Genomic DNA, 70368 nt, shown 5'->3' on the forward strand with positions numbered 1-70368 from the left:
AAACATAATCAAAGCTCACCTGATATCAAAATATATGCATCAACATATATATATATGATAAAAGTTTATCTGGTTACAATATCAGAGTTAACTACAATCCATCAAAAGGCTAAATACATAACTAGCAACAAGCTAACACTTAAGATCCATAACTATGTATAACTTGTGCCAAAAAGTTCCTACTAACAAAAAAAGGTCCTCCCCGCTACCGAAACTCTCGCGCCCTACTCACAGCTCTCTGAAGAACTTGAAAAATAAATAAGATGAGAGGAATGAGCTATCATGGCTAAGCAAGTAATATATTTCTTCTAAGTAAATCGAGCATCCACTATGCACACAGTTATAAGACCAAACAAAAACTCAATTAACCCAAACCCAGCATATAACAAACTTCAAGGTTAGAATACGTCATATACTACTTTAACATAACATTTTCACAATAGAAATGCTCATTTCAATCAATAATATCAAATAAGAAACTAATGGTCTATTCCATTAGTCAATCTTGTCGAAAAGCATACGCTAATGGTCCATTCCGTTAGCCAATCCCATGCTCAGAAATTTAACTACGATCACGGATAACACCTCGCGAAAAGTCGACCAAGATTCCCCCCTTAGCAAGGTCTCCACCTACTATAAGCTGATGGCTCGGCCCACAAGGATATCCTAGATTAATATGTACATACCCACAACCCCTCATTGGGTTGACAAAGGCACTGAGCATCAAATACTTATCAATAACGATATCATCCACAATCCACAAAACCAAAATCCAAAAATCATTTTATAAACCATTTCGCAAACCAGTATATAACCCTTCAAAAACCACATTCAAAGTCAAGAACTCCTCATGAATCTTTCTCAAAAGGTTTCACAAACCTATTTGCATTTAATAAATTCAAATCAAAATCAAAGATGATCTTTCATTTCAAATACACAAAATGACAGTAAATGCTCGATCCGGCTTTATGAAACCAAAATGCCATTTCTCATATGATAAGATATCTATAACATATCATTTTCTAAAATATGAGCTTACAAATTCAAAGAAGAAATAGTACTACTCACTTGGAAAAATCGAAATATCAACTTATAGTAGTTACTCGAGCCGACGCACTCGAATACCTAGCGATTAATCAAAAAACGATATAAAAAACCGAGTAAATCGATATTCTAGGGAACGACTCGACAAAACTACGCTCATTTGTCGATAAAACAACACCTACGCACTAACGGCAAGCTCGCCCATAGCGGATACTCTTGCTGTCCGCTACGCTCAGCTTATGCGACAAACTTGCTCAAGCCGTAACTTCCTTCCACGAACTCCAATTCAAGCAAACTTAGAGTCCAAAAAAAGCTCTTTCGACATACTACAAAACCCCTCATTTGGCCGAACCAACAACTAGCCGAAAACCGAAGAAAAATCAGTTCCGAAGCTACTGTTTGCATAAGTCCAGAATGTGCGGCAAACTTCAAAAATTCATTCCGGGCAAACCACAAGCTCAAATCGAGATCCATAAAAAGCTATAGTTTCTTAACATCCTAAACTTCCATTTCCATATATATACGCAGCTTGGAAACCCCCTAATCGGATGCAGCAATACAGAATCGTTAAAACTCAAAATTTCAAGCCCTAATTCCGACGATTCTTCGTTTTAGATGAATAATGGGTTCGGAGACTTATCGGGTGTTACATAACAGCGTTACATCGACTTCGGAATGTGAGCGCACCAATGATTTTTTTTTCCTCTCTCTCTCTCTCTCTCTCTCTCTCTCTCTCTCTCTCTCTCTCTCTCTCTCTCTATTCTGTTTCTTCTCGTTCTTGTTTCCCCTGCTAAAGACCTCTTCATTTGCTGAAGAGAAGAAAAGGGATGGAAGCTAGGCTCAACTAAAAAGAAATGAGCTGGACTTGGCCCATATATTACACGATGAGTCAATCATGACAACTTGGAAACTGATTACCAATTCTTGATTAAGTCCGGCAAGTTTTTCAATTGCATCATCTTCTCTCACATTGAAGAATGAAGAGGAAAAATTGGAAGCCAAGGATTGTCCAGAATCCCAGTAACATTTTTACGCAGTGTCACCAATTTCATGTACATTGAAATCCCCGGTCGGTGTGAGGATAATAAAAAATATGGACAACACATTTGTTTCGTAATGTAGCGTATGTTTGAGTACAATTGATGCGAAAAATGTGAATTAATGCATCAAATCTATCAAATCTCCAGTATCTTGAAAAGTGGAACAGTAATAAGCATAGCCACGAAAGATACTTCTGCAATGCATTCATTTCTCAAGAATCATATACCTGTCAACCCATATTTATAGCCATTTGTAGCTAATTGGTTTGGAAACCATCTCAACATCAATAGGTCATGAAATACAAAAGCTCGAAAAAACTTAGCAATGTCCTCATGGCTAAATGGCAGCATATAAAGCCTCCAAGATCCGGAGAGATACAAAAGCGTTCACTCACGTTTACTGGATGTATGCTCTCGTCTATCATAGCTTATCCCATTAGCTCACTAAGTTCCACTTTGGCTTCTCAATCTCCCTCCCTAGTATCTCCTTCGCTAGTGTATTTAGTTTGGCATTCTTCAAATCCGCTTGGGCCCACCCCCATAGTCAAGGACCTCGAGTCCATTGTGTTGGTAACATTGAGGTAGTAGTCACGGAGCAGCTTCTCGATGTCTTCGACGATGCTAAACCCAACAAAGGTGTGGCGGTCCTTGTGGAGAAAGTTGATAGAGGCTTGGAGGATCTCAGGAGTGTGGAGGAACTGGAAGATGAGGCAATGGAGACCCATAGAGAGTTAGAGGATTGCGATATGGTTATTGACGCCTTGCAAGTAGGGTAGCCACTCGACATCAAAGTCAACGATGATGAGCTAGGAGCCGTAGAATGAGAACTAGGAGAAGGCCATGAAAAGGGAGTGGGTGAGGAGGGGTATGGCTGTTGTGGCCATAGAAGATGACTTTGTAGAGGTTACGGATGTCTTCAAAGAGCTTGTTGGTTGAAGATCATCATCATGGACGAAGACATGGTGTAGAGAAGAAGTAAAGAGACCAAAGGAGAGAGAGAGCATAGCAAAGTTTGAATACTCAAACGCGAAAGAAAAAGCCATAGCAAAGAGACAGAAAAGCGGGAAAGCTCACCAGACGAGAGAGGGAGAAGACACGCATCTTCTCCCTCATTCAATTAGAGTAGAGCGGGAAAGTTCACTAGAGGAGACAAGGAATCATTCAGTAAAAAAAAGGTGCCGTCATGGTTGCAGAGGTAGATGGTGTTGACAGCGCCGGATCCTATGCGGCGGTGGAGCCGGTAGTCGTGAAATACGAGCCTCGGGACGCGGCGGAGGAGGGCCGGTGGACCTCGGCAGCAAAGGTGGAGCTATGGCCATGGTGGTGGTCAAGCAGCCACGCGTCGAAGGAAAGGCGGCTAAAGGTGTTGCAGCTGCCACCAAAACTACTCTCACCATCCGAGTCAAAGCACTATTCCATCATCCTTAAGCCCTCACTCGCTCTCTTCTCTCTCTAGAAGGAGAAGAAAATAATCATATAAGGATATCAACGAAGTGCAAAAGAAGCACGAATCCGATCATCCGAATCAGAAGGTACAAAATTTCTCGAGAGAGAAAGGGGTCTTGAGGTCTCTGTCTCTCAAGCTTTTTTAGGGAAAACTTTCTCCTCGAAAAGACTATTGAATGGATGACATGTGGTGCCACGTGTCGTCTTCTCATTCAATTGCCTTCTCTATAGCTCTTCCATTTTCTCCTTCAATGCATTCATTTCTAAAGAATCAAATACTTGTCAACCCGCATTTACATCAAATTACAGCTAATTGATTTCAAAACCATCCCAACATCACCAGGTTAGGAAATATAAAAACTTGAAAAACCTAGCAAAACCCTCATGGCTAAGTGGCAGCATATAGAGCCTCTCATATCAGAAGATAATGTTGAGGGGTGTTAACTTATGTGTTGAAGATAGAAGAGTGCCGTTGATGATTTTGAGGCCGAGTTGATAAATGGGTCTTTAGGGAAAAGCTAAACAATATAAATAACTTAAATGACTAGAAAGCTCTAAATCCCACAAGATAAAGCATTTGAAACAATTTGATTACGCTAGTGGCCACCCTTCCTACTTGGGAAGCGGAGGTAGGGAGTTCGAATCCCCACCTTCTTGGGGGTTAGAGGTGCGGACGTGTAATTTTAGATGTGGGTTTTGACTCCCACGCCCTGCAAGAGGAATGGCAAAAGTCTGAGAGTAAGTTGAGAGTTAGAGTAAGACAGACAAAAAAAAATAATTTGATTGAGAAAATTATGAAAATAAATTATATTTATATATTTTTAAATTAAATTGGACCAAATTTTGATCGAGCATAACTTTTTCATTCGATGTTCCATTAACTCGATTTTTGTACCTACGAAAAGCCCGTTAACCAATTATTTAAAAAATGTTGTTAGAATTTCAAAAAAAATTGTCGAGATCACGAATTTCTAAAACATATGGCTTGGAGCATGGACCAAGCTCTAGAGAGCTTAGTTATCTTTTTTTCTAGGTGATGATGAAGCTTACTTTATTCTAGGGTTAATACTACGAAAATCTCCAACTGGTACACTCGTGAGAAATTTATCCAAATTATTTTTTTTTATCATAAAAAACCCCAAACCGGTACAATTGAGTCATTCAGTGATAAAAAAACGTTGTCGTGATTGTAGAGGTAGATGGTGTTGACGGCGCCGGATCTTATGTGGCGGTGGAGCCGGTAGTTGCGGAATTCGAGCCTCGAGATCGGCGAAGGAGGGCCGATGGGCCTTGGCGGTAGAGGCGGAGCTGTGGCCATGGTGGTGGTCAAGCAGCCACGCGTCGAAGGAGAGGCGTCTAAGGTGTTGCAGCTGCTGCCAAAACTACTCTCAACGTCCGAGCCAAAGCATTGTTTCATCATCCTCAAGCCCCTACTCACTCTCTTCTCTAAAAGACTATTGAATGGATGACACGTCGCGCCACGTGTCGTCTTCTCAATCAATTGCCTTCTCTATATTGCTCTTCCATTTTCTCCTTCAATGCATTCATTTCTAAAGAATCAAATACTTGTCAACCCGCATTTACATCAAATTACAGCTAATTGATTTCAAAACCATCCCAACATCACCAGGTTAGGAAATATAAAAACTTGAAAAGCCTAGCAAAGGCCTCATGGCCAAGTGAAGCATATAGAGCCTCCTAGATTTGAAGACAATGTGGAGGGGTGTTATCTTATGTGTTAAAGATAGAAGAGTGCCCTTGATGATTTTGATGCCGAGTTGATAAATTGATCTTAGGGGAAAAGCTAAACAATATAAATAACTTAAATGAATAGAAAGCTCTAAATCCCACAAGATAAAGCATTTGAAACAATTTGATTACACTAGTGGCCATCATTCCTACTTGGGAAGCGGAGGTAGGGAGTTCGAATCCCCACATTCTCGGGGGGGTTAGAGGTGCGGACGTGTAATTTTAGATGTGGGTTTTGACTCCCACGCCCTACAAGAGGCAGGGCAAAAATCTGAGAGTAAGTTGAGAGTTAGAGTAACACAGACAAAAAAAAAATTGATTGAGAAAATTATGAAAATAAATTATATTTTTATTTTTTTAACTAAATTGGACCAAATTTTGATCGAGCATAACTTTTTCATTCGATGTTCCATTAACTCGATTTTTATACCTACGGAAAGCCTGTGAACCAATTATTTAAAAAATGTTGTTAGAATATCAAAAAAAATTGTCGGGATCACAAATTTCTAAAACATATGGTTTGGAGCATGGACCAAACTCTAGAGGGTTTGGTCATCTCTTTTTCCAGGTGATAATGAAGCTTACTTTATATTTTAGGGTTAATACTACGTAAAACCCCAAATTGATATACCCGTGATAAATTTACCGAAACTATTTTTTTGACCACAAAAAATTTCAAAACGGTACAACTGAGTCATTCAGTGAAAAAAGACATCGTCATGACTGCGGAGATAGATGGTGTTGACAGCGTCGAATCTTATGTGGCGGTGGAGCCGGTCGACGCGGAATTCAATCCTCGAGAAGCAGCATACGAGGGTCGGTGGGCCTGGCGGCAGAGGCGGAGCCGTGGCCATGGTGGTGGTCAAGCAACCACGCGTCAAAGGAGAGGCATCTAAAGGTGTTGCAGCTGCCGCCAAAACTGCTCTCACCATCCCAGTCAAAGTGCTATTTCATCATCCTCAAGCCCCCACTCGCTCTCTTCTCTCTCTAGAAGGAGAAGAAAATGATCATATAAGGATATCAACGAAGTGCAAAAGAAGCACAAATGCGATCACCCGAATCGAAAGGTACAAAATTTCTCGAAAGAAAAAGGGGTATCTAGATCTCTATCTCTTAGGCTTTTTCAGGGAAAACTTTCTCCTCCAAAAAACTATTGAATGGATGACATGTGGCGCCACGTGTCGTCTTCTCATTCAATCGCCTTCTCTATGTTGCTCTCCCATTTTCTCCTTCATTGCATTCATTTCTAATGAATCAAATACTTGTCAATCCGTATTTACATCAAATTACAGCTAATTGATTTCAAAGACATCCCAACATCAGTAGGTTAGGAAATATAAAAACTTGAAAAATCTAGCAAAGGCCTCATGGCCAAGTGGCAGCATATAGAACCTCCTAGATCTAAAGACAATGTGGAGGGGTGTTATCTTAAATGTTGAAGACAGAAGAGTGTCCTTGATGATTTTGAGGCCGAATTGATAAATGGGCCTTTAGGGAAAAGCTAAACAATACAAATAACTTAAATGAATAGAAAACTCTAAATCCTACAAGATTAAGCATTTCAAACAATTTGATTGTGCCAGTGGCCACCTTTCCTACTTGGGAATGGGAGGTGGGGAGTTCGAATCTCCACCTTCTTAGGAGGGTTGGGGGTGCGAATGTGTAGTTTTAGATGTGGGTTTCGACTCCACGCCTTGTAAAAGACATGAGAAAACTCTGATAGTAAGTTGAGAGTTAGAGTATGACAGACAAAAAAAAAATTTGATTTAGAAAATTATGAAAATAATTATATTTATATTTTTTTTTAACTAAATTGGATCAAATTTTGATCGAGCATAACTTTTTCATTCGATATCCATTAACTCGATTTTTGTACCCACGGAAAGCTCGTGAACCAATTATTTAAAAAATATTGTTAGAATTTCAAAAAAAATTGTTGGGATCGCGAATTTCTAAAACATATGGCTTGGAGCATGGACCAAACTCTAGAGAGCTTAGTCATCTCTTTTTTTAGATGATGATGAAACTTACTTTATATTCTAAGGTTAATACTACAAAATACCCCAACTGATACATCCATGATAAATTTACCCGAACTATTTTTTTTACCACAAAAAATTCCAAACTGGTACACCTGAGTCGTTCAGTGAAAAAAAGACGCCGTCGTGGCTACAAAGGTAGATGGTGTTAACGGCGCCGGATCCTATGCTGTGTTAGAGCCAGTAGTCGCAGAATACGAGCCTCGAGACACAGCGGAGGAGGGCCGGTGGGCCTCAACGGCAGAGGCGGAGCTGTGGCCATAGTGTTGGTCAAGCAACCACGCGTCGAAGGAGAGGCGTCTAAAGGTGTTGCAGCTGTTGCCAAAACTGCTCTCACCATCTGAGTCAAAGCGCTATTCCATCATCCTCAAGCCCCCACTCGCTCTCTTCTCTCTCTAGAAGGAGAAGAAAATGATCATATAAGGATTTCAACGAAGTGCAAAAGAAGCACGAATGTGATCACCCGAATCAGAAGGTACAAAATTTCTCGAGAGAGAAAGAGATATCTAGGTCTTTGTCTCTCAGGCTTTTTCAGGGAAAACTTTCTCCTATAAAAGACTATTGAATGGACGACATGTGGCGCCACGTGTCGTCTTCTCATTCAATCGCCTTCTCTGTATTGCTCTCCCATTTTCTCCTTCAATGCATTTATTTCTAAAGAATCAAATACTTGTTAACCTGCATTTACGTCAAATTACAGCTAATTAGTTTCAAAATCATCTCAACATCAGCAGGTTAGAAAATAAAAAAACTTGAAAGATCTAGCAAAGGCATCATGGCCAAGTGGCAGCATATAGAGCTTCCCAGATTTGAAAACAATATGGAGGGCTGTTATCTTATGTGTTGAAAATAAAAGAGTGCCCTTGATGATTTTGAGGCCGCGTTGATAAATGGGCCTTTAGGGAAAAGCCGAACAATATAAATAGCTTAAATGAATAGAAAGCTCTAAATCCCACAAGGTTAAACATTTCAAACAATTTGATTACGTCAGTGACCAACCTTCTTACTTGAGAAAGGGAGGTGGGGAGTTCGAATCCCCACCTTCTCAGGAGGTTAGGGGTGCGGACGTGTAGTTTTAGATGTGGGTTTCTACTCCCACGCCCTGCAAGAGGCATGGCAAAAGTCTAAGAGTAAGTTGAGAGTTAGAGTAGGTCAGACAAAAAAAAAATAATTTGATTGAGAAAATTATGAAAAGAAATTATATTTATATATTTTTTAATTAAATTGAACCAAATTTTGATCAAGCATAACTTTTTCATTCGATATCCCATTAACTCGATTTTTGTACCTACTGAAAGCCCGTGAGCCAATTATTTAAAAAATATTGTTAGAATTTCAAAAAAATTTGTCGGATCGCAAATTTCTAAAACATATGTCTTGGCGCATAGACCAAACTCTAGGGAGCTTAGTCATCTTTTTTTCTAGGTGATGATGAATATTACTTTATATTCTAGGGTTAATACTACGAAAAATCCCAAACTGGTACACCCGTGACAAATTTACTTGAATTATTTTTTTTACCACAAAAAATCCTAAAACGGTACACCTGAGTCATTCAGTGAAAAAAAAGACGCCGTCGTGGCTACTGAGGTAGATGTTGTTGACGGCGCCGGATCCTATGCGTCGATGGAGCTAGTAGTCGGGGAATACAAGCCTCAGGATGTAACGGAGGAGGACCGGTGGGACTTGGCGGCAGAGGCGGAACTATGGCCATGGTGGTGGTCAAGCAGCCTCGCATAGAAGGAGAGACGGCTAAAGGTGTTGCAGCTGCCATTAAAGCTACTCTCACTGTCCAAGTCAAAGCGCTATTCCATCATCCTCAAGCCCCCACTCGCTCTCTTCTCTCTCTAAAATGAGAACAAAATGATCATATAAGGATATCAACGAAGTGCAAAAAAAGCACGAATCCGATCACCCGAATCAGAAGGTACAAAATTTCTCGAGAGAGAAAGGGGTCTCAAGGTCTCTGTCTCTCAAGCTTTTTCAAGGAAAACTTTCTCCTCCAAAAGACTATTGAATGGACGACACGTGGCGCCACGTGTCGTCTTCTCATTTAATCGCCTTCTCTGTGTTGCTATCCCATTTTCTCCTTCAATGCATTCATTTCTAAAGAATCAAATACTTGTCAATCTGCATTTACGTCAAATTACAGCTAATTGATTTCAAAACCATGCCAACATCAGCAGGTTAGAAAATATAAAAACTTGAAAAAACTAGCAAAGGCCTCATGGCCAAGTGATAGCATATAGAGCCTCCCAAATTTGAAGACAATGTGGAGAGGTGTTATCTTATGTGTTGAAGATATAAGAGTGCCCTTGATGATTTTGAGGTAGAGTTGATAAATTGGTCTTAAGGGAAAAGCTAAACAATATAAATAACTTAAATGAATAGAAAGTTCTAAATCCCACAAGATTAAGCATTTTAAACAATTTGATTGTGCTAGTGGCCACTATTTTTACTTGGGAAGGGGAGGTGGGGAGTTCGAATCCCCACCTTCTCAAAGGGGTTAGGGGTGCAGACATGTAGTTTTAGATGTGAATTTTGACTCTCACACCCTACAAAAGACAGAGCAAAAGTCTAAGAATGAGTTGAAAATTAGAATAGGACAAACAAAAAAAAACTATTTCATCGAGAAAATTATGAAAAGAAATTATATTTATATATATTTTTAATTAAATTGGATCAAATTTTGATCGAGCATAACTTTTTCATTCGATATCCCATTAACTCAATTTTTGTGCCTACGGAAAGCCCGTGAACCAATTATTTAAAAAATGTTGTTAGAATTTCAAAAAAAATTGGCAGATCACGAATTTCTAAAACATATTACTTGGCGCATGGACCAAACTCTAGAGTGCTTAATGATCTCTTTTTCTAGGTGATGATGAAGTTTACTTTATATTCCATGGTTAATACTACAAAAAACCCCAAACTAGTACACTCGTAATAAATTTACCCGAACTATTTTTTTACCACAAAAAACCCCAAATTGGTATACCTATGACAATTTTATCTCGAACTATTTTTTTTTTCATAAAAAATCTCACACTGGTACACTTGTGATAATTTTTCTCCAAACTAATTTTTTAACCATAAAAATCCTAAACCGGTACACCTGTGATAAATTTACCCTAAGTTAGTTTCTGTTAAATTTTATTGTCAAATTGCTAAGTTTGATTACACGTGGCAGTTGACGAGTGTACCAGTTTGGGGATTTACCCCTTTACTTGTGACAAGTTTACCAATTTGTGATTTTTCGTGATGTTAATCCAATTTAACGGACATTAACAGAGAGTAAATTTGTCATAAATGCATCATTTTGGGGGTTTTAGTGGTCAAAAAATTAGTTTTGGGTAAAATGATCACAGGTGTACCAATTTAGGGTTTTTGGTGATCAAAAAATTAGTTCGGGGTAAAATCATCACAACTGTACCAGTATAAGATTTTTGGTGGTCAAAAAAATAGTTCAGGGTAAAATTATCATGAGTGTACTAGTTTTGAGTTTTTTGTGGTATTAACCTTTTTTTTTATTAAAATATCATATAACTCTATTAAATTGGCTATATTTGTATAATTTTACAACATTTGATTATTTATTGCTCTTATTTATATTCTTTTCTTTTGTTGTTAGCAATTTTCGTTAATTTATTTTTCTCTCATTTTCTATATTTTTATTTTCTTAACAACAATTAGAATAAAAAGAGTTTTTTTAAAAAAATAAGATGAAAATATACTTTGACCCCTTAAAGTCATATGCACACATGTAGCAGAGGAAAAAAAACTGAGGATTAACGGTTGTGACAAAATTAATGTTTAAAACACCGGTGAAAACATGTACTGCCACCAAAGTTCACGGGGGGTTTTGTGTAATTTTCCCTATAAAAAGATAAACAAAAAAATCGAAAAAAGCTAGAGTTAAAAAAAAATCTCTTGCTCTCTACGATCGGGCAGGCACATAGGCACACAATCCAACACACACAAAATAGGATCGAGCAATCCATTCAAAGTCTCGAGTCTGTCCCCGCCATTGTCTCCATATCCACTTAGGAAGATAGATGACTCGATTGCAAAAAAGTGAATAAAAAAAGGGAATACAACTACCTAGTACAACATTTGATAGAAATTAGTACAATTATCTAATTTAACCACGTCATTGTCATGTAAGATAAAGAAACTAATAAACAGAGTCATGTCCACATTTTCAATATCCGTTAATCAAATTGGACGGAGTTGATAGAATGACTTGATTGCCCTAATTTGACAAGTTTTGGGACTTTGTTGCATTTTTTGTAAGTTTTTATAACTCAATTACATCCTAGTGACAAACTTTAGGACTTCCAATGCACTTATTCATGTTTCCACAAGTATCCTTAATATTGTCCTATCTAATCGCACACACAACAATACACTCCGGCAACTTCACGTTTTTGGCTACAATTATTTGATGATTGGACATACCACATCACTAGACACGGCATTGGAACATTATCTCGCTTCAGTTTGAGCAATCGACACTCTTAAAACATACTTAGAGAAGATAGCTATTTGGACTTTTAATTAGATCCATTGTCTGGGTTAACAAATAATTTACACAATTATCAGTGAATTATCGACATATGAGAGTACTCGGTTACTCAGCTAAGTTCAAGCACACGATGATCTCGTAAATTTTCTTGTCGAACGACGGTGAATGATATTATTTTATTTTAACAATTACCAAGGTCGCCAAACATTAAAATTCCGCGTGTAACCGTCCAATCCGTCCATTGGAAATAATAAGGGAACATGATACAAACAGTCCCTGAATTTATGCCCGATGTGCAATGTGGTCCCTGGACTTTTAATAACCAGAGACTGCATTGAACATATATAAAAAATTCAGGGATCGCATTAAATAAATTTAAGGTTCAGGGACTATATTAAATATTATGCTAAATTTCAGGGACTACATTAAAAATTCTGGAACTACATCGTACGTTGGAATAAAGTTGAGGGACTATTTGTGTAATTATCTAAAATAATAATAATTTCCATTAAAAAATCGGGAGAATCCCAAAAAAGTATCCCCCACTCGTTCCCTCCCTCCCTCCCCCTTTCCAAAAACCCTAAGCATCAGCAGCAGCACAAGATATTTATCTCCCTCAGCCGCGAGGACACTCTCGCATGCCACTATTTTCGTCATCGTCATCATCTTCTTCTTCTTCGCTCCTCGCCAGGCTCGCCTCATCCACTCCCCTCGCCTCTCGCTTCTCCATCCCTCGCCTCTTCTCCCTCCCCCGCCGACCTCCTCCCCCTCCGCCTCCGCCGCCGACCGCCTCCCCCGCAGCCGCCGCCGCGATGGACCGCACCGCCGAGGACGCGCTCCGCAGGGCCCTCGCCGACAAGCAGGCCGCCGTCGAAGCCCAGGGCAACGCCGTCCGCGCCCTCAAGGCCGGCAAGGCCCCGAAGCCGGAGATCGACGCCGCCATCGCCGCCCTCAACGCCCTCAAGATCGACAAGGCCGGCGTCGAGAAGCAGCTCCAGGCCGCCGTCTCCGGCGCCGGCGACGGCGCCCTCACCCGGGAGGCGTTCCGCCACGCCGTGGTCAACACGCTCGAGCGCCGCCTGTTCTACATTCCCTCGTTCAAGATCTACCGCGGTGTCGCGGGGCTCTACGACTACGGCCCGCCCGGCTGCGCCGTCAAGTCCAACGTCTTGGCGTACTGGCGTCAGGTTAGCCGTGGATTCGAGTTGAATTGTCGCGACAGTAGTAGATGCTGTAGCCGGTAACAGTTTGTCGTTGCGAATTGGTGTTAGTGATTTTGCTTTCCCTTCGAGGCCGAATTTGAATTTATGGGTTTCAAAGGATCGATCGTTTCCCTTAATTTAGTTAGTTAGACGATCGTTTGATGATTTGTCAAAATTCACATTCTCTAGAGAGAGTTCTGAGGAGAATCCGAGTGAAGTAACTGGAAATAGGTTCTGATGGGCGTTTAGGTTCGCTGGAGATCATTTCCCAGAGACTTCAAGGTGGAAATGTGTGATTTGGTTCAATTTATGTGCCCACTTACGGCTGTTTACAACATCATAGCAGTGTGTTTTTTCCTTTTTATCTTTGTCAATGTTGCTGAGCTAGGGCCATGGATGAGGAATGTCTCCTCATTCTTGTGTTATTCTGGATCTTTACATGTGCGTATTGTGCCCATATGGGAAATGCCCGGATGCAGAACCGTGTGTAGATTAGATGATAATCTTTAAACATTTGTTTGACTGTTATCAGAAGAAAAGAATCCATTTTCACTGGGTCTAAGTGTGTTAATCTTTTTATTTCTATTATTAGCATTTTGTTCACGAGGAGAACATGTTGGAGGTCGACTGCCCTTGTGTCACTCCGGAGATTGTCCTTAAGGCGTCGGGTCACGTGGACAAGTTTACTGACCTTATGGTGAAGGATGAGAAAACTGGGACTTGCTATCGAGCTGACCATCTGCTCAAAGATTTTTGTAACGAGAAGCTCCAAAAGGATTTGAGCATTAGTGCAGAGAAGGCTGCGGAACTAAAGCTTGTACTTGCAACTTTGGATGATCTCTCTGCTGATGAATTGGGTGCCAAGATAAAAGAATATGGTATCGCAGCTCCTGACACCAAAAACGCTCTCTCCGATCCCTATCCGTTCAACTTGATGTTTCAAACGTCCATAGGCCCATCTGGTTTGCTCCCCGGGTAAGTACCACCAATGGATGTCACGCTGTCATGCCAATGGTGCAGATTTCAAGTGAATTAAGTTCCTGTTTCATAATTGTTATTGTAGCTTTTGGTTTTGTATATGTTTGGTTTTATGTCTTTGAGATTTACGTTAGTTTTTTTTTTCTCAATCTACTGCAGGTACATGCGACCTGAAACTGCACAAGGCATTTTTGTCAATTTCAAAGACCTTTATTATTATAACGGCAATAAACTCCCCTTTGCTGCTGCTCAGATTGGTCAGGCTTTCAGAAATGAGGTTGTACATCATTCTTTCTGATCATCTTAAATCGTTCATGTTTACATGCTTCGGTTGTATGCATGATCTCTGCTCTGATACTATTGCGTAGCATAACTTGTCGTAAGACTGCGTTACATGTAAGATTTGATTGTCTTGTTAGTCAATGGGCTGAAAACACGGTCTCCAATGCTGTAGTTTAGTTATTGTCATTATCTTCACCATGTCCTTATATTTTAGTCTACGATTGATTCTAATGCTTTTCACACGTGTAGATTTCTCCTCGCCAAGGTCTTCTAAGAGTTCGTGAGTTCACTCTCGCTGAGATCGAGCATTTTGTTGATCCAGAAGATAAATCCCATCCAAAGTTTTCTCAAGTTGCAGATCTGAAATTTCTGATGTTCCCAAGGGAACAACAAATGTCTGGCCAATCTGCTATTAAAACTCAGCTTGGTGAAGCAGTTTCAAAGGTTAGCTTGAATCATCTTTTCAACTTGATTTTTCCTCCCCTAACTTGTTCACTTTGAGTCTCACAAATTTCGATGTTTATTTTTAGGGAACTGTGAACAATGCGACTCTTGGCTACTTCATTGGGAGAGTATATCTATTTTTAACTCGCCTCGGCATAGACAAGGATCGCTTGCGGTTTAGGCAACATCTTGCAAACGAAATGGCTCACTATGCAGCAGATTGTTGGGATGCTGAAATTGAGTGTTCCTATGGTTGGATCGAGTGTGTTGGTATTGCAGATAGGTCAGCATATGATTTACGAGCACATACGGTAAGAATTATGTTGCCTTTTTTCAAGTACTTTTTTTATTGGAGAAGGCGCACGTTCAGGATACTGAAAGAAACAGCTGCATCTTTTGTTATCTCAATAAGTGAAATGATTTTATTGTAAGGTCATCTTGTGTCTGTCTGAAATCTTCCAGAACTCTTTGTCCTGTTTCTAATTTTTAGGTAGCAGAAGCAAAGTTATGGAATGTGAATCATTACTGCCAACATGCCTAAGAAATTAATAATACTTATTTCTCATTTCATCCACAGTACTTCTTTCTTCAATGATCGCTGTATAGCAAGGTGTGGTTTTGTTGCATTGTATAGGTTCTCTTTTTAGCCGTCTTGTGTGGCAGCCATTTGTTGGACGACATATGTTATTCGTTGTTGCACAATTATATTCTTTTGTCTAATATACTGTTTGAAGCAAAACATTATCCGGCCCATTTTGAGGGGGTTGAATCTTGGATAAGAGAAAGTTTAGAAATGTATATGTTCTGCTAATTACTGAGGCATGTAATTGGAGTGATGATTGTTATCATATGACAGGAGAAAAGTGGGGTTGCTCTTGTTGCCCATGAAAAATTTGCTGAACCCAGAGAAGTGGAGGTAATTCTTCAGACTAGTTAACTTTGCTAGCGATTCTTGGAGTACATGGAGCAGGTGTCTGCCCTTTATTTGTAAATGCTTGAGTTTGTTATCATGACTTAACTAATTGAAGTATAAATGCAGAAACTGGTAATTTCTTCAAACAAGAAGAAACTCGGTCTTGCCTTTAAGGGAAACCAAAAGATGGTTGTTGAATCTCTGGAGGTATACGCTGGAGATTCCTTGGTTTTTGCTCTTTTGCTAAGTATATTAGGAATCTCTTCCTTTAGTTTATGCTTGCATTTGTCTTGTTAATACCAGGCAATGGGTGAAGAGGAAGCTTTGCAGTTGAAGGCAGCTTTAGAATCCAAAGGAGAGGCTGAATTTCTCGTATGCACATTGGGGAAGAGTGTAATAATCAAGGATAACATGGTTAAGATTTCTAAGCAGAAGATAAGGGAAAATCAAAGGGTTTTTACACCGTCTGTTATTGAACCGTCTTTTGGCATTGGACGCATAATATACTGCCTTTATGAGCATTCTTTCTATACAAGGCCCAGCAAAGCAGGGGATGAACAACTAAATGTGTTCCGCTTCCCTCCACTCGTGGCACCTATCAAGTGTACGGTTTTCCCATTGATTCAGAAGCCAGAGTATGAGTCAGTTGCTCAACTTATTAGCAGATCACTGACTGTGGCTGGTGTTTCACACAAGATTGACATTACAGGTACTTATCCAATATAGAATTTAGGTTCTTAATTCTTGCGTGAAATGAGTTTCTTTTGTACATATTTACATGGTGCTTATATCTTGGTCACTCTCTTTTCTTTACTCACCATAGAAGGGTATTTTATGGAGGGGTGTGAGTGTCCGTTCCTTGAAACTGTTTTCATTTATCCTCATGCTAGGATCAGCTCCAAAGTTTGACGGACATCTTTATCCTCTTTGCTTTTTCTTTCTTAAAAACGGAGCTATAATTTGTGAAGCATTTTCCTTTTCGTATGTGTGTACATGAATACTATATTTTGTTCACTCCTTTTTTGTTTTATTCACAATGTAAGGGGATTTTCTAGAGGGGTTTGATTGCCTGTTCTTCTAAGATTGTATTATTTTTTCCTTATGCTTGGATTAGCTCCATTAATGGGCATCATCTTCTCTTTCCTCTTTCCCTTTTTTCTTGTTAAAATCTTGGCTATGATTTGTGGGAACTGTTAAGGTTGGTGTCAGGTCTGCAGACTTGAATGATACACAAATAAATTAGATGAGAACTTGTTTTGTTAATTAGCTGTATATCGGATCGAGCTTTACTTTCTTGTCCTTGGTGAAAGCACCAAAGTTACATTGGATGATCATCTGCTACTTGTGCCCTGGCTATATTTACAGGCAACACAATAGGGAAGAGATATGCAAGAACCGATGAGCTTGGTGTGCCCTTTGCAATTACTGTCGATTCTCAAGTTGATGTGACCATTCGAGAGAGGGACAGCAAAGATCAAGTTCGAGTGAGTGTGGGGGAAGTGGCCTCAGTTGTGAAGGAGGTAATTGATGGGCACCGGACCTGGTCTGATGTATGGTCGAGTTTCCCACATCATACATCTGCATCTGCTGAAGATGAATAGTTGAGTTACCGATATTATAGTTTACTTAACTTTACATCAGTTAGAATCAAACATACAATGTAATTTGTCACATTTTTGGGGGATATCCGAGGTAGCAAACGAATGGCATACTTTTTATATGTATTTTGCTGGCTAAATATGATGTTGATGTTTTGTTCGTGTTACGAGATAAAACAAACAGGAAGTTGCAGATCTGCGTTGATCTCTTCTCTTGATTTACTATCACGCAGTTTTCATGGAAATTCTGCTTCTTGAGAAGATGAAAATATTTTTCTAATGAGCTTCTCTGCTTCAAGTTATATGTCAGCAAGATCCGCCACGGCATAAACCCTAGTTTCCCCTTAGTCCGATCCGCTTACCGCTGCCACCATCATTGCTGTTGCTCCGCCAAACGCCAGCCATCAGTTGCAAAAACTCAGCGCCCTTCTCTCTCTCTTGCGTGATGGAACAAGGTCATCGATCTCATATGGGACCTTGGATTGAAGGTGGATTGGGATCATCGACCACGGATCCATAACATTTTACTCTCGTGCATGCCAGATCTATTTGTGCTTGCAGTGCCATTGATGAAGGTGAAGGTAAAGGCAAAGGCGGTATCACCGAATCTGGCAACGACAATGGAAGACTCTTTATTGTTTCTCAATTTTCCAGAAAACTAAGTGATGGAAAATCTTGCATGAGAATTTATGCAGCAGTGACGTGAAAACCATAGTATGACGAATTAGAGTATAAGGTATTGGCCTTGCCAACACAGACCAAACCATTGTAATTACCTATAGCTAGGTCCGATGCCGGGGAGGGCTGGCTCGACCTCTCCGGAGATAGGGCCGACAAATTTCGTGGAGAATAGTTAGCGCTCGTCAATGCTAAGGCCTGTGTGCTCTCTTTTTTTTTTCCGTTAGATAAGAATTTTTTTAACATGTTGCTGACGTGAATGCCACATAGGACGTAAGCTCCACTTGTCAAGATACAGTTCATGAATAATGATGTATTGTCAGCAAAATAGAAGGAGCCGCTATACCACAACACAATTGACGGGAAAAGGACCCAATTGCAAAATTCAAACTAGTTAGCAGGCTCCATGCATAAATCAAAGTGGGCTAACATGACGAGACCCGGCAATGCAATGCGAGAACATCGTCCATGAACAAAAATGTCTACAAGCTCCACTCCCACGTCATCAAGACCGGCCTCCAGGACGACGCCGCCGCCTCCTCCTGCTATCGTGCGCCGCCTCCGCCCCCGAGAGCTTGCCCCATGCCCCCTCTCTCTTCGCCGGTATCTCCTCTCCCGACGCTGTCGCTCGCAACACCCATCATCAGATCCCACGCCCGCTCTTCCCCTCCCCACTCCCAATCCTTCTTCGCCCAGATGCTCCGCCGCGGCGTCTCGCCCGATAACTTCACCTTCCCTTTCGTCCTCAAGGCCTGCTCTCGCCTCCGGGAGATGGGCCACGGCCTTCACGCCTTGATCGCGAAGCTCGGGCTCGGCTCCGACGTTTATGTCTAGAACGCGCTGATCAGTGCGCGTACGGGTGGGGTCGGCGAGGTGGCGCCGGCGCGGAAGGTGTTTGACGAAATGCCTGAGCGAGACTCGGTGTCTTGGTCGTCCTTGATTGGGTGTTACGCGAATAATGGATCTGGGTACGATGCCTTGGCTTGTTTTCGGGAAATGCAGCTGGTGGAGAGTTTTGAACCGGACAGGGTCACTTTGCTCAGCGTGATCTGGGCGGTTTCCAGCTTAGGGGATTGGAATTGGGTAGGTGGGTCGATTGTTACGTTTGGAGAAGTGGCTTGAGTTGGACGATTTCTGTTGGGACCGCTTTGATAGACATGTACTCCAGGTGCGGGTCGGTCAATGAATCGATGAGGGTGTTCCACGAAATGCCTGAGAGAAATGTGTTGACTTGGAATGTGGCGATCACCGGGCTCGCAGTGCATGGCCGCGGTGATGAGGCCCTCAAATTGTTCGATGACATGAAGAAATCGCGAGTGCAGCCAGATTCTATAACGTTCTCTGCGGTTTTAGTGGCTTGCAGCCACGCGGGACTTGTTGAGGAAGGCCGAGGAATATTCAAAAGCATTAAGAAAGAATATGGTATGGAACCAACAGTTGAGCATTACGGGTGTATGGTCGACATTTTTGGTCAAGCTGGGTCGGGAGCAAGCATATGAATTTGTCGAAAAGATGCCCATCAGGCCAAATTCAGTTGTCTGGAGAACTCTGCTTGGAGCCTGTGTGAATCATAACCATATTGGCTTAGCTGAAAAAGCAAGAGGAAGACTTCATGAGCTGGATCCTCATCACGATGGCGATTATGTCCTTTTATCCAATGCCTATGGGGGAGTTGGTAAATGGAACCGCAAAGCTCAGATGAGAATTTTAATGAAAGATCAGAGAATTAGCAAAAGACCAGGGTATAGTCTGATCAATGCAGACCAGGAGATTCATGAATTTGTTTCAGGGGAAAATTCTCATCCGGAGTGCAAAAATATCAGGGACTTGTTAACTTCGATAATCGACAGATTGAAGCTTCAAGGTTATACACCGCAGACGTCCAACTTGCTGCATGATATCGAAGAGGAGGAGAAGGAGAGCAATCTGAGTTATCACAGCGAGAAGTTGGCAATTGCTTTCGCCCTTCTGCATTTCGAAGATGGGAGGACGATACGGGGCATGAAGAATATCCAAATTTGTCATGATTGCCACTCTTTTATGAAGCACGTGTCGGATGTATTTCAAAGACAGATTGTTGTCCGAGATCAGAACCGTTTCCACCATTTTAGTAAAGGGTCATGCTCTTGCAAAGACTTCTGGTGATGGATAACTCACTGGCAGCAGGATTGAGCTTAGACAGAGCAAGCAGATGACACTATGTAAGCAAGAAAATTGCTAGAGGTCAGTAGTCTATGATGTTCCTAGTGATGGGCAATTAGCACTATATCGAGTAATCTATGAAGAGCCTTTCAGGTGATTGAACACGCAAGAGAGCTCGAACGAGATGCTCAGCCCAACATGGTATAAAGGCGAAAAAGTATAGTCAAGAAGTAGTGACAAGATTCATAGTTGGGATGCATAGTTTTAGTTGCAATGAATAAATTCAACCTAATTCGTTAGTTTTGCTAAGGGAAAATGACACAAACAGTCTCTGAACTTTAGCCCAATGTGCATTTTTGTCCCTAAACTTTTAATTTGTTCAATTTAGTCCCTAAACTTTAATCTAATGTGCAATGTGGCCACTGAACTTTTAATTTGTTCAATGTCATCCCTAAACTTTTGATACATGTTCAATTTAGTCCTTGAACTATATGAAAATGTTCAATGCAGTCCTTTCCATTAATTCAAGTTCAGGGACTATATTGAACATTTTCATATAGTTCAGGGACTTAATTGAACATATACCAAAAGTTCATGGATGACATTAAACAAATTAAAAGTTCAGGGATCAAATTGCACATTGGGCCAGAGTTCAGGGACTGTATGTGTCATTATCCCTTTTGCTTATAATAATAAACATCTCTCTTTTTTGGCTAGTCACAACTTGCAAGACATGTAGCGGGAAAAATAATTGAGGAATTACAGCCATAACAAAATTAATTACATAAGGGATATTATTTCGTAGTTCTTTTGGGTCACGTGGGTATTTATTGCCACCAAAAGTTCATTGGGGTGGTTTGTGTAATTTTCCCTAAAAATATGTATCTCTCTCTCTGCGCGCGCAGGCACACAACCACACACACAAAAAGAGGAAATAGGATCGAGCAATTCATCCAGTGTCTGGACTCTGTCCTCGCCACTGTCTTCATCTCCACCAAGAAAGTCAGATGACTTGATTGCGAAAAAAAAGGAAATACAACTACCAAAGCTAATCAAATCCTTTTCCATTTGTAAAACCAAAAGTTGATAATTACATTTTATAATTAGAAACTATGTCTAATGGAGGACTTTTTTTAGTTAAAGTGATTTTGTAGCCCATGACTTGAATATCGAGAAGTGCAAAAAATTTATTTCTTCGATAAAGGGAGAATCGGTTCATGCGGAATTGTAGGTTCCTAGATGGACCCGACGGTTCGGACCTTGGAATCAAGGAGTCCACTGGTCCTAAGCCGATTCTAGGTTCTTGAATATCCTGAATCAAATCGATTTTCCTAAGAACCGGCTTGGTATCAAATTGAACGAGCCGGTTCGGATCGGTTTCTAGCTCAAACCGCCTTCATTGTATGCTCAGAGTGGGCAAAACGAATCATTTCTCCAGAAGAGTGGAGTACATTGGATTGGACCACACTATCTGGTATATTAACCCCACAAGTTTTTGAATCGACCACACTAAGAATTACTCAAACAAAGAATATAAATACCGAGAGATAAACCTATCATCAGGACAGTTCAGCCGTGGATTTTGGCTATTGTTCCACATTTTGCCATATAATATCTTCTTTATATTATATAGTACAGGCTTACGGCCAGAGAAGAAATGAGGAGAAAATTCTTGTTATCTGAGTGAAATTTAGCTGTCTTGAATGGGAACTAGTGGCAAACTGCCTCCGTATACATCCGGGAGCTGGCTTTCATCAATGTCCCCGAGCAGAGTAGTTCTCTGTTTTTTGTTCTCGACGAAAACAATCTGAGAGATAAGATCAGAATCGGTTAGCATCACATATGCACTCTCCACAGTTTCAAGGGTGGACATGATGCTCCAACACTAAAAGATAAAACTTTCACAGAGTGCTAATCTTATGACAGTCTTGACAGTCGAAACATTACGACCATCTACCTTGAATACAGCAGGTACGAAGCAACGGTTTCTGATATAGATTCCTTATAACTATGGTCAGTGACGCTGTACTAATTTTCCTTATGTCCAAACAAATCAATGAAGTACAAATTGCTATTCTTTAATGCTTGGAGCCGCAATAGGAGTTCATTGGGCAATTACGTTTATGTGTTCTTCTAATTAAATACGAAGGAGAATTCCAAAAGTTGCAATCTTCATTTACTAATCAAATTGAAGAACTCTGAAAGTAAGTCAGCATACAAGATTCAAATGGTGAGCAAGAAGTAATAAATCCAACAATACCTTCTTTTTCGTCTTAGGGTCGATGAATGGGTAAACCATCCTCCATGCAGTCATAAATATGTAAGGCACATGAATAAGAAAGAGCTTGCCCAGCCTCTCTGGATAGCAGTCCTGGCATCAACCAACCAAAAGAGTTAATTCGCAGTATGCACATTTTGTATTCTGTTAAAACCTAATTTCAGGTAAGGTGCAAGCAATCCTTAAAGACAAAATTTCACATTTCTACTGTTCAAGGAGGTATTGGATTCTAGTTTAATGTTTTCATCGGCATCAACTTGATTCAAAAGAAAAGCAGGAGACAGAAGATTGAACCTGCAAGATTGACAGTGCTGCTAAGTATCCACGAACGTCGCTGCTTTTGTATCCCCATCCTTCGAGATCTGCTATGCCCAGAAACTTCTCCTGCCCTCCAGGCATTCTGAAAGATCAGCACCCAAGAAACATCTCAAGTTATTGGCTAAAATTTGACCAACACTGGTAAGCGAATGCAAAAGGAAGACCTGGGTTGATCACGGTTTTTTAGGAAACTGGAAATCGAGAAACCAATAAGGGACCGGTCTACGAAAGTAGAAACTTTCCAACACTATTCCCGTTGAGGAGGGTGGCTCTAGATATAGTCTTTAAGGGCTTCATTTGCAAGTAATATGCCCGTTCTTTTTCAATCACGCGATAAGGTGACACATGCAATTTTTGTTCTTCACAGGCTAGACATCTTAACCAGAATGCTTCTGAAGGAATTCATTTTTGGAAGATTAGTCTGTTTCCAATGTTTTTAGATTTCTGTGATGTGCAGAGTCTCAATATGGAGAAGAGATACCTGGAACATATTTTGTCAAGACTGTAGACCACAAAACCTGCGCTCAGTAAAACAACTCAACTTTAGCCGAATTCAGTACCTTATTGCATGAAGCGATGAATTCATATTGGTTAGAAGAAAATCTGGAAGAATCAGAGAAGTATCATACGCTTGAACTCCTCAAGACTTCCTTTGGAAGGATTATGTCTACCCCCGTATACAACTACTATAGGCCGTCCCTTTTTATCAAGACCTTGCATAAACAACTTCTGCTGAGCAAGGTCATTTGGAATTTCCGATGCCGATATGGCCCCATTGGGGACAAAAGACCGTCTCCAGCTCAGGTACTTCAGAAACAGCTTAGAAGCCTTCTCTATATCTAGATCGCGAGCTCGCAGAAACCTCCGTATCATGAAATCATCGACATCCTGCAACTAAAAATCATAACGTAATGACGAGGCAATTTAAATTCACGGACCCGACTTTGCAATCTAAAAACAGGCATGATCTAAGAAACCAAATCCTAAAACTAGCCTGCCAATTTAAATTAGCCAAGTTTCCTACTTTGAGGCTACATGAAAAGGAAACCACCGGATACATTGTCGACTATCTGCTCAAATACATATGCATCCGAATTTGGATGATTCACTAGCGTAGGGTGGAAGCTAGTCGCAGAGCACTAGACAACACAGCTCCGATTCCGACAAAATCGAGTAGCGGATTACCGACGAGAAACGCAGCTCAACTCGAATCACAGTCAATCTTGCTCTCTAGCTTCGTTCCGGCATGAGGAACATATTCACACGCGATTAAGGACGCGGAGAGCAGCATCGATTCACTTCCCTCGGCTCGCGACGATCGGGACACGCATTCCGCTCTCGCAAATCGACAACATCCAAAAATCACACAGTCCACAGCGACTAAAGCCAATCCGAAGCTCAGAAAAGCTGGAGAAAGCCAAATGCAGCTCCACACCGACGCGACGCGGGAATCAGCAGGGCCACGCGAATCACGGGCGAAGGAAGGCGACGGGAAACGGACGAAGGAGTCGCGGAAAAAGAAGAGAGAGAACCTTAGCGGAAGGATCCTCGCGCTCCACGACGGCTCGCATGATGCCGATTTTGCTCCTCTCGACCTCGCTGATCTCCCCGGACGACGCCGCCGCCGCCGCCGCCTCCTCCTCCGCGGCAGCTCCTCCGCCGCTCACGCTCTCGTCGGCGAACTCCATTTCTCCGGCGCTCGAATCGGAGGGAATCGCTCGGAGCTTTCAGTGTTCGCCGGCGAGAGAGAGAGAGAGAGAAGCAGAAGAAGGAAGAAGGAGAAGCAGGAGGAGGAAGAAGAAGGAGGAGATATTAATGACCGAAGGAAGACCCCCTTTTAAATGAAGCGCAGTTGAGCCGGTGGACCGACCCGCGCCTGCCGTATTCAACGGGACCAGTAGATCCCCGTTGATGTACCGCAATGCTCAAATTGTTTTTCAGAAAAAAAAAAAAATTATTATTATTATAAAATATATTTTTTTTGGACAAATATGTAAAATATTTAGATAGTGCTATCGATACACTTATTAAGTATATTTTAAGAAATATAAAATTTTATTCACGAGTATTTTGTATACGCTTATCGAGCGTGCTCGATAAGAGACGAGGGTTCCGAAACATGGGTTAGATCCGACGCGGCCGCCCCACCCCCCCGCCCCACCATGATTGTTGCGATGATATTATAAAGTCCCATTCGCGGCCTGTCTAGATTGGCTTATCTTGCTACTCGTGCATTTTGACCTCTTTTTTTTTCCCTTTTAAACCCCGAAATTTTGGCAATACCCGAATGTTGACTCGCAAATTCAAGTGTAAATTTTTTTTCATGATTTTCTAGAAAACTTGAACAACATTCTGAATTTTGCTGAAAATGCAATGCTTTTGTTCAAGTGTACACAAACATGCCTCGAATTTACATAGCTTTATAAGGGATAAGACAAGAATTTTTTAGCAAGTTGCCTGTACGACTATCAAAAGTATAGGCTAATTTGCTTTTGGTGACTCGGTATAGGCTCGGAAAACAAAGAGAAGATGCGAAAGAAGTACGAGCAATTATATACGTAGACATTTGAATACCTAAATTTTTCACCGTCATGGAAACGTGTTAAAGAGATATTATCAACACTTGTGAAAAGCGAGGCGAAAGCAAGTTTTTTTCATTTTTATTTGACTTAAACGATATAAATATAGATGAGGTTGTCGACATTTGAGAAAGCAATCGATTTTCAAGGTATTAATAACCTAATTTACGGTCTTCATTACGATAAAAAGTCAATGTTCCAGAAATTAAGGACTTTTCCGCTGCTTGACAATGTCATAATGAAAAGTCTAGGGGCATTTTGGTTCTGCGAAATTCCGACCTTTTTTGTCGCTGTTTTTGACCACATGCGAAGTGGCGGATACGGGAAGTCTTCTGTTGACTTCTTCTCGACTGTTTTGTTTGGGTGGGGCGAGAGGAAAGTCAACGGATTTTTTGGCCATTTTTGTTGGGAAGTTTTAGTCCAATCGTTCACCATTTACATAATATTACTCAAGCGGGACTCGGTTGCGTCTACGACTGCGATGGACATGATCCACACGGACCCGAGTCCGGTAAAGGGTAATCGGGAATCTTGACTCGAGATGCACATGGACCTAGGATTGTAAATTAATTTAGGATAAAATCGCGATGGAATATACATCCATGCCATTAGGGGTGAGCATGATTCTAGGGTAGAATCCGAAACTTGAGAAGTGGATCGGTGGGAACCTGTCCGGTTCCAGGTTCCAGGGTACGTAGGGCAAGTTTCAGGTTCAAAAAATTGGGGAACTTGTTTCGACGGGTAATTTTCGAATACTAGGTATGTGGAATCTGGAATAAGTTTTTGTGTTTTTCTTGGTCCGTGTCTTCCCGCGATCCTGCGGTATTACATGGCATCCTACGATAAGTGTATAATCCAGAACCGCTGGTCCGAGCTTTCATTTTATGACTAAGACTTTTACTTAGTTAATATTTCATATTCTTCGTATGTCTAAATATAAGTTGTGGTCAGTAAATTGTAGCAGTAAGTTGTGGTCATTAAAGGTGATGATTCACTACAATCGTGCAACTAATAATACCGGTGGAACCTAGGTAAATTCTGGAATTAACCTTGTAACCCGTGACAGGGTAAGTTTTAAGTTCCAAAAAATGAGGGAACTGTTGAAACATGTAAGTTTTATGTTTCAGGTGGAACCTGTACGGAACCTGGAATGAAACCTGAAACCGCTCACCCTTACATGCAATTCCGATCGATGACTTGTCCAGCAAAAGATGGAACATTAGTTGTAATGAGTATTAATGTGGAAAATTAGCAATTATTGCAAATTCCAACATCTTTTTCGCAACTCATCCCATTAGGTAATTCCTTTGGGAGATTTTTACCATCTTCTCTCACACAGTACAACAACTATGTCATATACATAACAAATTTCCCTGACGACAATAAGGAATTATCTACCTGTTATGGAATCTCTATAGCTGCATTAACATACAACACGAACTCGGAGCCCCAGCCCCTATCTTGTTCAAAAGAGGAAGATATATAATAAACACAACGCGATTTAACGAAGAACACATGCTCCAATCTTATATATAAGATTCTTCGTTTGTTTCACGGAAAAATAAACGATTTGCAAAAAAAAAAATTTAAAAATAATTATTCGCATCGCTTACGAAAATGAATAAACGAAAAATAATTTTATCGTCCACGAAAACGTATGAAATTTTTTTTATTAACTAATTTTTATAAGTGATACGTGCATTCTTTTTAAAATATATATATTTTTAAATTATTTATTTCCTGCGAAGTACAACGAATTCTTAACAAAGATATGCATGCTCATGTGCGCTCATGTGATCTATGGTACGATGGCGGTCGTCATTCATCACGATATTGAATGACCATGAATGGGGCACCGTCTTCCTGGACGGTGGAAGTCCCCCCTCTCTTAAATGCGTGGACGAGACTCTTAGCTCAAATGAGGATGTGACTCTTCGGCCCGAAAATCATTCTACAAGCAGCCAAACCTCACCCCAATCTAACGGACGAGAGATGGTCCTTGCCATTTGCGGTGGGATGTGATCCACGGGGACATTCCAAACTATGCTTTGACCTAATTATTAGGCGTGTCAATGGTTCGGATCTGGCCGGGCTTACTCGAACAGAACCTAATCAATGGTTAGTAATCATCCTTGGTCTTCGAATAGGTCCGGATCGAGTTGGGTCGGGGTTTTTTTACTACCATACTGATTGCCATTGGAAGTGTTTTCTGCATGATCTGTGAAGCATGAACCATCCGGTATTTTGCCATGACCTACCCGCCCAAGACATACCCTTGGTATGATCTCAATTTTCGCTGAAGATCCTCTATCCATTACAAATTCGCTTGAGTAGGTATTTTCCCAATCAGGTGGCTTAGGTCTCGCGTCATACCAGTTGATCGAAACTTGGTTAATTGGGATTGCAATCGATACGAAGGGGTCATCTCTTTTCTCGCCGGAACAAGATCCATCACATTAGGTACTACTCGTAAATTAGCTCGGATAATACATTGAGTTGTAATGAACAAAGATGGACGCGGACTTGCCAACAACTTAGGTGGCCATCTCTTGTGGACTTGCCTACAAGAGATGGTCACCTAAGTTTTTCCCCAAGTGGGTATTTCAGATTAAAGTAATTCTTAGACCGGCTATTGTTAATCGCATATAAAACATAGCTTAACTAATACCATTGGTAATCTCTAGTAATGACTCGTTTAACAATGGGTAGTTGGTTTAACATCTTATAGTACGTTCATCTGTCAAGAGTTCAAACTTGCAGGGCAATTCATTTGGGATTTACACCGTCGTATGCGTGTTTTCTTTAACCTACTCATGTAACAAGGCTTTTTCACATGATTATTGCATTACTGTCTTTACATTTCTATCCTAATTTTCACTTCCTGTGTAACCTATTACATACTAATGACCTTTATGTTTTATCACATACTAATCTCTATCCTGTAGATCACCTTCATCTCGTCTGGAACTTGCGTTTTATCAGCAAAAGACAACTCTTATTAGTTCAGTTTCATGTTCCTTTCGCCAGTGATGATTCCTAGTCGATCTCCTCGCGGTGTTTTCATGCTGCACATTGACTATGAATGTCACACCACTTTCTCGATTTTCCAATAGTCTGCAGTCTATCCAAATATGATCAACCAGACAATGAAACCCAACTGAGCCTGAACCAGGGAACTTTGCCATCACAGCCTTCAACCAGCTTCCATGCATCATTTGAAGTGAAAGTTCCACAGGCCCAACTTGGATAAACCACCCTAGCGAGAGAAGAACTAGTATATGTTTTCAATCTTCATTGAAACACATTTTAGTCCATTCGTTTGCTTATGGTCGGAAACACTTTAGGTCGGCCGAAACACTGATATTCTATGAGTTGCTTAAAGTTTCGGCTTATCAGTTCATGATATATCTAATATCTTATGTACATATATCCAACACTATTAATTGTTTTGTAGTGTTTGTGTCATTTACTTGCGTAGTCGAAACGTAACCTCTTATGGGTTAAGGTCAATTATCACATAACTTCAAGCTATTCGAAAGCCAATATTACATTGAAATTATGTGACTCAGTTTACATTGGTCAATCCCTACAATAAAAAATGTATTATCACATAAATGTGGAATTTCTAGTGCCACATCGAGGCTGTGTCTCCTCCTAGTTAGATTCTTAAGTTAACTAGACGGATGTGAACTTCAACTTTGAATGGCCAATTGGGAAAAAAATTTCCATTTTTTTTTTCTCAAAGTTGTCTCCAGTAATACCAAATTCTATCTTTTGTTTCCCTTTCTTTTCGGTCACAGTTACTAGAGGCTTGAATTTCTTTTATGTACAACCGTGCACTCCACTGGGGTATATTGGTCGTGACCCTGATCATCTTTTCTTAAGCGCAAAAGAAGGCACCTAAAAATTTTGATTGTAGTTTCTGTTTATCAAATTCATGCACGAGGGTAATATCTTTTCAGTAACTCGGAAGCCTACATCCAAATAGGTAAACTCAAGCTTATGAAATACTCTACTGATCGAGAAAGTATTCGGTAGTTGCATAGTATCACGTGATAAGCTGACATGGCATGTAGTTTTTATCGAAACCCAATCGCAATTTGACACGTGTCAATGACTTGAATAAATAAAAATAAAATAAAAATTTAACTGGAATTGTTCTCTTTCTTCTCCATCTTCTCCGTCCACAGCCACCTCCTCCATCTACAGTCGTCAGCGGAGTCAGCAGCACTGTGTCCAAGCCGACTACTGCTGTGCATTCATGGCCAAGCCACCTTCTGTCGCGGTGGCTCGCAGTCGTTGCCAACCATGGCCGAGCCACCCAGATCTAAGCAGCGGCTTGCAATCGTCGTCGCGGAGGCTTGCGTCTATAGATGCCCCAATCTGGAGGTGGATGAAGAAGAAGATGATCTCGGGGTGGATGAACAAGAGGTGATGACCATCTGTATGCCCCAGATCTGAGCTCGCGTTTGTGGATACCCTATATCTGGAGGTGGACGAAGAAGAAGATGATCTTGCCGTGGCTTGGCCATGGACCATGGCTCAGAATCTGGCGACGGACAAATATGGCCACGAGCGATGATGAAGGGGGTGACTCTGTTTGCGAGCCGCGACAACGACGGAGATATGGCTTGGCCATGGACCTCCCGAATGCCTGACCACGAGCAACGACGAAGGGGTAGGCGGGAAACAACCGTATATGGAGAAGGAGGAAGAGAGACAAAAAGAGAGGTAGATATTTTAATATTTTATATTTACTTGTTACGTCATGGATACGTGTCAATGTATGATTAGATTTTGGCACATAAGTACTTGCCTCGTCAGCCTATGACATGATACTATGACCAAATATTACTGTTCCCAATGAGTAAGTATTCAGTGGTTGCATAATACGGCTTCATATGTTAACGTGGCAAGCATTTATGTGTCAAAATCCAATAATACATTAACACATGTCTATGACAAGGCAAGTAAATAAAAAATAAAAAAAATCTGCCTCTCTTTTTCTCTCTCTTCCTCATTCTCTATCTACAGTAGTTTCGCGTCCCCCCCTTCGTCGTTGCTCAAAGTTAGGCGTTTGGGAGGTCCATGCCAAGCCATCGATCCCTCAATTGTTGCCGCGGCTCGTAAACAAAGCTGCCCCCTTCATCGTCTCTCGTGGCCATATTCATCCATTGCCGGATAGAGAGCCATGGTCCATGCCCAAGCCACCGCAAGATCATCTTCTTCTTCGTTAACCTCCAGATTTAGAGTATCCACAAACGCGAGCTCATATCTAGGGCATACCGATAGTCCTCGCTTCTTTATCATCCACCTCGAGATCATCTTCTTCTTCGTCCACCTTCAAATTTGGGGCATCCACAGACGCAGGCCTTCGCGACGACTACTGCGAGCCGGTGCTCAGACCTAGGTGCTCATCCATGGACGGCAACGACTGCGAGCCACCGCGACAACGGAGGGTGGCTTAGCCACAGCTGCACAGCAGCATTTGGCTTGGATGCAATGCCGCCGACAACTGCAGATGGAGGAGATGGCTGTAGATGGAGAAGATGAGGGAAGAGAGAGGACAATTCCAGCTAGGTTTTTATTTTTATTTTTATTTTTATACTTGTTCAAGTCATCGACACGTGTCGAGTCGCATTGGGCTTCAGTAAAAATATACACGATACGTTAGCCCATGGTACGGTACTATGCAACTGCTGAATACTTTCTCGTACTGATCTCGCGGATAGAATAAGACGTGAGTCAAAATCCAAGTAGACGATGAATCGACGTTGAGTTTGCAACCTGTTTAATGAGCAGTCAACCAGCTCGGCAAGCCAGCTCGGCCAAAGTAGGGAGTGCCTTGGACTCCTTGGAGGCCCGTTGGGCGAGGCTGACCATTTCTTGAGGCCCAACAATGAATTGGCGGGGCCTGGCGAGGACTTGACGCAAGACCTGGGATCTTGATATAATTATCAAATAATTAATTTAGGGGTTAATACCACGAAAAATCTCAAACTGGTACATCTGTGACGAATTTATCAAAAACTAATTTTTTGACAGAGAAAAACCCCAAACTGGTACACCTGTGATAAATTTACCCAAGACTAATTTTTTGACCGCTAAAAACCCTAAAGTTGTACATTCGTGATCATTTTACCCTTCATTAAATTGGATTAATGCCACGAAAAATCACAAACTGGTGTACCTGTGACAAACGGAGGGTAAAACCCTAAACTGGTACACCAGTCAACTGTCACGTGTCATCCAACTCAGAAATTTGACAGTAAAATTTAACGAAAACTAACGAAGGGTAAAATTGTCACAGGTGTACTAGTTTGGGATTTTTTGTGGTAAAAATTAGTTTGGGGTAAATTTATCACAAATGTATCAGTTCGGGGTTTTCCGTGGTATTAACCCTTAATTTAGATATGCTTTTTATTAGTTACTCTATCTTGATACATATAGTCTGTAAACAGCAAAAACAAAAATGAGGTCAAATTATTGATATGGAAGAAAAGAGCAGCACATTACACATGGACAGAGTAGTAAATAAAGCCCTAGAATTATTTCCCATGTACTTTTTCACTTTTATTTATTTACTCGAAAAATATTAAACTATGACCATGCAATTATACGCGTTTTGTCCTTATAAAATACTCGTTTATAAATAAACAGGTGTTGATATTGTCATTAGTAGGTATTAGATACCAACTTCCAACGCCTCTTTGACTCTCTCCCTCCATATCTCTCTCTCATCTCAACCACTCTTTCCCTTCTCCTCCTACTTTCTCCATCCCTTCCATGCTTCCAACCAATCCCCCTTCTCTGCAAACTTTTTTTTAATGCACAGGCGTGGCAAGTGCTCTCCTATATATATATGTGTGTGTGTGTGTGTGGATTATATGATATTCAAGTAAAAAAATCGTTCCTTTCGCTATATAACTCAATGTTCAGCTAAACAATCGCTTTCGACAAGTTATTCAAATGCCAAGCTGGGAAATTCACGCCTGATTTTAACGAGCCACACCGCTAGCACGTTACGTATATGAACACGAACCAAACGAGCCATATAACAGCCATAAACAGGAACATTCTCTCAACTCTGATTATAATCCATGTATTGTCAATATAATTAATAAGTAGATATCAGTAAGTGCACGAAATCAGTATTAGAAGAAAAAAAAAAGAAAACCCACTCAATTTAAGATTATTTATCAATAAATTTTAGAAGGCAGGAAAAGAGAAAAAAAAAACAGGTAAAAAGCAAGGCCCTCCCTTTGTATTTTAGTAAGGGAAAATGACATAAACAGTCCATGAACTTTAGCTTAACGTGTAATATGGTTCATGAATTTTTTATCTGTTCAATGTAGTCCAATATGCAATGTAGTCCCTGAATTTTTAATTTGTTCAATATCGTCTCTGAACTTAATTCGTGAATTAAACCTAATTCGTAAGTTTTGCTTATAATAAACATCTCTGTCTTTCTTGGCCAGTTGCAACTCGCAAGACATACACTAATGAGCTACAAAGGTGATGCAGTGATCGTGCGATGAAGAAGAACACAACGATGTTTATTTCGTGAAAAACTTTATGTGCGAGGAAATCATTTTACAAGAAAGTCTTTTCCCTTGAAAAGGGATTGACTTTCTCTGTTTGGTAGTGTCCATGAAATTGAAAGGAAATTAAGGCTCCGTTCGTTTGGCGGAAAATATTCTCCTTTTAGAAAATATTTTCCCAGAAGTCATTTTCCTGGAAAATGTTTTTCCGGAACATAATTTTCCGGTGTTCGGTGACCAATATGAAAAAGTTTCGGAAAATATTTTTCGCCGGCGGCCGGCGACCGGCGGCGGCGGCGGCGGGCGGCGGGTGGCGACCGGGCGGTGGCGGCGGTGGCGACCGGCGTCCGGCGGCGGCGGCGGCGACCAAGTCCGGCAGCGGCGGCGGCCGGCGACGTCGCCCGGCGGCGGCGGCGGGCGCCGGCGACTAGAAGGGGGAAAGAGGAGTTTGGCGGAAAATGATTTCCGCTTTTCAGAAGCGGAAATCATTTTCCGCCAATTTGGTCATGTTTTCCCTCATTGAGGGGAAAATGTTTTCCGCCCCCGAACACCGGAAAACCCGGAAAATATTTTCCGCCAAACGAACACAGCCTAAGCGTTAAATATTTATTTTCATCTCATATTTTGGATTAGAAATCTCTCTTTTAATATTGCTTTTTTTAGCAATGAAAAAAATAGAGAAATTGAAAAAAAATAAAATAACTAAAATATTGGTATAAAAATAAAATACCAATAATTATTTTGAAATTGGGATTGTTAAAAATTGATAAAAATACTAATAAAAAAAGAAACAGAAATAAGTAGCAAGTAAAGAGGAAAAAGGCCCCAATAACAAAAAAGGACAAATTAAAAAAAATTGGATAATCATTATATGTTTTTGGATAATCAATTAATGCAAAAAAATGAGTAAAAATATATATAAGAAAATCACTTTAAATATCAGTTAATCATTTCCTTTTATGAGTTGAGGACATCATTTCCTTTTGTAAATTTTTATAGCATTTTTGTTAATCAATCACTTTTTATCTAAGTTAACCCTTTAAATGTACACAATAAGTCATCAATTTTTGTCATTTGACTTTTTTGTTACTTTGCACTGTTTATTTGGATTGTGTTTGTTCTTTTTTTTTAAAATATCATTTAACTCTATTAAAACCGCTAAATTTATATGATTTTACAATTTATTTCTATTACTTAATGTTATTATTTATATTCATTTCTTCTATTGTTAGTAATCTTAGTTTATTTAGTTTTCTCCCTGTTTCTATATTTTCATTTTCTTAAAAAAATTTGGGTAAAAAGAGATTTCCTTCAAAAATAAGATTAAAATATACTCTTACCCATTAAAGTCATGTGCATAACACATACTATCGGAAAAAAAAAATAAGTGAGGGTTAACGGCTATAACAAAATAAAATTTTAAAAAATAGTGTTTAATAGTTGAAAGCTCAGGTGGGAACATGTACTGCCACATAAAGTTCACGGGGTTTTGTGCAAATTTCCCTAAAAAAAGATGAATGAAAAAATTAGAAAAAAAGAAATCATCTCTCTCACACAAGCACAACCACACACAAAATAGGAAGGAGCAATCGGATGCGTTTGGCTCAAGTTATTTTGGTCAAAGCAAATAGCGTTTGGTTAGTAACATTTGGTGTAATTTTTTGCAAAGTAATTTGAAATTAAAAAAATTAAAACAAAAAAACAAAGGGCACTGTTCGTCTCCTTCGTTGAAGAGAGGGCTAAGGCACTGGTGTGGTTTTAGATCTTACCTTAGCTCTCATGGTAAAATTTAATGAGCTCCTTCGCTTCTACTCCATCAAAACGTTAACTCTCTCGCGTTGGCTACTGTGTAGTACTTGAGATTCATCGTGCCACACCAGATGATGGGCTGCCGAGGTCGCGCGACCTCTGGGTGACCTAGATCTGGCCCTTCGACGGTTGGCGTGACTCGGGCGAGGGCCGACGAGGATGCGCGACCTCGGCAACCGCGGTCGAAGGGTTGTAGAAGATAGATGGTGATGGGTTGAAGAAGATGATGGGTCAACCCTTGACCTACGCGACTTGGACATCGACCCTCGACCTCGGCGACCAATGACTTAATTTCAACTACTCAGCAACTAGTGAGCGCACAGACGATGCTTGAAGAAGATGAAAGACATGGTTAAAGAAGATGAATGATATGTTTTGAGGGCAAAAGTGGAATGCATAATTATCAGTGAGGACAATATTGGAAAGAAAAAAAAAGTCATTAAACCCTCATAATAGCATTTTGAAAATGCTGAAAGCCTACTGTAGGTTCCCCCTTACCTTGGGCTTTCAGCTTTGCCAATGTTAGCATTTAACTAAAAGGGACCCAAAAAATTTTGTCAAACACCCCAAATTTTCTCTAAAGGGCTTTGGAACCACTTGAAAAAGCTGAACCAAACGCAGCCAGAGTCTGGATTCTATCCTTGCTGTTGTTTGCATCTCCACCGTAGGAAGATAGATGACTTGATTGCAAAAAAATAAAAATAAAAGAAATCCAACAACCTAGTATAACATTTGATAGAAATTAGTGGATCAAAAGTATACTTAACCCAAAAAATATTTCTTATACTCCAATATCATTTCATAATGGACATTAGGGTTATCGGTTCTCGACTAACAATCAAGAAATGAACTGGCTGGCTCCAAGTCGAGTGTATTCAAATTCCTTTTTCATTTGTAAAGCTAAAAGTTGATAATTACATTTTATAATTAGAAAACTATGTCTAATAAAGGACTTTCCTTAGTTAAGTGATTTGTAGCCCGTGACTTGAATATCGGGAAGTGCAAAATTTATTTCTTCAATAAAGGGAGAATCGATTTATGCGGGATCGTAGGTTCCTAGGTGGACCGGACGATTCCGACCTTCAAATCAAGAAGTCAACTGGTCCTAAGCCGATGTTTGGTTCTTGAAGATCCTGAATCAAATCGATTTTCCTAAGAACCGGCTTGGTATCAAATCAAACAAGCTGGTTCTAGCCGGTTTCTAGGTCAAACAGCCCTCACTGAAAGCTCCTGGTGGACATAACAAATCATTTTTTAAGAATAGGAGAGTACATTGGACCCCACTATCTGGTATATTAACCCCACAAGTTTTTTAAGCGACCACATTAGAAATCCCTCAAACAAAGAATTTAAATACCGAGAGACATGCCTATCATCTGGACAGTTCAGCCATGAATTTGGCTATTGTTCCACATTTTGCCATATAATATCTTCTTTATATTCTATAGTATAGGCCCACGGCCAGAGAAGAAATGAGGAGAGAATTCTTATAATCTGAGTAGAATTTAGCTGTCTTGAATGGGAACAAGTTGCAACCTGCCTCCGTAAACATCCGGGAGTTGGCTTTCATCGATGTCCCCGAGCAGAGTAGCACTCTCTTTTTGGTTCTCGACGAAAACAATCTGAGAGATGAGTTCAGAATCGGTTAGCATCACATATGCACATGCACAGTTTCGAGGGCGGACATGATGCTCCAGCAGTAAAAGACAAAACTTCATAGGGCGCTAATCTTGGGACAGTCTAGACAGTTGAAACATGACGACCATCTACCTTGAATACAGCAGGAATGAAGCAACGGTTTCTGATATAGATTTCTCATAACTATGGTCAGTTGCGCTGTACTAATTTTCCTTACGTCCAAATTGTTAGGATATATCTCGAGATTGAGCTTGAAGCGAAAAGCTGAATTTCGAAGATAAAAAAGAAAAAAGAAAGAAGGAAGGAAATCGACTTCCAAATTAAAGACCGAATCTGCGTTGGTGTGTTTGGCCATCGAAATAGGAAAGTATGAACGAGGACTTTGACTTGCGTATGGACTTAATTAACACGTGTCCAAAATAATAGAAAAAGAAAAAAAAAAGAGTGAAGAGGAAACTTGGACTTTTTTTGTTGTTGTCCGTGCCGGTGGCTTATATATATACTCAAGGGTTATGGTCTGTCGCAGAGACAAATGCATAGTGGATCTTCATGCCTTGTTTTGCCGCCGAAGCTGAGGTTTACTTGCGAGCAGATGATAATGATGTGACATCCACGTTTGGTTTACTCGTGAATTATATCCGAGAAGACTTAGTGTTCAAGACGATTAAATCTTATGGTAAGATTTATGTATAATTCATTAGTGAGATTGTGATATTATTTCGTGAGAAATTGTGAGGCTAAATACTGCGTGAGTTATTGGTGTAATTAGAGCTTGGGAAAAAATTAAAGTGTTTGAGTAACTCGAGTGTGGTTATAATCTCCGTTGTATCGCTTGATCTATAGTGGAATTCTGTGCTGCTCTCTCCGTGGACGTAGATCACTACGACCGAACCACGTAAATCTGATGTCCGATTTATTTTCTTGTTCTGTCTATTTTATTATTCGATCGATTGCTTTCGCAACAATTGGTATCAAAGCCAGGTTTGGCTGAGTTGAAGCGAATCGATGGTGATAGAAGAAGAAAAAGTGAAAATCAACATATTTGAGGGAAGGATTTTGGTTTCTAGAAGATGCAGATTGAGAATTCATCTATATCATATGAAATTGCACTTGCCCCTGTCTGGGGAGAAGCCAAAGACGATAAAGCAAGCTGACTAGAAATTGTTGGATAGACAAGCTTTGGGTGTTATTCGGCTGACATTGGCTCGTAACGCCACGTTTAACATCGTGAAAGAGACAACCACTGCAGATTTGATGAAAGCCTTGTCGAACATGTACGAGAAGCCCTCTGCGATCAACAAAGTCTATTTGATGCAACGTCTGTTTAACTTGAAGATAAGCAAAGGTGTGTTTGTTGCTGATCATATCAATGAATTTAATGTGATTGTTAGTCAATTGAGTTCAGTTGAGATTGACTTTGAAGATGAGGTATGTGATTTGCTTATATTATCCTCATTGCCTAATAGTTGGAATACTACTGTTATTGCTGGGTCAACAAGTTTGACGTTTGATGGGATTCGAGATTTGATTTTGAGTGAGGACATCCGTAGAAGAGAATATGGCGAATCTGTATCTGTTGCTTAATATGTGAAAATAAAGGAAGAACTAGTACACGCATTAGCAGAAGTGGTATAAACTCGAATAGACGTAGTCAGTCTAGGACTAGTGGTACTATCTGTTGGAGTTGTGGTAAGAGGGCGCATCTTAGAAGGGATTGCTTTAAGCTGAAAAACAACAAGGGTAAGGGAATTATAGTTAAGTCTGCGATGTTGCAGCTATAGCCGATAGTAATTTGGATAATGCTGATTATGTATTATCTATCACTGATTATTCAATCGTTTGATGGATGGATTATGGATTTTAGTTGTTCTTTTCATGCTACACCAAATAAGAACTGGTTTAATACTTATCAATGCACGGATAGTAGTAAAGTACAGTTAGGAAACAACTCTGAGTGCAATGTTATAGGTGTTGGTGATGTTAGAATCATAATGCACGATGGTATTGTGTGAACATTGACTGGAGTGATGCATATTCCAGAGTTGAAGAAAAATATGATTTCCTTGAGTACCTTGGATTCAGCTAGGTGTCAATATTCTTCAGAATGTGGAATTTTGAAGGTTGTTCGAGGTGCCTTGGTTATAATGAAAGGAATCAAGCACAATGGCCTACATAGCTTCAAGGTGAGATAGAGATGGAATTCGCTGTGGAGACGTCGAATGCATCTGTTTGAGAGTCTGAATTGTGGCATACGTGTTTGGGACACATTAGTGAGAGAAGCCTGAAGGTTCTAAGTGAAGAAATTTGCTATGTGGTTATGTTTCTAATGAACTGAATGTATGCAGGTGTTGTGATTTAAATCAACGGTGGAAAGTGCTGTTCGGTATGGTTATCAAAGAAACCATGGAAATTGCATAAACTTAGATGTTCGCAAGTTGTCGCGGTTTCCTTTGAGGAAGAGTGTCAGATTTATGCTAACAATTGTTGATGACTACTTGAGGAAGACGTGGGTATTTGTGCTTAGGCACAAGTTTGATGCTGTTATCAGGATCAGGCAGTTAAAAGTTTTGATCGAAAAGGAGACTACTAAAACAATGAAGCATATGCAGACCGACAGTATCATGGGGTTTTGCTCGAAGTTGTTAAACGAATTCTGCACGAAGAAAGGCATAGTGAAACACTGCACTAGTGCTAATGAACCACAACAGGTTGCAGAGTTGATGAGCAGAACATTACTAGAGATGGCTCATAAAATACTCTCTAGTACTAGTATGGCTAAGAGATTTCTAGCAGACACGCTTAGTATGATAAGTTACCTGAAGAATAGATTCTCATCAACTACGATTGGATGTCGGACTCCCGAAGAAGTGTGGTCAAATAACGTTGCTGATTATTCTGTTATTAGAATATTTGGTTGCCTATGTTATGTTCGAGTTAGTGATGGTAAGTTCGATGGAATGGCAAAAAAGTGCATGTTCCTAGGTTATTCACAAGGTAAGCGGGGCTATCGGTTGTGGTGGTCGAAATTAAATTCACCTATTAGTTACATTTAACGAGTCTCCAGTACTTCTGATTATTAGTGTTACTAACAGTGTTTATACGGATCTGAACGGTGTTTAGCTTGAGGTGGAGTTGCAATCAGAAACTCCTGAGGTAGCGTGTACCAGCTTGGTATTCATCACAGATGGTGCTTATAGCGAGGTAGAGCCTGAAGAGCCAATAATTGTTGTAACTTCTGATATTGACAATGTGTGTATTCGATCTTCTGACAGATATAGATGCAATGATGTTTTGCTTTATCTGTGGTAAATGAGGTAATGTCGGAAAATTCTCGTGGAGCAGTTAAAGGTGTATGTGGAGTTGGTGTTCCGATGAGGTCTACGGCTATGGCAAAGTTCAAACGAGGCTTGGACTTGAAAGACATCTGTGGCAGTTGAGCCCATAGGGATTGTGGGAGAGTAGTAGCGAAATTCAGATGCTATCACAGCGGTTGTGACTTGGCTCAAATGTCGAGCTAAGGTGGAGATTATTAAAATATATCTCGAGTTTGAGCTTGAAGTGAAAAGTTGAATTTCGAAGATAAAAAAAAAAAAAGAAGGAAGGAAATCGACTTTCGAATTAAAGTCCGAATCTGCGTTGGTGTGTTTGGCCATCAAAATAGGAAAGTGTGATCGAGGACTTTGACTTACGTATGAACTTAATTAACATGTGTCAGACAAAATAATAGAAAAAGAAAAAAAAAGTGGAGAAAACTTGGACCTTTTTTGTTGTTGTCCAGGCCGGTGGCTTATATAATATATATATTCTCAAAGGTTATGGTCTGTCGTAAAGACGAATGCAGAGTAGATCTTCATGCCTTGTTTTGCAGCTGAAGCTGAGGTTTACTTGCGAGCAAATGATAATGGTGTGACATCCCCGTTTGGTTTACTCGTGAATTATATCGAAGAAGACTTAGTGTTCAAGCCGATTAAATCTTGTAGTAAATATTAAGAAAACTTTCTAATAGATTTTGAAGTTGACAAAACTGTTTATGAGAATTTTGTAAGTTTGACAAATGCTGTGCAGTATTTAAATCCAGGGAATTATAATCTGAAAGTTCAGGCTTTACATGATTTAGAAGGAGAAGTTCATATTCTATACCACAAAGATGAAGTTCAAAAATTATATATGACAGACGAAGAACTTCAGTTTGTATCGAAAGATTAAAGTTCTGTAGATCAACCTATCCTAACTTAAGTTTTGAAGGCGAGTCAAGAACCAAACTTTATCCAGACTTTGATGCTAACTCAGAACGAAAACAACTGCTAGTAATCTGATTTGGATTTCACAAATGGAAAGTCTTGATTGTTTCAATCTTAAAGGCTATTTTGTAAGGAATATTTATAACAAAATATCTTAATATATGATTGACAATCAAACCCAAGACAAGTTTCACGGAGAAGCTCTTCTTATGGAAACCGAAGTTCTGATTGCATGAGCGATCAGATTAAGTGAGATTCAGATTTTATCATCCAACGGCTACTCAATCCTTTTTATACAAATCTGCCCAAGGTGAAGATTGGAAGATGATCATCTAAAGATTGTCCAACGGCTATTTTGGAAATGGAGGAGTATAAGAGGAGACATTTCGAGGAGTAGAAGGATAGACGGAATTCAGAATTATTCATTCCAAGGTCTGAGCAAACTCCGAGCAGTGTCACTTGTCTTTTGTTATCTAAAATCTGCAATCTTGAGAGACCTTTTGTAATAGTGATTAAGTGAGATAGAGTGACATATTTTTTACAGAGTATTATCACTCAAAACCTGTAATCTCTTAATTGATCTTCTAGTGGAATCTAACCGATAGCCTGTCAGCATGGGAGAGTGGACATAGGCTTGATCTAAGCCGAACCACTATACATCTGTGTCCAATTTTTCTTATCCCTAAAACTCCTTTGATTTAGTTAATTGCACATTTACATATTTGCCATTCAAAGTTTGTTCAAAATTTGAATATTGTTCAGACTTTACCTGTGATTATTTATTTTAGCTTTAAATTGATCTAAAAGTACTCAAATCACCTATTCACCCATTTCTAGGTGATACTTGCTAGTCTCTTCAGTAAGACTTGTGTATAATTCCTTCGTGAGATTGAGAGATTATTTCGTGAGTAATTGTGAGGCTAAACACTGCTTGAGTTTTTGGATGTAATTGGAGCTTGGGAAACATTGAGAGTGTTTGAGTGACTCGAGTGTGGTTGTAATCTCCGTTGTATCGCTTAATCTATAGTGGAATTCGTTGCTGCTCTCTCCGTGGATGTAGGTTACTACGACCGAACCACGTAAATCTAATATCCGATTTATTTTCTTGTTATGTCTATTTTATTGTTCGATTGTTTGCTTTCGCAACACAAACAAATTAAAGTACAAATTGCTAATCTTTAATGCTTGCAGCCGCAATAGGAGTTCATTGAGCTCTTACGTTCTGTTTATGTATTCTTCCAATTAAATACGACGGAGAATTCCAAAAGTTCCAATCTTCATCTACTAATCAAATTGAAGAACTCTGAAAGTAAGTCAACGTACGAGATTCAAATGGCGAGCAAGAAGTAAAAAAATCCAACAATACCTTCTTTTTCGTCTTAGGGTCGATGAATAGGTAAACCATCTTCCATGCAGTCATAAATATGTAAGGCACATGAATAAGAAAGAGCTTGCCCAGCCTCTCTGGATAGCAGTCCTGGCATCAACCAACCAAAATAGTTATAATTTGCAGTTTGCTTATTCTGTATTCTGTTAAAACCTACTTTCAGGTAAGGTGCAATTAAAAAAAGACAAAATTTCACATTTTTACTGTTCAAGGAGGGGTTGGATTCTAGTTTAATGTTTTCATCAGCATCGACTTGATACAAAAGAAAAGCAGGAGACAGAAGATTGAACCTGCAAGATTGACAGTGCTGCTAAGTATCCACGAACGTCGCTGTTTTTGTATCCCCATCCTTCGAGATCTGCTATGCCCAGAAACTTCTCCTGCCCTCCAGGCATTCTGAAAGATCGACGCCCAAGAAACAGCTTAAGTTATTGGCTAAAATTTGACCAACACTCGTAAGCGAATGCAAAAGAAAGACCTGGGTTGATCACAGTTCTTAGGAAACTGGAAACCGAGAAACCAATAAGCGACCGGTCTACGAATGTAGAAACTTTCCAACACTATTCCCGTTGAGGAAGGTGGCTCTAGATATAGTATTTAAGGAGCTTCATTTGCAAGTAATATACCCATCCTTTTTTGATCACGCGATAAGCTGACACATGCAATTTTTGTGCCTCACAGGATAGGCATCTTAACCAGAATGCTTCTGAAGGAGTTCATTTTCGGAAGATTACTCTCTTTCCAATGGTTTTAGATTTCTGTGATGTGCAGAGTCTCAATAAGGAGAAGAGATACCTGGAACATATTTTGTCAAGACCGTAGACCACAGAACCTGCGCTCGGTAAAACAACTCAACTTTAGCCGAATTCAGTACTTTTCTGCCTAAATTTCTTTTCAATAATGTGATGATGGTAAGTCTTGCGTGAAGCGATGGATTCATATTGGTTAGAAGAAAAATCTGGAAGAATCAGAGGAGTATCATACGCTTGAACTCCTCAAGACTTGCTTTGGAAGGATTATGTCTACCCCCATATAGGACTACTATCGGCCGTCCCTTTTTATCAAGACCTTGCATAAACAACTTCTGCTGAGCAAGGTCATTTCGAATTTCTGATGCCGATATGGCCCCATTGGGGACGAAAGACCTTCTCCAGCTCAGGTACTTCAGAAACAGCTTAGAAGCCTTCTTTATATCTAGATCGCGAGCTCGCAGAAACCTCCGTATCATGAAATCATCAACATCCTGCAACTAAAAATCATAACGCAATGACGAGGTAAATTAAATTCATGGACCTCACTTTGCAATGACGACATGTCCACGCCCAAGTGATCGACGGGATCACCTAAACTCTAATTTTGCTACTTTAGAGAAATTGCAACCGTGTAAGTTGGAAGCTAGTTACAGAGCACTAGATAATCCAGCTCCGATTCCAACAAAATCGAGTAATGGATTACTGACGAGAAACACAGCTCAACTTGAATCGCAGTCGATCTTGCTCTCTAGCTTGGTTCCGGCATAAGGAATATATTCACGCAATTAAGGACGCAGGGAGCAACATGAATTCACTTCCCTCGCTCGTGACGATCGGGACACACATTTCACTCTGCAAATCGACAACGTTTCACGTGGAATCGGCAGAGCCACGCGATCACAAGAGAACGCAACGCAGGCGACGGAAACGGATGAAGAATTCGGGGAAAACAGAGAACCTTGGCAGAAGGATCTTCTCGCTCCACGATGGCTCGCATGATGCCGATTTTGCTCTTCTCGGCCTCGCTGATCTCCCGAGATGCCTCCTCCTCCTCCTCCACTCCGCCGCCCACAGTCTCGTCGGAGAACTCCATTTCCCCACGCTCGAACCGGAGGAATCACTCGAGCTCCAGTGTTCGCGAGACGGAGAGAAGCGGATGACGAAGGAGGAGGAGGAGGAGGATGAGGAGAAAGAAGATATTAATGACTGAAGGAAGACCCTTCAAATGCAGTGCTAACAAACATGCCCAGAATTCATATATAGTTTTACAGGGATGAGACGAGAATATCTCCGTAAGTTGCCAATACAACTACCAAAAGTACAGGTTAATTTGCTTTTAGTTATTCGTTATAGGCTCGGAAAACAAAGAGAAGATGCGTACGAAGTACGAACGACTATATGCGTCGACATTTCAGCACCTAAACTTTTCACCGTCGTGGAAAAGTCTCAAAAGAGACATCATCAACATTCGTGAAAAGCAAGGCGAAAGGAAGTTTTTTCTTCTTTTTTTTAAACTTAATGATGTAGGTATAGATGAGGTCCTCGACATTTAAGAAAGTATTCGATTTTTGAAGTATTAATAACCTACTTTATGGTCTTTATTACGATAAAAAAAAAGTCAAGGTTTTAGAAAGGGTTAATACCACGAAAAATTCCAAGCTGCTATACTTACGATAAATTTATTCCAAATTAATTTTTTAACCATCAAAAACCTCAAACTGCTGCATTTGTGACAAATATACCTTCCGTTAAATTAGATTAATATTACGAAAAATCACATACTGTTACACATGTGACAAATAGAGGATAAAACCCCAAACTAGTACACTCGTTAATTGCCATGTGCTATCCAACTTAGAAATTTGACGGTAAAATTTAACGAAAACTAACGGATGGTAAATTTATCATGGGTGTACTAGTTTGAGGTTTCTGATGAGTAAAAAATTAATTTAGGATAAATTTATTATAAACATATTAATTTAAATTTTTTCGTGATATTAACCGTTCTAGAAATTGAGACTTTTCCGCTGCTTGACAATAAGTCGAGGGGCATTTTGGGTCTGCGAAATTTCAAGATTTTTGACCATTTGCGAGCGGCGGATGAAGTTATTTGTTGACTTCTTCTCGGCTGTTTGTCGGGGGAGAGAAAAGTTAACGGACTATTGGCCATTTTTGTATGAATTGTCCCCCTCCCCGTTGGGAAATTTGTGCCCGCTTGTGGGTCTACAGGTCCCGTCCCAATCGTTCCACAAATAATGTTGCTCAAGCGGGACTCGTAGCATCTACGGTTGCGATGGGCCCAATCTATACGGACCCGAGTCCGGTAGAGGGTATCGGGAATCTTTTCTCGAGATGTACAGGGACCTAGAATTGTACATTAATTCTGGGAGTGGAAAAATTAATCAAAACAATTCCAAACCTATTGCAATTACGCTAATTCAGCCATAAACCTTTTGCATTTGTGTCAATTCAGTCCATCCGGCTAATTTGGGCCGGCCGGTGCTGACGTGGATGCCACATATTTTAATATATATTTTTTGTTTTTCTTTTCTTTTTCTCTTTCTTTTTTTTTTCCTCCCTTCATCTTCAACCTCTTGCCCGTGAGGTCGTCCCCTCCGGCCGCTGGCGAGGGCGAGCCTTACCTCGCCCAGTGACGGCGTCAAGCCTTGCCAGTGACGATGAGGTGCGAGGTCAAGCCTCGCCAGGGGCGGGCGAGGCCGATCTCTTCGGCCCCTGCCTCTGGCCGGTGGCCGGTTCCGACGACACCGGCCAAAGGTTGAAGATGAAGGGAGGAAAAAAAAAAGAAAGGGAAAGAAAAGAGAAAAAAAAAAAAGGGGAAAAAGAAAAGAGAAAAAAAAGGGGAAAAGAAAAGAATAAATTAATTAAAAAATTCGAAACAAATAATAATAATAATAATAATAATTGCCACGTCAGCGTCCGGTGCCGACCTACGTCTACGTTAGCGCCGGCCGGCAGGCTAAAATTGGCCGGGTAGATTGAATTGGCACAAATACAAAATGTTTAGGGCTGAATTGGCATAATTATAATAAGTTCCGGATAAATTGCGATAAAATATACATCCATGGGATTCCAATCGATGACTTTTCGATATCTTCAATACCGTATCCTAAAATCTATTTAAGATATTATACGAAGCCATTGCAAGGGATTGCTCATTCTCGTCGTAAGGAGGACTTTTATTGCACTCTTCGCTCATTTTGCTTCCAACTATAATTTGCATCCTTCCTCACTAAGAAAACACGAGTTTTGTTCGAGAAAAGATAGGACATTAGTTGTAATGAGTTTTAATGTGGAAAATTAGCAATTATTGCAAATCCCAACATCTTTTTTTGCGACTCATCCCATTAGGTAATTCCTTTGGAAGATTTGTATTATCTTCCTCTCAACAGTACAATAATTCTGTCGGTTACCCTAACGACAATAAGGGATTATCTAACTATATTTTATATTAATATACAAAATGAACTCAGAGTCCCGACCCCCGTTTTGTTCAAAAGAGGAAGATTTATAAAAAAAACACGACGCGATTTAATGAAGACACGTGTTCCGATCTTATATAAGGCTCACCATTTATTTCGCGAAAAATGAATGACTTGAAAAAAAGTTCTTAAAAATAATTACATTTATTGCTTATAAATATGAATGGATGAGAAATAATTTCACCGTTCAAGAAAATGTTTAGATATTAATTATTATTGACAATAAAAATCTCTTCCGTTGATAAATTATTTCAAGCGGTATGAGTTATTATTTTAAAAAATATATATGTTTTAAATTATTTATATTTTGCGAGATAAAACGGAGTCTAAATAAAGATATTTATGCCCATGTGATCTATGGAACGATGGCAGTTGTCATTCATTCTGTGGAACGATGGTAGATGTCGTTGAACGATATTGAATGACAATGAATGAGGCGCCGTCTTCTTGGGCGGTGGAAGCCCCCTCTCTTAAATGTGTGGACGAGACTCTTAGCTCAAAGAGGATGTGCCTCGTCAGCTTGAAAATGATTCAACAAGCAGCCAAACCTCACCCCCAACTCTAAGGCTAAGGCTGTGATTGATCGTCCGAATTTCTAAACAGAATAGGACTGGATAGGATAGGATAAGAAATCCTGAAATTTCTTCATATCCTATTCACTGTTTGGTGGACTACGGATTTAAAGTCGGATAGGATAAATTTTTTTTTTTTTGCTATTCACGGGTCCGGAGGAGTCGATGAAGGAAAAAAAGCCGAGAAATTTTTTTGGTGAAAGCGCACAAGGTGTGGGGATGAAGATGACGGCGAGTGGAGCGTAGGGTTTCTGGAAAAATAGACATTAAAAATCCTATCCAGGTCTATCCCACCTCTCCCCTCGGATTTTTTTATCCGGGCTATATCCGGTCTATATCCAACCTTATCCTATCCTGGACCACCACCAAACACATGATATGATAAAACATATCCTATCCTGACTTTTGTCCGGTCGACCAAACGCAGCCTAAGGGACCAGACGGTGGAGATAAAATGCTCCTTGCCATTTGAGGTGGGATGTGATCCACGAGGAAATTTCATCCTATGCTTTGACCTAATTATTAGGGACGTTAATGGTTCGGATCTGGTCGGGTCTACCTGAATATAACATAATCAGTTATCAGTAATCACCTTTAGTCTTCGGATCAGTCCAGATCGAGTCAGGTGAGGCCTTTTTGACGATCGTACTAATCGTTATTGGAAGTGTTTTCCGAATGATCTAGGAAGCAGGAACCATCCAGCATTTTGCCATGACCTATCTGCCCAAAACATACTCTTGGTATGATCTCAATTTTCCCATGAAAATTCTCTATCCATTGCATTCGCTTAGGTAGAGTAGGTTTTCCCCAATTAGGTGGCTCAGGTCTCGTGTCATCTTGGTTAATCGAAACTCAGTTAATCGGGGTTGCGATTGATACGTAGGAGTCATCTCTTTTCTCGCCCGAAGAAGATCCATCGCATTAGGTACTACTCGAAAATTAGCACGGACAATACAATGAGTTGTAATGAACAAGGATGGAAATGGATTTGCCAGCAAGCTTCTAATGCCTAGCATAATCTAATATAATATAATCTAATTCGATAATAAAACCCCAAACTACAAGAGATGGTCACCTAAGTTTTCCCCAAGTGGGTATTTCAGATTAAAGTAATTCTTGACCGGCTATCGTTAATCACATATAAAACATTGCTTAACTATACCATTGGTAATCTCTAGTAATGACTCATTTAACAATGGGTAGTTGGTTTAACATCTTATACTATATTTATCTGTCAAGAGTAGTTCAAACTTGCAGGGCAATTCATTTGGTATTTAACCATCATAGGCACGTTTTCTTTTGCCTACTCATGTAATAAAACTTATTCATACAATTATTAAATTACTGTCTTTACATTTCTATCATAATTTTTGCTTCCTGTGTAACCCTATTACATGCTAATAATCTTTATGTTTTATCACATACTAATCTCTATCCTGCAGATCACCTTCATCTCGCCTGGAACTTGCGTTTTTTCAGCAAAAGACAACTCTTACCAGTTCAGTTCCATGTTCCATTCACCAGTGATGATTCCTAGTGGATCTCCTCGTGGTGCTTACATGCTGCACATTGACTGTGAATGTCACACCACTTTCTCGATTGTCCAAGAGTCTGCAGTCTATCCAAATATGATCGACCAGACAATAAAACCCCACTGAGCCTGAACTAGGGAACTTTGCCATCACAGCCCCCAACCAGCTTCCATGCATCATTTGAAGCGAAAGTTCCACAGGCCCAACTTGGATAAACCACCCTAGCAAGAGAAGAACCAGTATTATATGTTTTCAATCTTCATTGAAACCCATTTTAGTCCATTCGTTTGCTTATGGTCGGAAACACTTTAGGTTGGCCAAAGCACTGATATTCTATAAGTTGCTTAAAGTTTATGCTTATCAGTTCATTATATATCTACTATCTGATGAACAAATCCAACAATATTGTTTCATAGTGTTCGTGTCACTTACTTGCGTAGTTGAAACTTAACCTCTTATGGGTTAAGGTCGATTATCACATAAGTTCAAGCTATTCAAGAGCCAATATCACATTGAAATCACGTGACTCGGTTTACATTGGTCAATCCCGACAATTAAAAAAACATGTATTATCACTTAAATGTGGAATTTCTAGTGGGGAAAATTGTCTAGAAAGTCCTAAACCTATTGTACGGCAGCCAATTTAATCCTAAACCTTTTAATTTTGCTAATTCAATCCTAAACCTTTTCAAAAGTTGCCAATTTAGTCATAAACCTTTTAATTGTATCAATTTAGTCATAAACATATTGACTATTTGCCAATTTATTCCTAAACATTTTAACGAATTGCCAATTTAGTCCTTCCGGCTAATTTTGACCGGAAATCGCTGACATCAGCGCTAGCCGTCCTATGTGGAGCGCTGACGCTGTCGTGGACAATTTTTTATTTAAAAAAAATTCGAATTTTTTTTTGATTATTTTCTTTCTTTTCTTTTCTTTTTCCCTTTCTTCTTCTTCATTGAGCCGGCAGAGGTGGCCAACCACTAGGCAAGGGCTGGCGAGCGGCCCAAGGGCGAGGGCCGCGAAGCCGTCGCCGGCTGTGGGCGAGGGTGTCGCGGCCCTCGCCCCGCCCTTGCTATGGTCGGCGAGGGCCTGGGCAAGGGCTCTCGATGCCCTCGCCGGCCACAGTGAGGGTTGCGAGCCCTCACCAAATCTGGTGAGGGCCGCAACGCCTTCGCCAGATTTGGTGAGGCAAGGGCGTTGCGGCCCTTGCCCAGGTCGTCGCCAGCCACAGCAAGGGCGGGCGACAGCTCGCGACGCCCTCGCCAGCCTAAGCGAGGACTCGCCAGCCCTCGCCAAATCCAGGGAGGGCTACGACGCCTTCGCCAGATCTGATGAGGTGAAGGCGTTGCGGCCCTTGCCCAAGTTGTCGCCGGCCATAGCGAAGGCGGGCGAGCTGGCGAGGGTCATGACGCCCTCGCCCACGGCCAACGAGGGCTTCGTGGCCCTTGCCCAATGGCCGACCACCTCCGCTAGCCCGCTCAACGAAGAAGAAACGAAAAAAATAATTAAAATAAATAATCAATAAAAAATTCGATTTAAAAAAAAAAAATAGAAAATTATCCACTTCAGCGCCACTTAGGACGGTTGGCGCCGACTAGATCGCCACATTAGCAATTTCCAGCTAAAATTAGCCAGAAAGACTAAATTGACAATTCGTTAAAAAGTTTATGACTAAATTGGCAAATAGTCAATAGGCTTAGAACTAAATTGGCACAATTGAAAGGTTTAGGACTGAATTGGCAACTTTTTAAAAGATTTAGGACTGAATTGGCAAAATTAAAAGGTTTAAGACTGAATTGGCCACCGTACAATAGGTTTAGGATTTCTTGGACAATTTTTCCATTTCTAGTGTCACATAGAGGCTATGTCTCCTACTAATTAGATTCTTCTAAGTTAACTAGATGGATGGGAACTTCAACTTTGAATGACTAATTGAGAAAAAATTTCCATTTTTTTTCTTGAAGTTGTCTCCAGTAATGCCGAATTCTATCTTTTGTTTCCCTTTCCTATCGGTCACAGTGGCTTGAATTTCTTTTACGTACGTCGTACGACCATGTACTCCACTGGTATATGGTTGCGATCCCGATCATCTTTTTCTTAAACGCAAAACAAGGTACCTAAAAATTTTGATTGTAGTTTCTGTTTATCAAATTCATCCACGAGGGTAATATCTTTTCAGTAACCTGGAAACCTACAGCCAAATAGGTAAACTCAAGCTTATGAAATACTCTACCGATCGAGAAAGTATTCAGTGGTTGCATAGTATCACGTCATAAGCTGACGTGGCATGTATTTATTTACTGACGTTCAATCACAACTTGACACGTGTCAATAACTTGGACAAACGAAAAAAAAAATCTAGCTGGAATTGTTCTCTTTCTTCTCCATCTTCTCCGTCCACAGCCACCTCCTCCATCTGCAGTCACCAGCGGAGTCGGCGGCACTGCGTCCAAGCTGACTATTGTGCATCCATGGTCAAGCCACCCTTCGTCATTGCGGCGACTCGCAGTTGTTGCCGTCCATGGCCGAGCCACCCAAATCTAAGCGGCGGCTCGCAATTGTCGTCGCGGAGGCTTGCGTCTGTGGATGCCCCAAACTGGAGGTGGATGAAGAAGAAGATGATCTCGGGGTGGATGAACAAGAAGTGATGACCGTCTGTATGCCCTAGATATGAGCTCGTGTTTGTGGATAAAGCCACCTCCTTTGTCGTCTCTCGCGGCCATATTCGTCCATCGTCGGATCTGGAGCCATGGTCCATGCCCAAGCCACCGCAAGATCATCTTCTTCTTCGTTTACCTCCAGCTCTGGAGTATTCACAGACAGGGCATATTGACAGTCCTCACTTCTTTATCATCCACCTTGAGATCATCTTCTTCTTCATCCACCTCTAGATTTGGGGCATCCACAGACGCAAGCCTTCGCGAAGACTACCGCGAGCCGCTGCTCAGATCTAAATGCTCATCCATGGACAGCAACAACTGCGAGCCACCGCGACAACGGAGTGTGGCTCGGCTATAGCTGTATAGCAGTAGTTGGCTTGGATGCAATGCTGCCGATGACTACAGATGGAGGAGATGGGGAAGAGAGAGGACAATTCCAGCTAGATTTTTATTTTTACTTTTATATTCGTTCAAGTCATCGACACGTGTCAAGTTGCGATTGGGCTTCAGTAAATATATATATATATATATATATATATATGATACGTTAGCCTATGACATGGTACTATGTAACTACTGAATACTTTCTCCTGCTGATTGTCAAAATCCAAGTAGATGATGAACCGACGTTGAGTTTGCATCCTGTTTAATGAGCAGTCAACCTGTTCGGCAGGCCAGCTCGGCTAGGACATGGAGTGACTTGGACTCCATGTTGGCCCGTTGGGCGAGGCTGACCATTTTCTTGAGGCCCAACAATGAATGGGCCGGGCCTGGCTAGGACTTGACCCACGACCTGGGCTCTTGATATGTAATTATCGAATAATTAATTTAGAGATGCGTTTTATTAGTTACTCCATCTTGATATGTAAAATCTGTAAGTAGCAAAAACAAAAAATGAGGTCAAATTTATCGATACGGAAGGGAAAAAAAAGCAGTACTTTGCACATGGAGAAAGTAGTAAATAAAGCACTAGAATTATTTCCTAATGTACTTTTCAATTTTACTGATTTGCTCGGAAAAATATTAAACCACGATTATGTAATTGTACGCGTTCTGTCCTCATAAAATACTCGTTTATAAATAAACAGGCGTTGATATCGTCATTAGTAGGTATTAGATACCAACTTCCAACGCCTCTTTGACTCTCTCCTCCCTCCGTATCTCTCTCTCTCATCTCAACCACTCTTTCCCTTCTCCTCCTGCTTTCTCCATCCCTTCCATGCTTCCAACCAATCCCCCTTCTCTGCAAACTTCTTTTTTTTTATGCACGGGCGTGGGAAGTGCTCTCCTCATCCTAATACTATATATATGTGTGTGTAGATTATATGATTTTCAAGTAATGTTCAGCTAAAAAATCGCTTTCGACAAGTTATTCAAATGCCAAGCTGTGAATTCACGCGCAATTTTGACGAGCCACGCCGCTAGCACGTTATGTACGTGAACACGGGCTAAAACGAGCCATACAACAGCCACAAAATAGGGACATTCTCTCAACTCTAATTTTAACCCATGTGTTGTCATTATAATTAATAAGTAGATGTCAGTAAGTGCATGAAATCAGTATTAGGAAAAAAAAAAAAAAGCCCACCCAATTTAAGATTATTTGTCAATAAATTTTAGAAGGAAGGACAAAAAAAAAACGGGTAAAAAGCAAGGCCCTCCCTTTGTATTTTAGTAAGGAAAAATGACACAAACAGTCCATGAACTTTGGTTTAATATGCAACGTGATCCCTAAATTTTTAATTTGTTCAATGTAGTTTCTGAACTTTAATCTAATGTGCAATATAGTTCCTGAATTTTTAATTTGTTCGATGTCGTCCCTTAACTTTTGGTACATGTTCAATGTAGTACCTTTATAAACTACATTAAATATGTATCAAAAATCCAATGACGATATTGAACAAATTAAAAGTTCAGGAACCATATTATACATTGAGTCAAAATTCATGGGCGGTTTGTGTTATTGTCCCTTTTAGTAAAGGGGGTAGAGCCAAGAACGTGCTAAATTAATTACTTAATTAATTGGTTGATTATATATTTGCTTAATAGACCGTAGGAGCTAATGAGATGGACCTGCCATCAAACTGGCAAAGGAAACACAGCTTTCATGGAAACCCCAAGCGCAAAATTTCTTTATGCTCTGTTGTTTCATTTGAAGAGAAAAATACAAAGCTTCGTTCCGAACGCATCCCCTTCTCTGTTTCTTGAAGCAAAATTCCCTTCGAGCTCTCCCCATCAATCCCCTGCCTGACCTGGAAACCTCCATTTCATATTCCCCCGAAAGTCCCGTTGGGGGGGGGGGGAGGGGACTGAAGACTAAACTCTAAGGTAACCCCTCAACCACTGCCCCCTCTGACGTCCCACCGATCCAAGGTGGCGATGACCACCTTCGTATAAAGACCCTCTTGATCCCTGGTCGTCCTCCCTCACCTAACGCTCGAGACCCATTTCGAATTTGGCCCTCCTGGTTGGGTTGGAGGTCGAAAGATGAGGGCTTGGTTGTGGGTTTTCGCGGTCGCTCTCGTTGGGGCGTTTGGCCGGAGCCTCGGTGCGGAGCACAGGCTGCACACGGAGCGGATTTCAGGTAATGTTTCCGAGTCGAGAGATGGAATTTTCCCTGAATGTGTTTTGAATGTGCGTGATGTGTGTCGTTGTACGGAGTTTGGTAGAAGATGAACTTCGGCTGATAAGTATCGACTTCTGTGGAATAATTGTCAGTACTTGATGTTGGAAGAGGGATAGAAAATGTTGAGCCAAGGATGGTCCCCGATGATGCAGCCTATGAGGGTGTTGAGACCGGTGGCAGGGGACATGACAGATGTTTCATTGACTGTGTTCCTCTGTGGATGAGATGCATCGTATGTCGTGCGCGTAGGACTAGATCCATCACTTAAAGCATTTCACCTACATCTCTTGCACGGATGTTGCTTTTAAGACATTGATTTTTCTTGAGGTGGGAGCATGAACAGTATTTTGAACAATTTTCGGCTTGTGTATTCAGAAATCTCTCTAATTTGGCAGTCTGCTGCGGTAGTCATGTTGGATAAGGGTTATTATGGTTTACCTTTGTGCCCTGAGCTAGAGCTCATTACATATTTGATGGGAAGACTTTTATGGAGGGTAACTATGTATTAGGCCTTGACACATCCGGATTGTTTACTACATAAACTGATCGATATGAATTGGGAAACCTTATTCTGTTTTCTGGGTGCTGTCAATTGTGAATCTGCTTTTGTCTGAAACTCTAGCTTGGTCGCTAAAATCTTCTAAAGATCAGTAGTCCTTGGACTCTCACATGGATGTGAGATGATTAAATTTCTGAGAGAGCTGGGAATTTACTTATGCTGTTGATAATGATTGGCAGGAAGCGCGGGTGACGTCCTTGAGGATAATCCAGTGGGAAGGTTGAAAGTGTATGTTTACGAGCTTCCGAGCAAATACAACAAAAAACTCCTCCAGAAGGACCCTAGATGCCTCAACCACATGTTTGCTGCTGAAATCTTTATGCATAGATTCCTATTATCTAGCGCTGTTCGTACTCTTAATCCTGAGGAAGCAGACTGGTTTTATACCCCTATATACACCACATGTGATCTTACGCCCACTGGCTTGCCGTTACCCTTCAAATCTCCTAGGATGATGAGAAGCGCAATCCAACTGATTTCTTCAAATTGGCCATATTGGAATCGGACAGAAGGGGCAGATCATTTCTTTGTTGTACCCCATGATTTTGGAGCCTGCTTTCATTATCAGGTAAAATTTTGTTTATATATTCCTGTTTTAGAATATTGTGCTACGATGTTGGATGACAAATAAAGCCTTTTACTTTTTGCTTGAAGACAGAAAGAGGCGATATGAAGTCCCAGCTCTTGTAATGTTGAGGATATTTATGTTCAATTGAGATTTAATTGATCTAATATTTATGTATAGTGAAAGAGGGATTCTGATATTAGTAGTTTATCCTCAGCTTTACCCTTGTTTTTGACACAAAGAAGAGAGAGACAGAGGTAAGGCTGTGGAGGTCTATCATTTATGTTGGTTTTTGGTAGCTGTCTATATGATTCAATCGAAAATCCTCTACACAATGATTTATTCTGAGTAGATTGCTGTTTCATGAACATGTAAGATCAGTGGGTGATTTGGTCTTGCTGACACACATCTATGGTTGTTGTTGGGCATCATTTTCGCAGGAAGAGAAAGCTATTGATCGTGGAATTCTGTCATTACTCCGGCGTGCTACTTTAGTCCAGACTTTTGGACAGAGAAACCATGTGTGCTTGAAGGAAGGTTCGATAACGATTCCTCCTTATGCCCCACCTCAGAAAATGCAGGCTCACCTGATTCCTCAAGACACTCCTCGTTCCATCTTTGTGTACTTCCGTGGCTTATTTTATGACGTGAACAATGACCCTGAAGGTGGCTATTATGCAAGGTACAGATCTAGTTCTCTTTTTGCAAGTTTACAAAGTGATTTGAGGTAGATTAGATTCTCTAGTGTTGTTACTCTCTTATGAGCTATTATGTCTTTTATGTTGGTTGGGTGAGAGCATTGCCTTGACCGTTACTTTGGTTTGACCAATAGAGGAGCAAGGGCAGCTGTTTGGGAGAACTTCAAGGACAATCCACTCTTCGACATCTCAACCGACCACCCAACTACATACTATGAAGACATGCAAAGGGCCGTATTCTGCTTGTGCCCCCTGGGGTGGGCCCCCTGGAGTCCTCGGCTCGTGGAAGCAGTCGTGTTCGGCTGTATCCCTGTGATCATAGCGGACAACATCGTCTTGCCTTTTGCGGACGCTATACCATGGGAGGAAATCGGAGTTTTCGTGGCCGAGGAAGATGTCCACAACTTAGACACGATCCTGACATCTATTTCTCCAGAAGTGATCTTAAGAAAGCAGAGGCTGCTCGCAAATCCTTCGATGAAACGGGCGATGTTGTTCCCTCAACCCGCTCAATCAGGAGACGCTTTCCACCAGATACTCAACGGACTGGCTCGCAAGCTGCCGCACCACAAGAGTGTTTACCTGAAGCCCGGCGAAAAGGTCTTGAACTGGACGGCTGGCCCGGTTGGGGATCTAAAACCATGGTAAAAAGGTCTTCTCGTCAGCACTTTGTTTGGCACATCATTTTGCATGGTACATAAGATGTATAGAATTAAGAGCGGTTCATTTATACTTTCCACATGAAGGCAGAAACTAAACCAAAAACCGACTCCACCTTTAGTTAGTGCCTGGGCTAGACTTTGACGGTATTCGAGGCAAATCAACAAACCGAACTAAATCGGCCCGAGATTCTCGATCTATCGATTTGTTAGTTTGGTTTTGGTTTGGAAAATAGCAAGATCGGCAACTTTATTTCGGTTTTGATTTTGGCATCCCATGCTTGAGTTCCCAGCTGAGCCAAACAGACAGATGTTTAACACAACCTTCATATCTTTCTGATGCAAGCGATTTACTCAAACATGTAATAAGTCACGTTCTTTAGTTCAAAGTGTATCAGTTTTGTCGTAAATTAGAATTTTCATGAGTCAAACTTTACTGCATTCGTTTATGTTATGATTCTTTAGATGTGAAAGATACGTTTCGTATTATGCGTACTGCGGATGATTAAGATTTGATCAGGGGTTCGTATCGTCGATATTGCCATTTGACAGCGTAGTATCGATGTTTCTCTTTGTATGTATACGTGGAATTTACGTCGAGGATTTGAAGTCGAAAACCAATCCAAGTTATTGGTTTGAGTTTCGTCGAGAGTTTCCTTACCGATAAATTTGCGTGGATTGAATGTCAGATGGGACAATCTGGATCAAGTACATCAACTACTCTGTTTGAGCTCTAATTTTCGGGTGTAAGACTATCACACTTCGCATCTTGCACGTCAATTGTGCATTCTGATAGACATTCCTAGGAGAAAATCACCAAACAAGTCTTAAATTTATCATAAAGTCTTAAATTTATTATATGGCGGCAAATTCAATCCAAAATTTTTCAATTGTGTTAATTTTATTATAAACATCTTTGACGATTCGCCAATATAGTTCTTCCGGTCAATTTTGGTTAGAAATCGCTGATGTGGATGCAGATCGTTCTACGTGGCACGGTTGGCACCTATGTATACAATTTTTGCAATTTGTTAAAAAAAATTCTAAATTTTTTTATTGTTCTTTCCTTTTTCTTTTCTTTTTTTTTTCTTTTGTGGCCGATGAGGGCGGCCCTTGCCAGATTTGGTGAGGCTTGGCCCTTGCGGGTGTGGCCAGCCACATTGAAAATAAAAAGAAAACAAATATAGAAAGAATAAAAAAAAATTCATAATTTTTAAAAAAATTGCAAAGATTATTAACGTCATCTCCAACCATGCTGCGTAGTACAACTGATGTCCACGTCAGCAATTTTTTTATCCAAATTGGCCGGAAAGACTATATTGGCAAATTTTCAAAAGGTTTAGGACTTAATTGATATAATTGAAATGCTTGATATTGAATTGATCGACCAAAAAAAGAAATTCTGGATTGACCGCCGTACAATAAGATTTTTTTGGATAAATTTCCTCATTCCTAATCATATGGACAGGCTTGTGCATTTACTACGAACTAAATTTGGATTAGAGTGATATCACTACAAAATAACATAATTTCTTAACATATGCTGCCTTGGACCCAAAAAAAAACATATGCTGCCGGTAATATACGAAGGTTGATCCAGTCACAAGCTTGCGCAGAACTTATCCAACCGTGCAAGGGAAAAAAAACAGAAAAAGCCGCTGACGTGCACAAGATTGCAGAATATATAGAAGAGAAAGGCTAGTTGTATTAAGAAATTCCACTTCAATGTTCTTATTAAGTTAAGGTGACCAGTCTTTAATGGATGTCAATACAAGAGGGACCCATGTTTGGCTTCTTTAGACCCCAAAAAAGAACCTTCGCCTATCAGTTTGGGAAGCACACTCAAAGTCAAAAGGGTGGTTAAGCTTTATCTAGATAGGTAAACCAATAGCACTTTCCCTCGAGAACCATATTCGATAATTTGAAATTTATGGTTTCCGTCTGTGCAAATCGAGCCACTTCGCCTTTGAATTGTATGGCAGAATCAGCCGGAGGGGCGGAGGCGCGGTGGTTTACCCTGTGATCTTCCTTCCGCACGTAGAAAATGAATAAATAAGTTAAAAAAGAGAATGTAACTAGGACAAGACGGAATTCTCACAGAAAAACAAAGTGCAGTGGATGAGATGGCCAGGCTTCATTCTTGAGTATCAATTGCCACAGCTTATGCTTCTTGTTCTCCATAAATGACAAGAGAGAAGCTTTCAAGTTGTGGATGAAGTCGCTTGTCGTGGAAGGAAACGGGCGCCCGTTTTCAAAGGGAATGGAAAGATCACGAAAAGTGCTGTAGGAAAGTTTTCCTCATGGATTGTACATGGAGAGAAGTCAACTACATAAATTCAACTACTATGAACTGTAGCACCAAGCCTAATGACCCATGTCGTGATGCAGAAACTTTGAGTTCTTGCCCACTCGAAAGGGATCCCATTGCGGCGAATCAGACGGAAAATATGGAAGGCTTCAGTTCCCAGTTTGGAACGAAGGTCTCATCTTTAAAAGGAGATTGTCCTGCCGAGTTTCCGCCCACTGCAATAAGGCTCAGGCAAGATTATTTAACATAGAGGGTGCGGCCGGGAAATCTTAGTTCAGCAGAGTCAATGGAGCAGGAGGTGTTGTTGCAGAGGTTAGCCTCTTCAGACGCGAGCACTCTTAAATTGGTCCAATCTCTCTTTCCTGCCTTAAAACTAACGACCTTTCTTTCTTTGGTGATCTCAGGGGAAAGCCAGGGCAGTCATCTTCCGGATTTTAAGTAGGAGACGATGTTTGGAATCTGGTTGTAGAGCCTAAAGTTGATCATTCCCTTGGCCGTGGCTCTCGTCCCTGTGAATGCGTCATAGAATCGGATCCAATCTTGATGTAACAAGAAGGGCGAGTCCACTCGAGTGGCTACACGGTACGCGTTTCTTTTTTGTGTCGAACAGGCAGTCTAAAAATCATTGAGATAAGCGACAAGTTCTGGATGATAAACGTCGGTGAGCTTCATCCTCTAGCTGATCTCTTGCTTCTTTTTGAGCTTGGGCTTGGGCGAAGTTCCTCAAATTTGGGCCGCGACCTTTCTTTGCAAATGGTTTCGTCCTGTTCTTCTGGAGACTGTTTTCGATGTCGATCATCTCCCGCGGCAATTCGATCCCCCCAAAAGAGTCGCTTCAGATCATCGTGCAGCTTTCAAGACCTGTACATGTTTGTGCGTGTCTTAGAAATCGAGTAGCACTGAACATTAGAGTCATGATCTTCGCACATAAAATGCTGTTTATGGCCACTGTCAAATGATCGAGTTCTGTAGATGAATGCAAATGAGAACGAGTTTTGGGGTTTCATTCCTGCCGAGTTACTTTGACCTTTCTCGGCCCTTTTCTTCTTAATGGCAAAATTAGCTTCGTAGAATTGGGAATACCAAACTAATCATGTCGTTCTTTTCTTCCTTGTATCGATGATTCTTTATCAATGCAAGAAAGAGATCGGAGCCGAGAGTTGCGATCCCTCAGCTCCCCAAATTGGCCCAAGAGGCGATCTGCGAGGGCTGGTGCTGCCTTGGTTCCATCTTCGGTTGTTGAGTTCGATTCCTCCCTTGCGTATTTTATAATTTGAACTTGCTGGGTACAGTGGTAGGGCTCTGCGATAAAGGTGGGGAATTTAGCCACCTAACCTCACAAGCATGGCCTTATTCCCATGTGATTTGGAGCCTCCCCGGATTTTCTAGTCGCTCCTCGATCTCAAAAATCCTAACTTGTCCGTGGCGTAGGTCTGGCTTCTGCATCGTGCGCAGGACAATTCCGGTTGTACCTCGACTTGCATCGGGGGGTTGCGACGATGACAGGCTCGCTCAAAATGAGCATCGGTTACGGCTCAAATCGAATATTCCAATCACAGGTGTGGAACTCTTTACACCGAGGGTAGCCGACGCCTTTTGCCCCTTCCCACCTTTTCGCTTACAAATAGAAAGTAAGGATGACATGGCTTTATTCCACTGTATATCATCAAAGAAAATGATACAATACTATAGCAACGACAGGAGCAGCCAAAAAAAGAAAACTAAATTGTGCGATTGAGACTTGAGAGCATCTCTTAAGGTGCAGAAAGGGTCAAGATTAGTGGATGATTAAGCAAACTTTCTGTAAGGGAAAAGGACAGGCCAAATTGCTATCTGCCCCACTGACCCCTCAACATTTGGCCTTCCTCTCTTCAAATAATAATGCTTTCGCTGTCCCACCTACTCTCTCTCTATCTCTCTCCCTCCTCAATGCATTTTTGGTAGATAGCACACGGAATGGAACACAGGCAACTTGCTGCCTAGATACAAACACGACCATTTTGATTCCTGGTCATTAAACAAACCAATGGGACCAAGATCCAATGTTAGTAGCAGTACAGCATTTCATACAAAACAGAGCCTCCTCTGTTTTCACTTTGTGATGGGACTTCCTTTGAAATGAGGATTGAAGGACTGGCGGCTGCTGACTTAAGTTTCCTTTTTGGCTCGTTGACACCTAGCTCACCTCACGCACGCCCCCCAATAAATGTACCCAAAATTCATTGGGTGATGGTGCAAGAGATTTGGGTGCAACTGAAGTTCCCAACCCATGATGAACCGCATTTCAAAGATCTCTCCTTTGCCAATCTGGTCTGATTTGAGTTGCTATTGGGTTCTCTTGCTTTTGCAAATCTTCTCATTTGGAAACCTTGGTAGGATTTGTTTCTTTGTGGACAGTTTCCATGGATTAGGTCAACATATGGTGTTGGATTTTTTTTTTGGTTCCTATTAAAAATGTCAAATCTGTGCCACTGTAACACATTTATTCCAAACTGAAATTTTTTTGTGAAAAATCTCAAATTGGTACCCTTATCACACATTTTTTTTCCAAAACTAATTTTCATCTCTCGAAAAATCCTAAATTGAATTTGGGCGAGGGGGGACCAATTTTAGATTTTTCGTAAGATGAAAATTAACTTTGAGAAAGCGTGTTATGGGTAATCGGTTTGGAATTTTTAATAATATAGACTTTTTCCTTTTGGGAGAATTTCTATGGTTTAGTTTTGTTTTTTTGGTCGAAAAATTTCTATGGTTTAGTTTGATGGATGGCTTATGTCATTGGTTTTTTTTTGGGGGAATTTACAGTAATCTTGATTGATTTTCGTGGTAATTTCTTTGGGTTTGAGATGAGAAAAAAATGACTGCAAAGTAGGACATTTACGAACTCAATTATCAACACTAAGACGATGTTGTTTCGACATATTATATTTATTACAAAATGTCAAGTATATCTTAAATTTAATGGTGTGGATTGTACCTTAATATCACGGGGAATTATGTCGGCATGCGACTTTGGGCATGGATTAAGACTTCTGTAGCTTCTTTTTAATTTTTTTCTTAGTATTATTTCAATTCGCTTGATTACGGAATTCACGGAGATTCACCGCGACTCTATCGAAATTAAACTTTCATCCGATCTTCTAACAAATTTACCCGGATCTCATTCTTACTTTTGTCTATGCTTGTACTGTGTATGTTAATCAAAATTGATTTAACTTCGCCCATACGAATTTCGCTATAGTAAAAATCATATGTTCTGCTCGTATGATCGGTCCACCGTCCGTGTCATTATGTGTAATCATGTCATCATTCTAAGTTGGTGAAGGATTGTACAATACGTAGAGCGGCAGGAGTAATTTTCAGGATGATAAGGTCATGCACTTGTTCCTTTTGTCAGACGACGTCGCAAAAGCCATTTTCCTGGAGGACTTTACGTACGCATTGCGCATCTACGGATTTAGAATGACACAAAAAAAAAATTAATATCACGAAAAATTACAGACTCATGATACACCTATGATAAATTTACCAAAAACTAATTTTTTTACCACCAAAAATCCTAAATTGGTACATCTGTGACAAACATATCCCAAATTAATTTTTTGACCACAAAAAACCTTAAATCGGTACATTTGTGACAAATTTACCCTATGTTAGTTTTCGTTAAATTGGATTAATATCACAAAAAATCACAATTGGTACACCTGTGATAAACGAAGGATAAAACCCCAAACCGGTACACTGGTTAACTGTCACTTGTCATCAAACTCAGCAATTTGATGATAAAATTTAATGGAAACTAACGGAGGGTATATTTATCACAGATGTACCATTTTAAGGTTTTTAGTCATTAAAAAATTAGTTTAGGGTATATTGGTCACATGTGTACAAATTTGGGATTTTTTGTGATATTAACAAAAAAAAAAGATGAAGGTGGGTTTGCTTAAGCCACGCGGGAGCTTGAGATTTTAATTTTTTTTTTTTAACTTAATGCCACCAAAAACCTTAAACGTCACCAACTATGACACTGATATTTTTTGTGTCCTCAATACCCTAAACAAGTTTCGAGAGGCCGGGTTTGTGACACAAAAAAAATTGCATTAATGTTGCAATTGACATAGCTTAAGATTTTTTGTGGTAGGCGGAGGGTTTTTTTGTTATGCTGGTACAAGTTTAGGGTATCAGTGACGGTGACCCAAAAAAAAATAATTGGGACATTGATATCTCCATGGGCATATAATTTAGGATATTTTGAGGGAGACGGAAGGTGCTTTTATCACATTCCTATAAGTTTGAGTTAGGGTTGGGATATTGATGTCACAGTAGCCATAGTTTTTAAGGTTCATGCGTATCTCCTTTATTTTTATTTTTTCAAGTAGTTGGGTAGTGTCCGGGCAATTTCGGCCCGCATCGACCGGCTTGCGTTCCCGGACGATCTTAAACGCGCACTCTCTCGCGTCGACCTTGCGCACAATTCCAAATCAGATCTAAAAGCTCATATACAGCTTTCTAAAGGATTTTCTCTAAAACTATCTGACCACGACGTGCGGTATTCCATTCCAAATTTTCTTTGTCCTCGTAGATATTTCCAAGTATCATCTTCCCTCGTTGAATTCCTCTTCCAGTCTTCCGAATTCTCTGCCAACTTCTCTCCGGTGACCGCAACATACGAAAGGCCCTTTCCCTTCCCCCATCTATTTTGCCTTAGCCTCAGCCGTCACATGACCTCTTGTTCAATTTCAAATGATCCTTGCATTCGAATTCGAAGGAAGTGGAAAAATGATACAAATGATTCCCGAATTTTGGCTCAACATGAAATGTCGTCCGTGAACTTTTCAGTACCTGTTCAACTTAGCCCGTTACAAATTCATGGATTACATTGTACATCGAGTTAAAGTTCAGGGGTCGCATCGCATATATTCGGTTGAAAATCAGGAATTATTTTTCTACATTTTTTTGGACTTTCACCCGTGACTCGGCGTGGATTAGACTAATCCGGCCGATCCTCTCCGCCATTTCTAGTCAGGACATAAATTCAGGGGGGGGGGAGTAATGAACTACGAAATAGAAAATACTATATTTATCCAAATAATCAATTATAGCCATAAAAGAAAAGGTGGGGTTGGAAAAGGAAAGGTCGTCGAGCTTATCCATCGCCCCCCCCGCGCGCATCAGCAGGCGATACAGCACGACCGATCTCTAAATTTGATCTCCAACAGCACCCAAGAAAAGGCGCCCCCCACAAAAAAAGAAAAGAAGAAAAGAAGGAAGAAAAAGCCCACCAAATGTTCACACAAAATAGTAAGGAAAAAGAAAATAGAAAAGGAGTGGGGGTAAAAAAAAAAAAAAAAAACGGTAGCGATCCCCCCTCTGGGCCACCTGCCCGTTGGTTCAACCGAAAGGTGGCGCGTCCCTTCTAGGCTTCTCCTCCTCCTCCGCTGTTTGCGTGTATAAAGCACGAACCCCACCGGAAGGGTCACGTTATCGCAGCCCCCCCTCTCTCTCTCTCTCGTCCGCCCGCCCGCCCGCCGGCCAACCAACCAACCCACCCAACCACCACTCTTGTCCCGTCTTCCTTCTCTTGGTGGCCTTCCTCCCCTCTCTCCCTCACCTAACTCTCTCCCTTTCCCCCTGTGCGATGGCCACGATCTCGAAGCTCTCCAGCCCCGCCCCTTCCTCGTCGCTCCGGCCCTCGATCGGCCACCCCCGCTCTTCGCCGCCCCCCTTCCTCGTGCTCCGGTCACCCGCCGCCGCCGCCGCCGCCGGTCTGTCCGTGAAATGCAACCGTCGCTCCCGGAGGTCCTCGGTGTGAGTTTTTCTATGCGCCTCCGTGTTCTCCGCGCTCGTGATCCGGCTCTCTCTGCGCGCGCGAGATCTCTCCCTCTCGGCTCGCGCGCCTGTTCTGATTTATTCGTTTTCCCCCCTCTCCCTCCGTTTCTGCTGTCGATGGACTTCTCCGTGCTCTGATTCCACGACCGATCCCGTCGACTTCGACGCGGATCTCGTGGCATTGCAATCGATGCTGTGGCTGATGAGGGCTAGCTCGGTTAAGATTTTGCTTTTCTTTTGTTTTTTGATAAACCTGGCCTTGACTTGACTCTCTCTGCACACGGTTGATAGACTCTTCAACGGAGTATCTATCATTAGTTTTGTGAGCGTGGAATTCATTTTACACGTCCTGAAGTTTCCTTATCCTGCCATAAGGATCCTCTGATGCCTTTCGATAAATCTGTGATTTCTGCGTTTCGAATTGAAGTTCTCCGCGAAATCTTTGCTTTCGGAAGATGCAAGTGGGAACTAGAGTGGATTTGCATGAGCTGGTGCCACGATCTTTGTATCTTAGTCCTTGTTGTTGTTTCTTGCCGCAGGGTCACGTGCTCTCAGAACGGCGCGAATGGCGGCGTAGTCAAGAGAACCGTGCTGCACGATTTGTATGAGCGAGAGGGCCAGAGCCCCTGGTATGACAACCTCTGCAGACCCGTGACGGACCTGCTTCCTCTGATCGCCAATGGCGTTAGAGGGGTGACGAGCAACCCCGCGGTAATTGGAGCGATTGCCGTTCTTTGAATGCGTGTTCTTGCTTGTGTGGGGAAAGTTTGGGGAAAAGCTCCCGCGTTCATACTTGTTTATGGCCCTGATCGTGCAGAAATTTCCCCTCCTTACGGGTGTTGATAATTTGCGTAACGAACTAAAAGAATGAAACTGTGAAAAGTTAATGATGATGACAACAGTATTTTGGTAGTTCTCTTTTTTTTTTGGTGTTTTTATCCTTGCCGATAACATATGACCATCAATTTGCAGATTTTCCAGAAGGCAATATCGTCTTCGAATGCTTATAATGATCAGTTCAGGTGTGTAGCTCTTCCCTGCTTTACCTGTTACTGAAGGGTAAATAAACATAAGAAGTCGTGTGGGAGTTGCTCGAAACCTATCATTTTAACAAAAAGCTGACAAAAAGCTTCAAAAGCTGCGGATGTTGTTAATTCTTAATGATTCTTCCAAATGGAGATTGTGGTTTACTTTAAAGCTTGAGTACAATGGAGTCTGGAAATTGAGATGTCATTTTCGTTATCTTGAATTTGGATCTGCTTCGCTCTGTCTTAAGAAAATACTGCTCAAATCTGTGTCTTGTCCCGTGTTCTTTGACTTGGTGCTCATTATCGGGATGTTTTAAAAAACCATCGACTGTACCTAGTGGCCTGGTCTTGGATCGTCTTGATCCCTGTATTTCATTCTGCCAAATTACTTCCGATGATCTTGTTGTTATATACTCATATACTAAATTTTGCAGAGAGCTTGTGCAATCAGGAAAAGACATTGAAAGTGCATATTGGGAGCTTGTGGTGAAGGACATTCAAGATGCGTGCAAGCTTTTTGAGCCAATATACGATCAAACTGATGCTGGCGATGGCTATGTCTCTGTTGAAGTTTCTCCTAGACTGGCAGATGATACCGAAGGGACTGTTGAGGCAGCAAAATGGCTTCATAAAGTGGTTAATCGCCCCAATGTTTACATCAAGATCCCTGCCACAGCACCTTGCGTTCCATCAATTAAGCAAGTCATCTCGCACGGGATTAGTGTCAATGTGACTGTAAGTCATTCTTTTCATGGCATCTGTATTAACTATTGGTACTTAGATCTGCAGGACAGTACATCGTATGTGAGGCCAAACAGTTGATCTTGAGAAATGTCCTGAGTTGTATGGATGCTGTGCAAGTGTTATAAGTAGGATTCTAACTAATGGGGGGTGTTTAGGTAATATAGGAACAAAAGTATAATGAATAGCGGTTGGTCAACAGAGATCTCAAACCCCGAGAGCCTATGGTACTGGTTTGGCAAGCAGAAACGTGTGGGTACTACCTGTCCTGGTCCCGAGTATATTAAGGAAGTGTTCATGACCAGAGTTCTCATGAAACAATTAAAGTGTTGCGTTCTGGTGGATGGTGGATGCCTAACATTGACCAACCCTTTCCCCCTTTCTGATAATATACATGCATCAGTGGATGCTTCCTTAACTGCATCAGTGTGCACTCACAATCTTTTGCTCCCTGGACATCTATCTAAATGGGTTGTCTTTCTGCTTGATGCTTTACATATATTGACAGGCACTTAGAATAAGTTATGGGAATTAACTAGGGAAAAATTTCTTTTTAGTAAAAACCTCGCAGACGGCATCTTGCTGTTGCTATATTACTTGGCAAGTGCCTTCCATGCAGTAAGTAAGAACAGATTCCATCCATGTACTAATGAAATAAGCTTTTTTTCACGTGCAGTTGATATTTTCACTGGCTAGATATGAAGCTGTCATAGATGCATACTTGGATGGCCTTGAAGCCTCTGGGTTAGATGATCTCTCCAGGGTTACGAGTGTTGCTTCCTTCTTTGTCAGTCGTGTGGACACCCTCATTGACAAGATGCTCGAGAAGATTGGAACACCTGAGGCTCTTGATCTTCGAGGGAAGGTACATGCCGGCATCCATTTGTCAATTCTCAGGACATGAAACTAAGTTCTGTTTGCAATGATATGCTCATGTTGTGACGTATCCATTGATCACTGCAGGCTGCAGTGGCTCAGGCAGCTCTAGCTTACAAGCTCTACCAGAAGAAGTTCTCTGGTCCAAGATGGGAGGCTCTTGTAAAGAAAGGGGCAAAGAAACAGAGGCTTCTTTGGGCATCCACCAGTGTCAAGAACCCAGCATATCCTGACACCCTATACGTTGCTCCTCTAATTGGACCAGACACTGTTAGTTACTTCTCCCCCTTTTTGTGTTGCACTCTTTTGAATACATAAAGTGATGTTGCACTCTTTCGAATGCCGAAATTACTAAATGAAAGAATTTCCTCTCTTCACCTCAAAATTGTTTTATGTTTTTCTTTGGAAGTGTCCTAGTTTTGACTCAAATTGCTATATAACGTTCGTCTTATTGACCATCTCAACAGGTTTCAACTATGCCTGACCAAGCTCTCCAAGCATTTATTGATCACGGCATTGTATCCAGGACAATTGATTCGAATGTTTCCGAAGCCGAAGGTATTTACAGTGCACTTGAGAAATTGGGAATCGACTGGAATCATGTCGGAACTCAGCTTGAAGTTGAAGGAGTCGATTCCTTCAAGAAGAGTTTTGACAGCCTCCTCGATACCCTGCAAGAAAAGGCAAATTCTCTCAACCTGGTTAGCCTGTAATCTTTGTGGTTCCTGTACTTGCTGTCGGTGTGGCTCAATAAAAGCTTATGAATCAAGTGTTCCAGCTGTAAAGTTGGTAGATAAGTGTCTTTCAAAGACGATATTGTATTTCAAGTGGATTATATTCAGCTGTGGTTAAAGAAAGTTCTTCTAAATCTTGTTCCAAGGCTCTCTGGTGTTTGTCTTGTATGTTGTGAGAAGATTGCCCAGCAGAATGATAGATCTTTGCTCTTCCGTCGAGGTTCTACAGTCCGTTGATTGGCTTTGTTACATGGACTAGACATCGTCTTCCTCTGTGAGGCAGGTTTCAAGAATTTTCATAGTCAAAAGTCGGATTCCTTGTTCACGCTGCCTAGAACTGCAAAAACATTGACGGAAAAATGAAGGGCTGAGAGTGACAAAACATTCTACCATACGGTTTGTCAGGCACTTCAGGACCTTATTGAGAAGCACAGGCAGCTCAAAGGATGGAAAGGAGAACCAAAATCTTGGGCGCTATTGCGGCCAAGGGAAGGGATTTCAAACACTGATTGCGACGATGTCTAAACTTGAAAGTGGTATTAGTCTTTTTGTCTTACAAATTTTAAATAGAATAGGCCGAAAAACAATAGAAAAAGGAAGGAAGAAGTTCCATCGTTTGCGGATAGTCTTGAACGTTGCCGATCAGCTCTAGATACCATTTGCGAGCCCTCGCCGCCACCGAATCGTCGTGTCCCTTCCCTTGCATTATTCACGAGCACCAATTGATTCAATGCATGAGAACGGAGGAACCCTCCGGTCTAGACACCGTCGTGAGGCCCACGCTGGAAACCTCACACCGAGCCGCCCCTGTGCTGTGTCGGCCAACGAAGCCTCGTCGTGAACCCTCCCACCTCTCTATCTCTTTCTATCGGTGGCCGTTGGGATCGATCGAGCCTCCCGTAGCGCCTCGACCTCGCGTCTGATGTTCTTTACCTTGGACTCACAGGTCGTCCGCCTCAGCCAACCCACATACGGGGTTGCTTGAGGCTAGTCTGCAATCTTGACGTCGGCCATGACTTCTGTGGCTGTGGTCCCTTTGTCATTGTGTATGGAGGGCGGAGGTTGGGGATGAGGGGGAGCTGAGCGACGGTCGAGCAATGGCGAGGACAATGGCGAACGCGAGGAGGCCATGGTGGCATGGCTCGTGCGGCGACAGAGGAGCAATGTGGTTGTCGCAGATACTTATTCGGCGCTTAGCAAGTTCACCAAAGTGGATAAATATTAGGTGCACCCGGATCACGCAGCCTAATTCACCAAATCGGGTGGTTTCTCCGTAAAGTCCACCTGACCCAACGGTGCACGTGAGTTAAGCTCGTACTCACCCCGGGCGAAACTAGTAATTTTCCATAAAAAGTTTCTTTTAAATTTGTTTTTCCATAAAAGTTGACGAGGAAATACGTAAAGGGCAGAATCGTCAAAAGAAATGTCCAGGAAGCCTTCTTTTTGCTTTTTCTTTTTTTCGTTGGAGAAGGTCCAGGAAGCTGAGGCCATTATCTTCCCGCGAAACAGAGTCTCTCCTTCTCTCTCTCTCTCTCTCTCTCTGTGCGTCAATGGCGTCCATTTCAGCCATCGGACCACCGTCAAAGCCCGTGCCGCCGTCTCCTACACCTCCCGCGACGGTACTCCCCCCTCTCCTTTCGCTTTCAGAACGGCCGAACCTCGACTCATTTCTGCCAACGTCTTTGAATCTGCGCAGAGACGAAACGGAGCCGCGAGGTCTCAGTCTCCGCAGCGACCGCGAGCGACTCTCCGTCCTCGGCTGTCCCTACCCTCTTCCGGTTCTTCCGGTCAGTATCGGATTGGCTGTTCCGCTTCGGTCATTACGAGCTAGCATTAGCAGTGAGTTAAAAGTACGGTTAGCTCAATCTTCGCGTCTTGCAGTAGAGCCTAGCTGTAGCGGAGGAGGAGGAGGAGGAGCGCGCGAGTTTCGGCGGCGGGAGGTTCTGGTTCCGTCGACCGTGGGGACGCTAATCGGAGCCCTGTGGGGCGTTTCGCGCGATCGAGCTCTCGCTTCCGAATTCGCCGACAGTAAGCTCATCCCCTCTCCTCACGCCGCCGCTTCCATGTTTCCGTTCGAATCGAAGATTGCTTCGTGTGGATTGCTGATGCTTGTCGATGCATTGCTCCACCGGGCGAGATGAAATCGATATGAATAAATAAGGTCGTAAAATTATAACTTGTCTGTCTGGAAAGTTGGTCCTGTTGGATGCTGTCGGCTTTGGTCGAATGTTTGTTTTCTGTTTGAGGGGTGTCGGCCTGTCGGGTTATCTAATCCCGGTGTCAATCTGCGCGTTGACATGATGCATTTGCAGATGTCGTGGCTTATTTAGTTACTTGCTGGCGCATCGTTTCCCCCTATCCATGTTAGTTAAAATTGACCCGCCTGCCAACTGGTTTTGCTTGGTGCATCGTGACATTGATTAATGACTTCCTTCGTCAAAAACTAATGAACGGATGTCTCATGAGACTGCTTCTGCCTGCTTCAATTGTTCAAAGACTTGACATTAAAGTGTTCCGAGGTGGTTGCTAGTCTTATTGTAGTTTATTGTTGTTTTATGGTCACAGTGCCGGCAATTAGAGGGAAGGATTATGGCAAGTCAAAAATGCGATATCCAGACTACACAGAAACGGATTCAGGTCTTCAGTACAAGGTCATTCATGCGCCAATGCTATATTTGAAACCTGTTTTTGTTCCATCTAGAAGCACTTATACTTTGTTTCGTTGCTTAAAGGAATACCTTTTTCGTCTATTTTAATTCATTGCTTAAAGGAATGCAGGACTTGAGAGTAGGAGATGGTCCCACCCCCAAAGCGGGAGAGACTGTAGTGGTGAGTGACGATCCTTTACTGATGGT

At 41.2% G+C, this 70368-nt stretch overlaps 5 protein-coding genes and 1 pseudogene across 14 annotated transcripts in view; 5 read left to right on the top strand and 1 right to left on the bottom strand.

Moving 5' to 3' along the window:
* The first annotated feature begins 12464 nt into the window (after window positions 1–12464).
* LOC115681792 (glycine--tRNA ligase, mitochondrial 1-like) lies at window positions 12465–17386 on the top strand. The gene is made up of 9 exons (XM_030605869.2): window positions 12465–13030; window positions 13638–14020; window positions 14183–14300; window positions 14555–14749; window positions 14836–15060; window positions 15606–15665; window positions 15789–15869; window positions 15966–16371; window positions 17028–17386. The coding sequence occupies exons 1-9, from the start codon at window positions 12482–12484 to the stop codon at window positions 17261–17263; spliced, it is 2253 nt and encodes a 750-aa protein (XP_030461729.1). The 5' UTR covers window positions 12465–12481; the 3' UTR covers window positions 17264–17386.
* An 842-nt stretch (window positions 17387–18228) lies between these two features.
* LOC115681797 (pentatricopeptide repeat-containing protein At1g74630-like) lies at window positions 18229–20244 on the top strand (annotated as a pseudogene).
* A 1249-nt stretch (window positions 20245–21493) lies between these two features.
* LOC115681801 (uncharacterized) lies at window positions 21494–43835 on the bottom strand. 8 transcript variants are annotated; one of them, XM_056308377.1, is made up of 6 exons: window positions 43582–43808; window positions 23306–23570; window positions 23158–23194; window positions 22653–22758; window positions 22341–22451; window positions 21494–21887 (listed from the first exon to the last, which is right to left on the bottom strand). In XM_056308377.1, the coding sequence occupies exons 1-6, from the start codon at window positions 43714–43716 to the stop codon at window positions 21771–21773; spliced, it is 771 nt and encodes a 256-aa protein (XP_056164352.1). In that variant the 5' UTR covers window positions 43717–43808; the 3' UTR covers window positions 21494–21770. The 8 variants fall into 8 exon arrangements, with proteins under 8 accessions (XP_056164352.1, XP_056164353.1, XP_030461735.1 ...); XM_056308378.1 differs by having other exon boundaries at window positions 23306–23564; window positions 43582–43804; XM_030605875.2 differs by lacking the exon at window positions 43582–43808 and adding an exon at window positions 24209–24478 and having other exon boundaries at window positions 23306–23564.
* A 9127-nt stretch (window positions 43836–52962) lies between these two features.
* LOC115681871 (probable beta-1,4-xylosyltransferase IRX10) lies at window positions 52963–56407 on the top strand. Its single transcript, XM_030605967.2, has 4 exons — window positions 52963–53474; window positions 54255–54643; window positions 55081–55322; window positions 55473–56407. Exons 1-4 carry the CDS (start codon window positions 53378–53380, stop codon window positions 55984–55986), a joined length of 1242 nt encoding a protein of 413 aa, XP_030461827.1. The 5' UTR covers window positions 52963–53377; the 3' UTR covers window positions 55987–56407.
* A 7495-nt stretch (window positions 56408–63902) lies between these two features.
* LOC115681859 (uncharacterized) lies at window positions 63903–67647 on the top strand. The gene is made up of 7 exons (XM_030605951.2): window positions 63903–64113; window positions 64674–64845; window positions 65107–65156; window positions 65597–65897; window positions 66580–66768; window positions 66867–67049; window positions 67247–67647. Exons 1-7 carry the CDS (start codon window positions 63944–63946, stop codon window positions 67490–67492), a joined length of 1311 nt encoding a protein of 436 aa, XP_030461811.1. The 5' UTR covers window positions 63903–63943; the 3' UTR covers window positions 67493–67647.
* A 1319-nt stretch (window positions 67648–68966) lies between these two features.
* The window catches only part of LOC115681860 (peptidyl-prolyl cis-trans isomerase FKBP19, chloroplastic), a 3726-nt gene continuing 2324 nt past the window's right edge, over window positions 68967–70368 (top strand). For 2 of the 3 annotated variants that reach the window (XR_008814631.1, XM_056303612.1), the window contains exons 1-5: window positions 68967–69132; window positions 69210–69300; window positions 69398–69541; window positions 70079–70164; window positions 70292–70342. Coding sequence is in view for 2 of the 3 variants with exons in the window: in XM_056303612.1 (XP_056159587.1) it covers window positions 69064–69132; window positions 69210–69300; window positions 69398–69541; window positions 70079–70164; window positions 70292–70342 (441 nt within the window). In the remaining variant the exon portion in view is untranslated. The remainder of the gene's footprint in view (window positions 69133–69209; window positions 69301–69397; window positions 69542–70078; window positions 70165–70291; window positions 70343–70368) is intronic. The other variant, XM_056303613.1, reaches the window with a different exon arrangement.

Source organism: Syzygium oleosum, unplaced genomic scaffold (assembly GCF_021117445.2).
Source record: "Syzygium oleosum isolate NSW1041296 unplaced genomic scaffold, Sole_v2.1 Sole_v2.02, whole genome shotgun sequence".
Lineage (NCBI taxonomy): Eukaryota > Viridiplantae > Streptophyta > Magnoliopsida > Myrtales > Myrtaceae > Syzygium > Syzygium oleosum.

Excerpts from the sequence above, each read along its gene's own strand:
- LOC115681859 (XM_030605951.2), top strand. The coding sequence starts at position 63,944 with ATGGCCACGATCTCGAAGCTCTCCAGCCCCGCCCCTTCCTCGTCGCTC. Across the intron at positions 64,846-65,106 it reads GGGTGACGAGCAACCCCGCG|ATTTTCCAGAAGGCAATATC; the intron begins GTAATTGGAGCG and ends ATCAATTTGCAG. Across the intron at positions 66,769-66,866 it reads CTCTTGATCTTCGAGGGAAG|GCTGCAGTGGCTCAGGCAGC; the intron begins GTACATGCCGGC and ends TGATCACTGCAG.
- LOC115681871 (XM_030605967.2), top strand. The coding sequence starts at position 53,378 with ATGAGGGCTTGGTTGTGGGTTTTCGCGGTCGCTCTCGTTGGGGCGTTT. Across the intron at positions 53,475-54,254 it reads GCACACGGAGCGGATTTCAG|GAAGCGCGGGTGACGTCCTT; the intron begins GTAATGTTTCCG and ends AATGATTGGCAG. Across the intron at positions 55,323-55,472 it reads GAAGGTGGCTATTATGCAAG|AGGAGCAAGGGCAGCTGTTT; the intron begins GTACAGATCTAG and ends TTTGACCAATAG.
- LOC115681792 (XM_030605869.2), top strand. The coding sequence starts at position 12,482 with ATGCCACTATTTTCGTCATCGTCATCATCTTCTTCTTCTTCGCTCCTC. Across the intron at positions 14,301-14,554 it reads GTCAGGCTTTCAGAAATGAG|ATTTCTCCTCGCCAAGGTCT; the intron begins GTTGTACATCAT and ends TCACACGTGTAG. Across the intron at positions 15,061-15,605 it reads ATGATTTACGAGCACATACG|GAGAAAAGTGGGGTTGCTCT; the intron begins GTAAGAATTATG and ends ATCATATGACAG.
- LOC115681801 (XM_056308374.1), bottom strand. The coding sequence starts at position 43,716 with ATGGAGTTCTCCGACGAGACTGTGGGCGGCGGAGTGGAGGAGGAGGAG. Across the intron at positions 42,704-42,855 it reads AAGTCTTGAGGAGTTCAAGC|GTTCTGTGGTCTACGGTCTT; the intron begins GTATGATACTCC and ends TACCGAGCGCAG. Across the intron at positions 41,962-42,161 it reads CAGCACTGTCAATCTTGCAG|GACTGCTATCCAGAGAGGCT; the intron begins GTTCAATCTTCT and ends GGTTGATGCCAG.